The 69608-nt window shown below is 47.5% G+C and overlaps 1 protein-coding gene across 1 annotated transcript; it reads left to right on the plus strand.

Annotated features, from left to right (window-relative positions):
• Window positions 1-27024: 27024 nt before the first annotated feature.
• Window positions 27025-31278, plus strand: LOC308057972 (vigilin-like). Its single transcript, XM_080411977.1, has 4 exons — window positions 27025-27298; window positions 27634-27849; window positions 29501-29707; window positions 30185-31278. Exons 1-4 carry the CDS (start codon window positions 27089-27091, stop codon window positions 30587-30589), a joined length of 1038 nt encoding a protein of 345 aa, XP_080268103.1. The 5' UTR covers window positions 27025-27088; the 3' UTR covers window positions 30590-31278.
• Window positions 31279-69608: the final 38330 nt, after the last annotated feature.

Here is a 69608-nt window from a genome sequence, read left to right on the forward strand (position 1 = left end):
GGGTGTGATTAAGGCATCAGCCAGAGCTGTCTCCTGAGGCTGGGGTGAGATGTAAAGGGAAACAGAGTTCAGACACAGGAAGAACTAACACCCTTTAACTCTAGCGCAGAGCTGGCGTAGGCTGCTGAGGGCAGGGGTGGAACTGTTAGTGCTTTTAAGTACCTGTGAAACCTCTTGCAAAAACAGTTTGGGTCTGGAGCTGAGCCAGCTCTGGTGTGGGGAGATGGACCAGGTGGCTTTTGAAGGGTGCGTGTCCCCAGCCTTGGCCCTGTAACGCTGTGAGAAGGGGCAGGAAATACACCCGTACCCTACACTGCCCTGACACTGCCGCAATTGTCTAATTCCCTACGTCACCAGCTTGTGAAGTATTTCCCCAGCGACTGACCGTTGCTCACGTATGTGGTGAAGTCCTTTTGAAAACGTACCTGAGCATCCCCTGCCGAGCTTCAACGAGGTCGCCGCGTTGCTGGCATTGGAGTTAGTGCTGTGGCACAGCTGGGTTCTCAGTGCTTCCAATAGTCTGCGGTGGCGATTGAAGCAGGTTCCATTAGTGCTGTGATCCCTTGCACGAAGAGACTGTTCTGGTGTCTCAGAATCAAAGCATCAGATAATTGTGGTGCTGTCAGCTTGCTGCGAAAGTGGGTGAATCAGTGGACTTGTTTCTTCTTTGCAAGTTAACGACCCTGTGCAAGTCATGCTACTGGAATGAAAGGTCATGAAGGTAAAAGGTACTGTTGCGTTACTGAATGATACTGCTACAGTCCTAGAAAACAGCAGTTTTTCTTCTGCCGTGGGAATGGTGCTAAATGCATTGTGCTGAGATTGTTTCTTTCCCTGCAGGATTATTTCCATGAGCTCATCTGCATCACAGAAAGGGAGAAGTTTGTTGTGCCTATCCGAGCTATAGGTGCCCGAGCTATCCTGGACTTCCCCGACCAGGTGAACTTCTCAGCCTGTCCCGTCAAGTACAGCACCCAGAAAACGCTGCTGGTTCGCAACGTTGGTAACCGGGTGGCCCGCTACTGCATCAGCACGCAGAGGTAGGGAGCTCATCTCTTTTTGCGCAAAACACTGTGGTGTGATAATATAGTTGGGAAACAGCGACAAAAAGGATCCAGAGCATGTGAGCTGCCGTACTGCTGCCGTGGCTGGAGATGGGCAGGGCACGTGGGGTTTGCTGTTGATTATAGTGTTTGAAGCATGGCGCAACCTCTGCTAAAATTCTGCAAGCTGCAGAGTGGAGTTTTATAGTGCAACGGTGTCTTCCGTGCACAGTCGTGCAAGGCTGATTCTGTTAGACTGAAAGAGCAATTGTAAGAAGGCAGCTGGACTGCCCTTGGGCTGTGGAAGATCCTGCGGGGCAGACGACAGCTCTAGGAGCTCAGTTCCTGCAGACCAAGGGCAGTGTTAAGAAATGGGCAAGCTCTGAGCTGGTGGAAGAGACATTTAAGAATTTATCAGCAGCTTTATCAGCAGTTTGTCTAGAGTAGCGAGTGCAATCAGAGATGATAGATCAAAGCAATTGGTATTGAGACCCTGACAAAAACCCTGTGGGGTCCAGAACCTGGTTTTCCAGTAGGTTTGATCTGGTCCCTGGGATCCAATATTCTTCATTAGAATGAGCTCTTAAGCGGAGATGAGCTGGCAGTGGCTTCAAAGCTGCACTACAGCCCCAAAGAGGAATGCCTTACAGCGGGGGCACAGGCCAAAGATGCAGCAAATACCTGGTGTGTGGGTTGGGAGCCTCTTGTAGAGCTTTGTCTCTCTCAGATCTCCTGGAAAGTGCTCTAGCACTTTGCAGTAGCTACCGGCAAGCTCCTTGATCTTCAGTGCCTTCTGAAATGGGTATGTGGCCCTGTTGGCCAAATATACACGTTCCTTGGGAGGCCACAAGCACGTGGTATTTGGGCAGTCTCCTGGTCAGGTGCCTGACATGTGCGGCGTTGTGGACAGCCTGTACTGTTCCTGTTGGTCTCAGAAGACAGTCACTGGTTTTCCAGTTTGCTGAACTGGAGAGGGTAGTGCCTTTTTGACACTGCACCTGCAAGGAAACCAGTTCAGCTGGCTGGTAGTTAGCTCCGAGTTGCTTGGTCCCAGAGGTCTTGGTGCAGGAGCTGAGGTCCAGAATGCAGCAAAGACGTGCCGTCTGCCTTAGTGCACCTGAGTTGCTTCAGTTTCTTCCCCAGGAAAACAGGGGTCAAGAGAAGGCTCTTTGCTCTTTCTCCTGGGAAGCGTGAGGGTCCAAGAGGCTCCTACCAAAGCCTGGCAAGGCTGTTGAAACAGGCTTCCAGGATGCTATTCAAGCAGGCTGCTGCTTGTCACTGTGGAAATACGTAGGCAGGACCTTGTAAAACCCTGTACAGCTTCCCTCTGAGATTTCCAGATCTAGTCGTCACCACCAAAACAAGTACCCAGTCGTGTGTAGCATCTCTTGGCAACGTCCTTGCCAACTCTTCTATTGAGTGATCCAGCGTATGTTGAATCCTGCTTGATACGATTTTTATGCTGAACTTCAGCAATTGAATGTTTCAGTCCTGATTTGCAACAAAGGGATGGGAAGCGTTACGAAAGCTTTATTTCAAACTACACAAGAAAGTACGATTCTGAATAACTGGATTGCATGTGCGCAGAGATCAAAAGCTGGTAAGATTTCCCATGTCAGCCAAAGGCATCGGTCATCTCTTCCATTTCATTATGAACTTTTGAAAGCCAGTTTGAAATTTCAAACTGATGATCTTTGAATATAAGCAGCGTTTTACTTTTTTATTCTAATTAGGTCACCCCCACTTTCCTTCAGATTTCTTTTTAAATACTCTGAGGTTCCTGTCTTTTTGCTCGGGTTTTTTGTTTTTTTTTTTTTTGTTTGTTTGTTTGTTTTTTTTGGCTTTAAGTGTTCAGCAAAATGTCATAATGAATTCCTCATTGGGAACTTTCTTAAAGGTTGAGTTCCTCTAATGCCTGTCTGTCTACCATCTGCCTATATATATGCACAGGTGTATAGGAAATATTGGAAATTTGGGGAATATGTGAAATGGAATTGGGCTGATGGAGAAGATAAAATCATAGAATAACTTTGGAAGAGACCTCTGGAGATCATCTGAGCAAACACACTGCTCAAAGCAAGTGTCAAAGTTTGATCAGGTGTGCACACAACACGAAAAGTAAGACCAAGTGATACCAACCTTCGTCTTTCCTTCTCAAGGCTGTGCAAAGCCCTTTATCCCAGCATCTCCCTGTACGTCCTGTGCTGCAGCCCCTAAGCTCCCTTTCCGTAGAAAGGTTTTCGTGCCCACCAGCCTGTACTGCCAGGGATTCTTCCACCCCAAATACAGGTGTTTGCATTTCCCATCCCTCGGCTGCATGCAGTTCTGCTGTGTCCCCTGAATAGCAGCCCAGCAGTCCGGTATCTCGACTGTACTCCCCCAAGCTTGCCTGGAAGCAGATCTCAGTGCAGCACTGCCTTTTCCTGATGTTACATTGTGCTATGCTGTGCTACGGGGTTAGAGAGGATCTGTCTGAGAAGGTCCATTTAGGAATGTCCCATCAAGCTCTGGAAGCTCAGGAAATGATCCTACATGGCACAGTGCTAGGAGCCGCCTTGCATCCCTCCCTGCAGTGCCCATTATACTACATGGAGGCGTGGGATTGGAGAGTTACCATGGGATGTACAGGGATGTGACAACAGAGCCTATGTGCAGGGAAAGAGGGAAAGAGAGAGCTTGTCAGATGCTGGCTCTGTGCAGGATTTTTTCAGTATGGAGATGGAGTCTTGGATGCTTTGACCTAACAGACTGTGTTTACTGGAATGGTTACAGTGCTCGACTTTGGCTTTTATACCATTACCAAAAAATTCTGTATGCCAAGATTAAATGATCTTTGGGTTTTTTTCCTGCAATAGGTCTTAGTTGACAGATGAGGCAATTCAAACCAGTAATTTTACTGTCAGTCTTGGGGTTGGAGGCAGCTTTTAATGAAATCAATTCTCACAAACTCAGATGATTTATAATGCAAATTAAGGCACCAGTGGACTAAAGGGGTTGTGGTTGTAGAAGAGAAACATACCATGGGACGAAGTAAGTTGCAGCCTCCTTGCACACTGCACTGACTAAACGTATGGTTGCAGGAGAAAAGGCAGCGCGGTAGTCGGGAAATCCTGAGCCACAGAATTGTCAGCTTTGTTCACTTGTCAGTTGTGTTTCTGACTTGTCAGGAGTATTTTGCCTGTGGTATCCTCATGGGATTTAACTTTTGCCCAGCTTTGTCAAGATGAGGAGCTGATGCCTGGTGAAAGCAAGCAAGATGTAAACACCAAGATAGATCACAACGAAATTGCTTACTAACCTGGTGTTGTTCCCTTTCTGAAGGGCAATTACGGGCAAGATCTCAGCAGGTTGTGCTGGGAAGGTCTCCCTCAGATTGGTGCAGCTAGATGAGTTTATACAAGCTGGGGATTGCAAGGCACCGCTGGGAGATCTGGACCTGTGACAGTTTAGATGTTGTACAACAAAGCAAACATACAAATGGGCATAGTTAAAAAGGATGTCAGAAGAAGAGCTATTAATAAACCTCCAAACCTTATCTTTCCTGTCGTTTCAGGAGCAGTAGTGATTCACTAACAGGGTAGATCTAACAGGACAAGAATTATCCTAAAGAGCAGCTCACAATTAATGGCTAAAAGGCCAGAGTTTAGCCTGCCAGCTTCATCTCTTGGCAGTGGCTTTCATGTGGCTATTAGTGTGTCAGGGACGTTTCCTTAGCATCTCTTATCTGTAGGCTGCAGGGAACAGCTTAGTGATGTGGACTGAAGTTCAGAGTTCAGGTTAAGCATGGACATTGCATCCCTCTGGGTCTTTGAGAACCAGGTCTACGTGAGGGATAACAAGCTCCTGCTACAGCAGGAACCAAGTTGTCCTGTGGGTACAGCGTGGGGTGGGAGGCAGGAGGTGCAGCGTCTGACTTGCGCTCTGTTTCTCAGTCCTGAGAATGAGTCCTGACCTCGGTGGGATCCTCTTCTCTGGTAATTTGAAGATGTGAAGGTATCTACTTTCTCGGGCATCCCCTGAAGTCATCCTTGGGAGTGTCATTCCCATCCCAGCTATCTGAGGGCAGGGGTATGCAGACAAGGGGATGGAGTAGGAAGGGGATGGGATGGGAGGTAGTGCTGAAGTGTGGCCCTTAACCAGCAACTTTTCTGTTCCGGCAATGTTTCTGGTAAAAACAACAAAATAAAAGAGGTGGGGGGAATTTTTCTGTGCCTTTCCCCCAGCAGGCAGTGATGCCAGCCAAGCACCAGCAGAGCCCTGCCCAGTATAACCAGGTACAACCCCCAGTGCAGGTGCAGGGCCATGGAGAGCAGTCCGGTTCTGAGGCTGGTGGCACCTTGGCTTTCCTCCTCCCTCTCAAAAGTCTCAGGTCCAGCACATGAACATTGCAGGCCCAGTGCTTCCCCATTAGTCACTGGTGATGTTCTTGCTAGTTGTCATGGGAGCAGGTCAGGCCCCTAATTGCAGCAATATCTCCTTAATGAGCAGGAACTCCAGCAATTTCATCAGCTGTCACTGCTTACATGAACGAAGCTCAGCTTGCACATGGCTCCAGTTTTTCACATTATTTTTGTGGGCTGCATTCCCCAATCACTGGGAAACTCTGCAGAACATATTTTTAAGGTTAATTGACCACCAGCAAAGCGCTAAACCAAATAACTTTTGCTTTCTAAGTGAGGCTGTACAGGAGCCGCAAAGCCCAGCTGCTGTTGTGCAGGAGCATGTTGCATCTGACTTTTCCCTGAGCGTTAAAGGACTGAATTATGTGTCTGTCAGCCAAGAGCTGTTTACCTGGCCACAAATCATAATTGCTTGTGTTAAATCCAAAGTACACCAATACCTTTTCATCATTATTTCCAACGCATTGCACAGAATTCCTCCAGCGGGCCAAGCAAACAGTTACCAAGCCTGGATCACAACCCAGAGCCCCAGACTGCATTGCTTGTGAATACACCGAAAACCTCCTGTTAAACTTGCCTCGATATGCTCCTGCTAATGGTGCTTCATTTAGCTAGAGATTTAATTGTTCAGGCTGTAAATGGGTACTCCTTTTGTGTCTTGTTTTCTTGTTTCTGTATCACTCTAATGTGCCTTTGCACTCCTACAGATTTTTCTTGGCTTAGGGCAGCTTTCATTGAAACACTGATAAAATGTGCCCTTTCTTAGGCAAAACCAGGATGCTTTCAAGGTAAAAAAAAAAAAAAAAAAAAAAAAAAGAGTTGAATTCTGCAACTTAAACTCCAGTTATTCTCTGGTCTTCAAGAAGAAATTCTCTTCTCCCTGTCTGATTTCCAGGCTGCAATCTCACTGGGACAGGCATTGTCTTGACATTTGTATCTCTTGAGGTGTATAGGTGGCAGGAAAAGACGGATTCCTGAGGAACTCAGTGTCAAGTTGTGCATGCAAATAACTCTTGCCATCTCTGTGCCCTTCAAAAACCCTCCTCCGATCGTACCGCTAGCAGTCAGACTCTTGAGCCTTGCTGCAGAGAACTGGATGCAGGGTATGGGGGAGATGAGGTCATTTTATAGCTTAGGATCTTTATAGCTTAGGCTGGAGCTCTTCAGGAGTTGGGTCGGTGGCTCAGTTCCTGGCCCTGTATGTTCTCTTTTTCTGCTGCTGACTGTGGTTTCTTGGCCCCTTGCTAATACAGGTGAGCTGGAGTGAGCTAGACGGCAGAAGGAGCGTAGTCCCCAAATGTCCCACAGTAATCCTGATGTGCCTCTCTGTGTTGCAGCCCTTTCTCTGTTGATCGCTCTGCTGGGACTCTTGGGATTGGCGATGCCATGCAAGTAACAGTGGACTTCCACCCAGAGAAGACTGGTGATTATTCCAGACCCCTGACAGTACACTACGACACAGGTAAGGTCTGGGCACTGCATGGTGCCCAGTCTCTGCGTCCTTCAAAACAGAGACCTTTCAAAGCAGAAAAATGTGAAGTTTGCTTTGCAGACTACTTCTAAAACCTTGTATTTCAGAACCTCTGCATGTTTTGGTGCTTCAAGTGAGCAGGTAAGGGACAAAGGCTGAGTGTGCCCTTGTTCTGTGTGGCTGTGTGCCGGCCTCTCCCTGGGGGATGCTTGTGTTGGCTGGGTGCTCTCCACCCAGCCCCCCCATGACTGTCATCTACCATCATTCCCTGTTGTCCTGGTCACCTTAACTCCCTCTCCAGGTGTATCTCCCCTGTCCTGGCTTTGCCTCAAAGAAAAGTGACAAATAGTTGGTGTTTAGGGGGGCTTTTAAAGTGCATCCCCTCAAGCAGGAATGAGGTTTTTTGGAATCCGGTTTTGCTGGGAGTTGCTGAGTCGGAGGTGGGAGGAACCTTGATTCTCCGTTACGGTGTGCATATGCACGTGTGAAGCTTCATTCCTTGGCGGTGCTATGTTTGAAGCGCGACGTGGGAATGCGTGCCTCTGTCAGACTCGCTGCAATGCCACTGTCTCTTACACATCTGTCCCCTGCACTGCTTCTACGTTGTTTTGCCGCAGACCCTTGTTCTTTCTTTTTGCCCTCTACCCACCTGCATCCCACAGCTCACGACATCAGGACTAATGCAGCCAGGACTTGAGGGCTCTTGGGATATGGGAGGAAGAGCTCGCTGCCTCCTGAGATAGGTGTAAAATTTATATTAGGCTAGGAGAAGCCAAGATCAGGCCACAGAAACACCATCAGCTTTAAGCTTCACTCAAGAGTAAGTGGGGAATATCTTTAGGAAAAGGCGTCATGTTAAAATGCTTCTGTCGGCCTTGGCTCAGCAGGGGTACGTTGTGGTGCCGAACGAGACGCTTCCTCAGTTGCATGAAGGCACTTGGCATGTGTTTCCTCTCGCCTGAGAGGGAGGTTTGGTTTGTCCCTGTTCCTCAGCGTTGGTCCTTGGAAGTGTGGTGTCCTAACCGAGGTGATACTGTGTGCTGCTTTAGCCCGGCAAAGAGCATTTTAGTTGTCTTGGGTTTGTGGAAGTTACAAATGCTCCTGTATCTTCCAAACGCTTATGTAGCCTTATGACTTATTTCAGCTTTGTCTAATGTTTTCCAGTTATTGACATATTCACGGAGAATGGTTTATGCTCACTCAGAGGAGCTTATTGTTTTGGGTAACAGTTTCTAGGAAGAATAAATGAAATATCAGCTAGGGAAGCACAAAAAAGTGCCTTATTTGTATGCCTATACAGAATCTATAGGATGAAATTGAGAGGGATAGAATTTCTCTGGGGCAGATGAGCAGTGACAGTGGAGACTAGGGCCGTGGGGTTTATACTTTGTGACGGAACAGAGTGAGTAAATAATTAGGGCCAGGATCTTTGTGGCTTGCTTTGAAAAACCTGAGAGTCTTGTTCTTACTGAAACAGCTGGTTCCTCCGTAGTCAATCTTTGCAAAAGTGATTTGTGTGGGTAGGCCACGGAGATAAACTCTCTGCTGGCTCTGAGATGGGTGATTTCCCAGGAACATGTGCAGCTCCCTGGGAGAAGAACCCAGGATTTCATTCCTGCCTGCCAGTACAATGTGGCAGTTATTTTGAAATAAACTACGAATTGCGAAGGAGACCAAGGGGATAATGAAGGGATTATCTCTCTAGGTTTGAAGCACACAGGTAAGTGAAAGGCTGCTGAGATTAATTGCTAAAGTGAAGCAGAAACGTTTAATCAATCAGTCTTTCGAGGTGTGGTGCAGAGCTTATTGCAGGAGTAGTGCAGAGCACCAGACAGCGTTCCCTGACCTCGCACGGCGAGCCCTGGCTAATGTGTCCGGCACCACGGCAGGCTCCCTGTGACGCGCGTACAGAAAGCAGCCGGGTTGCTCTTTCGGAGCCACCAACAGAGTGTTTATTAAGAAACAGAAGTGCTAAGAGCAAAACAGCAGTTTAAGGTGTTGGGAGGCGTTTCCCTCGCTTGGCTGTGTATCGGTACTGACTTGCTCGCAGGCAGCAGTAGTTCTCAATGGATCACACCCTTCTTAGGGTGACTTACGCAGGATCAGGTGAACATTGCTTAAATTTCTGCTGAAGCTGGGTCAGATCTGTCCCTAGCATTGCTTAAGCAAGCATGGAGCTCTTCCATGTGAAGAAGTCACAATTTTTCCCTTAGCGTATGATTTGGTTGCTTTAAATTGTGTGTCCTTTGGGCTGCTTAGGAGCACAGGTACTGTCCCCTGGATAGACTGTGTGTGTGGTGGCGGTTCTGTTGCTACAAATTTATGGATGAGTGTGGAGAAAATGTTTGCTGCTACGAGCGTAATGATTTACAATGAAAACTTGTCCTTCAGTGCTTTACATGCCTAAACTCCTTCTTTTCACCTGTGTACATGTGTCTGGGTGTGAAAAATCCCAGCTCGTACTGAAATGAGGGTGACTTGGGATGTTCTGGGCTCCAGCATATCCCTGCCCAGCACCTTAACATCAGATTATGGTACTTGAAAGGGTTTCTGAAACCTGCGTGCGAAGCACTCGTACAGGTTTGGAAAAGGTTTCAATTCCACTGAAAGTCCTGTTGGTCACTTGGCCTTTCCCAGATGACGTTCAGCCCACCCTGTGTGGACCGTGTGGATGTGGGAAAATAAGTTTATGGAGGTAAGTCCTGGTCTCAACCAAGTCAGTATTCATAAAGTTTCGATATTCTTTCAGCTGTCAAGTCCTGCTCAAGTGAGATGATGCCCAAGCTGCTTGCCCTGAGTGCTGCTGATTGTACACCAAACCTAGTTTGCTGCAGTAACAACATTTATTGCAACCTGGCAGCGTAGCACCAGCTTGGTGTGGGAAGGTGAGCTTTGCTCAGGGACACGTGGCTGAGGAGATGCATGACGGGTTCCCAGAGGTGTGACAGAGGTGCAAAGCAAATCCACCAGTCCAGTGCCATCCAGAAACAATAACGTCTATGGCAGGTGCTCCATGCAGGTGCAGAAGGCTGCCAGAGACAGGAGAGATGCTTGGAGTTGTGAAAGGAGAATTGCTTCTCTACTCAGAGCTCCCTAAATGCTGACTCACATTAGACTCCTGTCTCCAAAGAGTACCTAGTATAGTATGATGGGTGGTCTTCAAGGTGTAGGACCAGATCCTGTGCCTGTATGTGGGTGCCTGCAGTGCCCACTGGTCCTTGTGGCAAGGTGCTACAACACGCTTCTAGCCCAGGGGATCTGTGGTGCGGCACTGAAATTCCTCTGTGCAGTTTTGCCCCATTGGTTGCTGCATCCCTTGGCATCTCTTTGTCAGCACAGAAAACTTCAGTAATTAGCAAAGCACCACTGAGCTTGTGCATGGCTGACAGACACTATGTATTGAGATGCCTTTATTGCTGTCAGTAATAAAAGTAATGATGCAGATGGCTCTCTTTCAGTAGCTCCGTGAGTCTAATGCAGAAGCAAAAGCCTGGGGGCAGGATCTTACCCTCTTTGAGGAGGGAGATCAGAACCCATACCCATAGGAGTATTTTAGAAGACAGCATACCCAAGAGGAGGCAGCCCTCAAGCAGGACTGTCTATTCCATTACTCTTCTGTCTCCCCTTGGTTCAGAGCCCCAAAAAGCAGTTTCCCCAGAAGAGAGGTAACGTGTGTGGCTCAGGAGTAGTTCTCGGTGGTTTTAGTCCTGCTGGAAGCCTCCAGCCTTGTGCTAAAAGCCTGCTGAGGAACCATCTAGGTGTTTGGCAGATGAATACCCTGTTTTCCCTCAACTTCCCACACAGCTTGCAGGAGGGCTGACAGCTGCTGAGCAGGAGCTGTGCTAAAGCAAATCTTGGCTTGTTTGCTGTGGATGGCAGACCCAGGCTCAGAGCATCCTTTGTGGTTCTGCACGCCCAGGGCACAGTTGGGGGAGTTCAGCCTCGGCTCCTTAATTACTTGCTTCAAGGGCAGGTAGAAGGTGCGAGCAGGGTCTGATTCTGGCTCCGTGGTTGTTAATCAGAGTGAGTTTTCCTGCGCTGGCTCAGTTCCTGTCCCCATAGGAAGTGGGTGAAGTCATGTCTCCCCTCCTGAGCCCTGGGCAGCAAAACTTGCTCTGTGCCAGATTCAGGTTATTCCTGTATGGCAGGAGAGAGCAGCTAAATAGGCTTCTTCAATGCAGCACGCTGGGAGCTGGAGATGATGTGGAGCAGAGCTTGCCTTGCCCTGGGTCAGGGAGGGCTCTGGCTGCCTTGTTCCCCTGCCCCTGAGCTTTGCTGCCTGGCCCTGACAGCAGGGGGTCCCCAGCATCGTTTCCTCCCCATTGCTGCTTGCTAGGCGTGGGGCAAATGCCATCAGCCTCGTAGAATCATAGAATGATTGAGGCTGGAAAAGACCTTGAAGATGACCAAGTCCAACGTAACCCGGATTGCCAAGCCCACCGCTAAACTGTGTCCCGAAGCACCACATCTGTGTGTTTGTCGAACACGTCAGGGGTGGTGATTCCAGCCTGCAGCGTGGAGAAGCAAGCCCTGCCGGAGCCGTCTCCTCCCTGGCAGGGTCCCGCCAGCCCCCCAGTCCCGAAGGCTGGCCAGCAGCTGCTGCTTAGGCTGCCCACACGCGGGGCGCTGCTGCAGGGGGGGTTGGTACTGAGCACTGGAGAGCTACTGGGATGTGTGGTTTGGGTTGGTCAGTAAGCGTGATGAGCTGGCCTCAGATCTTCCCCTTCCTCTAAGCCAGCACCAACACTTGCACGATAGACAAGATCTCCTTAGGGCAGAATGGCTGCAGAAGCGTGGCCATAGAATCCCTAAAGATCTGCACAATCCAGGCCTGGAATTAGAATTGTGCTGAAGTTGTTGTGCTGAAGTTAACAAGAAAGTGGCCTTGATCTATTCCTGAATCCTGAGACCAAGTAACTTTGTTGTACTAACAGGCCATGGCTGTAACAAGCGGCAGCTGTCAGGGAAGACAGGCGCAAGGCCAAGGGAGATAGGGAGCAGGATGGGAATAAAGGGAGTAGCAAACCGCAAGGCTAAAACATGGCTAACGCAAGTAGCTGCATGGATAGAATGCTTGTTCTAATCATGATAATTAGTGGTGTGAGAGCAGCGCGTGCTTAGGGGCTAATCACCAATTATATGTTTGCTTTGGGAACATGCTTGTGTATTGAGGCTGTATAAGAAGTATTAGAAGCCAATAAAGATGAGCAAGATGCATAACTCGTATTGAGTAATTTCTTGACTCCGGCAGACCCCTCTCCCAACAGTAGATCTGGAAGAACTGGCTGGGGATCACTGTATTTAGTGTGGCAGCAGTGCTCAGGGTGGCAGGGGATGTCAGAAGAGGATCTGGGTCTTCTGCCCTACACAGGACGGCCTGAGCCACTGCCCTGAGGTGCCTCAGCCCTTCTCGGTCCAACCACAGGCAGCTTCTCTGTGCTGCAGCAGCCTCTGGAGCTGTGAGTGATAACCGCCAGCTTGAGAAAACACCGAGGTTTCATCACAAATGGGGGGAAATGAGGCATGAGATCACAGGAAAAATCAAGGCATATGAAACACGATTAATTAGGGAGCTGATGTGGAGCTCTTCAGTCACCTGTGGCACGACAGAGAGTTTGATGTGGTGTGTTAGAGCCGTTTGGGTTTGGTGAAGATGACGGTAACTACAGAATCAGGTGTGCTCGGCTGGCAGGAGGGCAAGCACAGCCTGTGCATCTCGGCCACGGTGGGAAACTGCAGTAGGGGCTGCATCGCGTTGCAAATGGGCCGAGGGGAATTGTCAGGGGCGTTACCGACTGCTCAGCTCCTGCACAGATCAGCATGGGGTTCCCAGCCGGAAATGTCGATGTGTTGGGATGCTGAATCCCTTTCTTCAGCTGAAATTGATGCTGGACTTAGCTGAATCAGCTTACTTTGGTAAATGAGGCCACCTCTGCAAGGGCTTGGCGGTGTGTTAGTGGCCACTGTACACATGCAGGAAGCTCATTAAATCCCAGCCCTACGTGTTTATTGATGTTTGAGGCTGAACAAGTAACGGCAGCACGGATGTGCCATCACCTCTGGGCATCTCAGCTACTCACAAGAGTAAAACATTACCTCGCTGTGATATTAGTCTGTGGTTTTGTGCAGACTTTGGAGAAGACAACCATCTCTGCATGCCTCTCTTCTCTTTCCTTTAAGAACCCCCTTTCTACCAAAGGTCCTGTCATCTTGCCAGGCTGGCACTGCCATCAGTAGCTTCTGGGAACTTGTTTGAAAACAAAATGTAAATCCTATTGACTTAGCCTTTAGATCAAGCCTTTTCCTTTGTCTTTTTTCTCTGCAAACCCACTGATGGATGTGGATAGGCAGCAGGGTTTAGCTGAGGTTCAGCCCTTGCTGTGTTGTGTTTCACGTTCCTGAGATCACTCAGGTTGCTGAGCCCTCACGGTTTGTACCGACTCCAGCCGGAGTGGAGTAGGCTCAGGACTTGCCTGAGCAAACCCTCTGCCTCGCTGCATCTTGACCTGAGCTGTGCCTGTGTTGTGCAGGATACCAGGGTGGGAATGCCAAAACCATTTCTGGTTTTAACCTTGGTTTGGTGTGAGCGTTCACAGGGGCTCTGATGTCGCAGTGTGTTCGGTTGCTATCGAGCTATATTCACGGCAACAGCCCCATAGCTTCTGGTGGCCACCGCTGTGTGCCACTGCTGGTCAGGTCTGTAGCTCTTCATCGCCATGCAATTCTCTGATCCTTCAACACCAGGCAGGCTTGTAGTGGCTTCTTACCAGTGCTGAGAGGTGAGGAAACCTTCTGCTTCCCTAAGCAGCATCCTCTCTTGGCTCTAAAGCTTCACTGTAGTGCATGAACTGATGTTATTATTTCCGTTTGTGTTTAGTGCTAGCAGACGCAGACAAACTTGTTTTGTTTGGTGAGTTTTTAAAGATCTTGTTTCCTGTGTTATCCAAAGGTGTAAGCCAGGCTCTGACACTGTGGTTATTACAAGAGGCTGCTCTAGCTTTCCCTTGGACTGCCAGGCATTTAAGAACTTTGCAAAGGGATTTTCCTTTCTGCTTGTCTCGGGTTGTGAGTGCATGTTGTGCTTTTCTTCCTTCACTTGTGAGAATTCCCAGCAGGATTGGCTACTTTCTGTCGGACTTTTATGTTCTTGTATGTCTGCTTCAAAGCAAGTGCAGGGTGGCATATACTGTAGGCAAAAAGAGGTGTAAATAGGAGTTCGTGCAATTATATGTTGACTTTGCATCTTAATCACAGCAGCACTGCAATGGACTGAGGATTGGTAACTAATACTTTATACAAATAATTGGTTATATAGGCTTTTATAGTTCAAATCAATTAGAATGATGGGCGAGTATAATTGGTCTCCAAAGTGTTCCTTTATGTCAGATCAGCTAACAGTTAACAACAGTTTCCTGTCTTTGTTCCCCTTTTCCACAACTGCTTGTAACAATGATTTTTCTTTATATATACTGTTTTAGATAAGGTTGTTACATTTCTTGCAAACAGAGTATGGCCTTCGCCCCTCTCTAGGGACTTGTGTTTCAAAGCCGATGGTCTGTCGCTTTGAGGGTAGAAGAAGAGAAATTAGGTTTGTGCTTCATTTGCTTGATTTTTTTTTTTTTTTTCCCATGGCTTTATATCTCCAAAACTACGTAACACCCCTTCTGACAAAAATGCTGCTAAAGCAACCTGTGGAGTTGACTGCAGGAGCACGGCTGGGGGGTGGGTGCTAAGAGGGCTATTTGGAGGTTAAAAGTCCCCTTTTGGCTGTTTTGTTCATCCCCAGAAGCAGACTTCCAGGTGACGCCGCCTATCCCGTTCTTAGCCTGTGAAGGATTTCTGGAAGAATGTAGTTCTCATCTCTTTGCAGGGCATCCTGGACTGCAGCTTGTCTCTTCTATCATCAATGGAAATCACTAGTACGTTCTTAGGTGCCATGAACCCTGGATGCATTTCAGGGCAGAACTGACCATTCATTAGTCTCCTTTCCTCGTGGATCAATCAGCGTTTGCTGAGAAGCAGAGGAGTAGCTTGACGGGTGATTGATTTATGAAGTGGCGTATTAAACATGCCTTTGCCAGGCAATCAGAATGAAGATTCCTGCTCTGTTTTTCCCCGTGGGCCAAAAGCAATGTTTCAGTTGATCAGGGACCCCAGCGTACCATGGCTGTAGTACCAATAATGATTAAAAATAGCCCACGGCATCCTGGATATGCGGCAGCGCTGTCTTGCGTTATCCAACAGTTTCATTGTCCTTTCAATCCATTCTGCGAGTCTCCTTCGCGCTGGGCAGCACAAAGGCTCTGTGCTGGCTGCCAGATATTCCTGCGCTGGAGTATTTCATCCTGTAACAAAGCCAACAGCCCTTCCTAAGCACGGTGCGGAGGAGGTAATGGGTAATACTTTGGGTGATCCATTACAGGAGGATGCACAACAAGGAGCCTGGTGGAAAGCAAAGTGACTCCTAAGTGCAGGAAAGCTGTCTGAAGAGCCTGCGACCTGTCCCGTAGACGCTGTGGCTGGTCATTGCTCTCCATCTCCCTTTTCCTCCCCATCTGTTGTCTCACGGTGGCTTGCAATGCCCTGGGGTAGCAGATCCTTTCCTTGCAATGGGCTGCATGGGCTCAGAGGGGGCTTTGCTGGGGACTTTAGCTGTTGACAGCATCACCTGTGGCAGCAGTGATGATTAGGGTGCCCTGAGCTTTGTTGTAGCCTGGGCAATGGTCCTGCAGAAACCCCTGTGTTGGCAGCAGTTATTTAATGGTGAGGTTTATAAACAACCTGCTCCTAGGGCTGGAGGAACCAGCACGATGGTTTTAATGATGTCTGAAGGTAGCTCATGAACACTGCCTCAGAGGAACACTTAAAAATGACTGTCACTGCCCTGTGTTTTGCTCTAGTGCTGGAAATACAAACGTGGGGACTGACAGGTGGCCTTTGTCAGAGATCCAGCACACTTTGAAGGTGATGCCATTAGCTTCCTGACACCAAAACAGCTCAGAGCAGCGCTCCTGACTCTGATCGAGGTAGCTCTATGGGAGGTGCAGCAAAAAGCATATGGTGGGGAGGGCTGGATCCAGCTGCAGGGGACTCCTCTCGCTTTCCAGAGATTGCTAGCCTGGTGAAATGACTCCCGTCTCCGGTGGTGAAGTGGTACCAGTAGACCTTTGCATGCTGTTTGAAAAACCAGAATATGCTGGTGGTGGTGAGGCAGTTGGGTATCATGATAGTAGCAGGAGCAAAAGAGCTGCTCAGAGGGTCGATGTGGAGGTACAATGACACTCTTCTGAGTGAAGAGCTTGGCTTTCGTTGCTTGCTTGTATTTTCAGTGAAAAAGCAGCAGGACCTGCCTCTTTTAGAAGAGGTGAGAGCCAGGCATAGTTTTCTGACAAACTGGGCAAATTAACTTAAACTTGCTTTCCCTGTTACCCAAATATTCTGAACCTGATTGTCATGCACTCCTAAAAAGGTTTAAAATCCAAATTCAGCAAGGAGAGAGTTACAGGGATAGAAGAAGAATATTATGGTGAGGACGAAAGGCAGCAGAGTGCTGTTTTATTTCTCTTCAGCCGTATCCATCTGGCTACCAGATTCCTAATATTTAGAGCAGTAATCGATGGAGGAAGGTACTGGCTGTTGAATGCTAGGAACACATTCTTCATAAAACCTGAAATTTGTTTTGAAATCGTGTTCAAGGGTTTGCTTTGATCAAGGGAAAGATATTTTAGCTCTTCTGTAAATTCCCTCTCCTCCTGCACAACAGGCCCCACAGAGGATGGCCCAGTGCTGGATTTCTTACTTTCAGATAGTTAAAAGTTACCATGATGTGCTAAGATACCGGTGTCCATAGCCATGCAGATGGATGCTGGAATAAAACACGGTGGTGTTCCTGCTGTCTCAAAAAGCATCGTTCAGGAGTGCACAGCCGAAAGCATCTGCTCTACTGCTGTATAAGAAGCCTCTCTTTTAATTTCAAGTTCAGGTGTCGCTTTGTTCAGGTTGCAGAGTGAGCTGTGTCCTGCTCATGTAAGAATGTAAGAATGAGAGAACTGACAGCCTGTAATAAGATCGTGTTGTGTAAGTAACGATAGGGCAGGTACGTCTGGCTTCAGTAAACGTGCTTTCATGGCAGCAAAGCATCCCAAACCACAGACCCATGGACATTACCCCGTCAAGTGAAATACCTAGGGCTACATTGCTGTTACAGTACAGAGATTGTTTTGTTGTGGTTGTTTTTTTTTTTTCCTCCAGACTTATATATTAAACAACCAAGAGTCTTAAATAAATGTCACATCTAATTTGGCACCCAGGACATGAAGCCTGCAGCTGCCCTGGGCCAACCCTGACAGCTCTGCTCTGTGTCAGTTTATCTGCCTGGCAGAAAGACCTGCTGCTCCCTCCTGACTTGCTGGCATCTGCACGCTCTCATCTGTACCGGGAGGTTTGTGGGTTTACACAGTCAGCACGATGCCAGATCCTTCTCTCTGTGGTAGAAGGTGCTCCGGCAAAGCCCTCCAGCCTTTGGAAGCATCCTCGGTGCCTGCAGCCAGGAGTGTAAGTGCTCTCCAGGAGAGCAGCAGTAGGGGATGCTCAGCAAAGCGTGTAGAAGCAGGCAGTGCATGTGCTTTCTCCCTTGTGGGCCTTGGAGGTAGCATTTTTCTGTGCTGGAGGCTTTATTCACGTCTTTGTTTAATCACTTCTGATGGTTTTACCTTCCAAGCCTTTGTCCAGTTGCTTTGTGGATTTATAGCGGTGAGCGTCTGTAGGCAGCTATGGCAGCATGTTCCAAAGGAAGGAATATTCCTTGGAAAAGTACTAGTACTACTTTTCTCTAAATTTGACTAATACTATTTCAGGCCCTCAGGTTCCTGTTTTATGACAAATGGTGACAATTTTTTCCTCGTTCACTTTCTCCCAGGCCATTCATACTTTTACAAACCTACCTGTCTCCTATATCATTTCTAGGTTGAGGAATCCTGTTCAGTCTTTGTATAGAAGCTGCTCTGTACTTCGGAGAAGGGCAGAAAGAATGATTACATTTCAAAGGCTTCAGCTTGGTTTTTAAGATCAGAACTATACCCATTGTTTCAAGACCCACCTGTCCATGGGCCTAGACAGGGAGATCATGATAGTTTTCGTGGAGTTTATTTTGCAGTAGTTAGTTGTCTCGTAGAGCATTAGGTCATGTTTCCATGAACCGGAGTTGTGCATGCTCGAAGCACTGTGCATGTCTCCCAGTTCTTGGGTCCTGCTTCCTCTGCTTGCCAACGTATGCCGAGGATTCAGCGGAGGGGGAAGGCAAGGCTTATAAAGCACGCCTGCCTCTGTAACGCTTCTGAACCTCGGTTATTTTTGTACGCTGGGTTGTCTGTTATAGAAAGCAGGCTGTCCAGTCATGGGGACGTTGCTGTTTCTCTCGCAACACAACTCATCTCTGGCCACGAATCCCTCCCACTCCTCCTGGGCTCCCTTAAGAGCAGAGAAGTTGAGGTTATACAGGCACGAAGGCTGAACTCTCCATGTGTGGAGGTGAAGGAATGGCTGCAGAGATCTGTTTGAAGGGTGATTCATTCCCCAACCTCCCTCCAAGAGAGGGGGCTCTCTTTCTTCTGGCACGACTGTGATTCGCCGCATTGTGTCTGGCTTAGGGTTTAAGGAGTCCACCCAGAAGGCAGCCAGCTCTCCCCCGTGCTGTTGCGTGGCAGCCTTGGAAAGGCAGGTCCATCCCCTGGCTGCCTTGCTGTAACCCGTGCAGCGAGGAGAAGGCTCTGCCTTGGCAGGGGGATGCTCTCCAGGGCTGGCCGGGTCGCTGCCCTTCTCAGCTGGGGCTGGCTCTGAGGCTTTAAACACGCTCCACAGAAGTGCCATTTCGACGGAGAATGTCTCGTGTTTGGGGTTTGCTTCTCACCTGGGAGACCCTCACCTGCAACAGGCAGAGTAGGCTCGGTGCTCAAGTTTGAGCTTAGTTGACTCCCAGGAGTTGCTTGGTTGGGAAGAATGAAGGTTTGGAAGCTCTGGCAGTGAGGGCACTTTGGTGGGGGTCTCTTCTGGAGGGTGAAGGGCTGGCAGGTGCTCCAGCAAGACTCCAGGCGTTAATCGGCTGCTGTGCGCAGCCAGGGGCTCTCTCCTCTTCGGTCTGAGTTGGAAAGCAAAGGTGTGCTCGCTCGGGTTGTGGGACAGCTTGGGAACACTCGGTGTAGACTTGCACGCTCGGGCATAGGCACCGACAGGCTCCAGGCAGAAGAAATGGACTTGCAGGGCTGTGATGGACAGGTTGGTGTGGGCCGTGCCCCACCAGTCTGGTTCCGACCTATCTTCACATACCCACAGCAAGTGAGGGCACTGCTGCTCCAACACAGTGAAGTTCTCATCTGCGTCCCATCCTGCTGTGGACTGTCGCTTTGCCTGTTTCTCTTCACCTCCCTCTTCTGCCTACGTGCCCCAGGCATCTTGTCATATTAGCAACAAGGGATCAGGAGAGACACAACCCTGGTGGCGTGCTTGCAGGAGACTGGGCGAGCCGTGACCGAGGTGGGGTCTCCTCAGTCACCTGAACGACTCAGATGCAGAATTCCCTGTGGCCCGCGTGGGATCACAACCCAAAGGCCACCTGGGCACATCTGAAAAAGTCTCCCTGTAGATAGTGTCACCTTGGGGATAAATCTTTACAAGCCCACCCAGAAATAAGGTGCTTAAGGTGGTGTCCAGGACATCCTTATGCTGTACACGTGCAGCTATCAGGATGTGATAAATGTATTGATCTGTGGAACTGCTAATATAGCTAAAGGCTGTGACACTTCTGTTCCTTGTGGCTTCCTCTGTTCCTTGTACTCCCATCAGCAAGGGTGATGAGCAAAGTCTCCCTTTTGCTTTATTCCAGGTGAAGATATTCATGCAAGCCTTCATGGAGCAGCTGAAGATGTCAACATCAGGCTAGACAGGAACTCTGTGACAGCTGGGAAGACCTACATCACGCTGTCAAACCACAAATCCATCGTCATCCACAATCGGAGTAAAGTCATAGCCCACTCCAGTGGAAGGCTTTTGTTAGTCAAGAAGAGGAGGATCAGGAGAAGCTGAGGTTCGCTGGGAAGATTCCTTTCAGTAACACACACTGCCCAAGGGTAAAACTAATGTACAGCTTCAGAGGGATGTTGGTGCTTTTTTGAATGGCATAGGACAAGTAAACCATCCACGACATCAGGGTGTCCCCCCTGGGCTTCAGGGTAATGGAGCTCGGTGCTTCCCATTCTGGTTCCATCCATGTTCCAGCTGATGTTTTGGGGAGGAAAGGTTGCATTTCCTCGGAGAGCAAATTCCCACCTGTGGGAGCCCTAAATCAGTGAGGCCTGGTCCTTGGGCTCGCAGGGGGTCTGTGAGGCTGAAGAAAGTGTCGGCACTCCTTACCTGGGACGGCGTTGAGCAGTAGCACCTAACAGCTGCAGGCAGCGTACCTGCTGTGATATTCACTGCAGTTTCTTCCCCTCCAGCTCTTGTTGGACAGCAACCTCCTTCAGCCTGCTTTTGCAGTAGTGCGCAGGGCAGGGTGCTTTGCTGGCCCTGAACGTTGAGGCCATCCGGCTGTAGGATGCTGAATTGCCTCGCGCTGTCCCGGCTTCCAGCACAACGAGGTATCCCTCACGGTGCTGAGAGGTGGGGCCGGCTCTCCAAAGGGTGTCTCTGAAGCTTTGAAATTCCGTTTGGGGCAGCAAGGAAACGCTTCTGGCCCAGGGGGAGGCACTGGAAACGACACTTCAAAGCTGGGGTGATTTAGGGAGTCCTTGTGTGACTTTTCAGAGTTGAACGGCTGTAGGTGTATAGGAGTTAGTCTGAACCCAGAGCTGATCAGGAAACTGCCTTCAACTGGAGCGCTTTTTAAGGGCTTCTGAGCAAATAAAGTTCACTGTAATTAGGTCAGAAATGCCTTGAAGGCCAAACCTAGTTTCCCACTGTTCTCTGTTTTTAATTGCACAGTGCATGACTTCTCTGCAAGATCAGTGTGTTAATAGAAAAAGTCTGTAGTTACAGAAAAAGTTTGTAGTCCCTGCATGCACAGGCTATCTGCCCTGGCTGAAACCTGACAGGATAACAAACGGTGATTGCTTCAGGCAGCTTCCCTATGCAGATGTCCCCGGAACCCCTTTGGAAGAGTAACCCAGAGAGGGTGCTTCAGGGAAACCACAGGCACTTCCAAAGCGTGGAACTAATGAGCAGGACATGCACGGGAGAGTCTGTGTTTAGTAGCCACCTTATAGCTTGAAGTGAGCGATTCTTATTTGCTTTCCAAATCCATTTTCCTCCTGCCTAACCCAATTGGAAGAGTGAGTTCCACCGCATTTTTTTGTGATGTACTGAATGTATTCTTTTTTAAAAGCAGGTGCCACCTTCTTGGCTTTGCTTCACTCTTTGTGCTGTCCCCTTTTTCTATGTACAAGAAACCCCACTGAAGACAGAGCGTTGATGGTTCTATTCAGCTGCAGGGGAACTGCCATGGCGGCTGTAAGAGAGGGGCAGGGCCGGGCGCAGGCCGGGGGGTTTATCCGTTCTGAGCCCCTCGACCCCAGCTGCGCATATCTGACAGCCCTGCCTCGCTCACAGCCGCTGTCCCAGAGGGAACAAAGCCCAGGAGAGAAAGTTCTCTGTCGGCTCAGGGGAAGCACCATGCAGGGGTGCAGCACCCTCGTGTTGCAGCCAAAGTGATAAACGGGCCTTGCTTAGCGCAGCTCTCCGTGCAAAAACCTCCGTGGCTGCAAGGATCTCAAGCCTCGACTCTGAGCGCTCGATGGAGCTCCCTCCCAGCCAGCCGAGATTCCCGACCGTCCTGACGTGGCGCTTTCCCTCCCAGCAGCGCCCATGCCCATTGAGTGCCTTTCGCTTGTGGCCGGCTCTAATGCCGGCATCAACCCTGCACTCCAGTTTTTGGCCTCTCTGAGTGTTGCTCACTAGGATAGCCCCGAGAGTGACACCCCCCCACCCCCACCCCCCCACCCCCAACCCCCGTGCCGGCTGCCCCCATTGTGTCCATAGGGATAGCGGTTTGCCTGCGGGCATGGTGGGATGCTGTTTCTTCCAGGAACCACAGGGGTGGCAGGGTGAGCCCTGGGGGGGCTTGCGCCGCCCGGGCTCACAGCTGGGGAGGCGGATTCCCCGCTCGCAGGGGCTGGGGGCGAGGGGAAGTGTTTTAGGGACGGACCGTGGGGGCCGGAGGGAGGGGTTTGAGGGACGGACGCCGAGGAAGGCCTCATCCCTGCAGCAATGGCTCAGGCCCAGGGCAGGGCTCTTCTCTGGATGCCACGGGGTCGATTGCAAAGGACCAGGCTGCCCCATGCAGGGAGCAGGTGCGTGCCGGGGCTGCCAGGGGCCCTGCCTGCCTGTTCCCAGCCCAGCCCCAGCTGGGGCCAGCCCTGCGCTGCAGCCCTGGGGCCGAGGCGCAAGGAGCCGGGCATTGCTGAGGGTGCTGCACCCTGACGGGCCCCGCCGCCAGCTGCCGGCTGCCCTGGGCTGCCCCTCGCTCTCCCCAGCTCTGCCTGCTGCCAGCGCCGGGGGCACCGCCACGGGGCTTGCCCCCTGCCCACAGCTGCCCTGACCCACATCTGCAGCTGTACGTGGTGCCCACATCGCACAGCTGGGGCGGGGGTGGCAGGTCTCTCTGCTGGCAGCCTGGGGCTGGGGCCAAAGCCAAGCCCATCCCTCGCTTGTGATCTTTGTCCCCAGGGAGAGCCAGTGCAGACGTGTGCTGCGCTGGGGAGTGTCCCACGGGGAGGTGACGGCCGACTGCAGAGCAGCACTGAGACCCGCGCGACAGCAACGGCAGCTGGTGGCCACAGAGCAGCCCAGGGGAGCTGGTTCCCTCGACGGGCCCCAAAGCAGCCTTCCTCAGCCCCTGCTTTTGGTGACGTGTGGAGCAGCGCAGGGATGTCTCTCAGGCTTCCAGGCCTGAGGAGGCTTTCCTCCCCAGGGGCACTGTTAGAAATCCTGCTCCCAGGATTAAAGCACCCCTCCCCCCCATGGATCCGAGGCTGTGTATCCAGCCCCCTGGAGCTGGGTACAGGTGCCCTGAGCGGTCTCTCAGGGAGGATGGGGCCACCTGCCTGGTGGCTCTGACACAGAAATGATGAGCTGAAGCCCTGTGATGGTGGCTGGCCAGCTCAAAGCCTCCGAGTGCCTCAGCCTCTGTCCCCAGGAGCGTTTATCCCAGGCCCTGTTTCAGGGTGTGAAGATGGGTGCCGGTGATGTCCTGGTGCCTCCGTCTGGCTCCCACTTCAAGGTTGTGATGCCTGAGGTCAGGGACCACCTGAAGGCCTTGGCAGAGATCTCAAGGGACTTTGTGTTCCATCTAGTGTTGCCTTAGGGCTACAATGTGCTGTGGTTTGGGGGCAACAAGGTTATGGTATGCCACTGGTTAAGCGAGTAAAGTGTTAAAGCATGTTATTGTTATGGACAGAATGTGGGTTTGCTGACCTGGGTTCCTGGGGTAATGGTAGTGTGATCTTGTGTTCTGTGTGTGTGGTTTTTTTTTTGTGGAGAGTGCCTTTTTTCAGCTTTTTGGCCTTTGCAGGGTTTGCATGGGGCCATTGGTTTGTGTACAAAGTTTCTTCTGGTTGTTTTTCTGCTGTGCTGGTGGATGGTGGTGTTTTTTCTGTCTTGAAACCATCGTTACTGGTCTAATATATCTCCTGCAGGTCAGGCAGTGTCACTTCTGGTGTGGTCTGACTCATTTCTGGTGAATTGGTAGGTAGGTATGGAGGACTTGTGGTCCCTCCATGGAGGATGACTGCTAGAGGACTAAGAGGCAGATCTGTGGAGGGGTGAGAGGACTGCTGGCCCATAAGCAGTGACTGTCAGAGGACTAAGTGTACTTGAATTTACGTGGGCTTCCAAATTCATGGTTGTTTCTCCTGCCTTGCGGAAGAGCCATGGGAAGTCACCAGCCACACGGAAGGACAAGGGGTTTCCCAAGGCTACGTGGCTTTTTGGGGTTTGCTTTTGAGTAAGAAAGTCTTGTCTCTACATGAGCGCACCTGTGAACGGTCAATTTTGCTGACTTTAGAGAGCAGGGAGCTGCACTTTTGTGCTGTGCCTCACATGGCTGTAAGGACAGAGTGAGAACCAGCAAGAGGATTCCTTCCTGTCACCTTCTCCAGGGGAACAGTGCTGCACTTTCACAAGGTGAGCTCTGGTTCTGCATGAGTGCACAAGTTTTTGGTCAATTTTCTCACCACAGGAAGCAGGGAGCAGAACTTTTGCTCTGTGCCTCATCACATGGCTTCCAGGTCAGGGTGAGAAACAGCCAGAGAATTCCTCCCTGTCACCTTCTCCAGGGGAGCACTGCTGCACTTTGTCAAGGTGAGTTTCTTTGGGCTGTACATGATTGCCAATGAAAAGAGGTCAATTTTCTCACCACACAAAGCAGGGAGAAGAACTTTTGCTCAGTGCCTGACAGGGCTACCAGGGCAGGGTGAGAAGCAGCAAGAGAATTCCTTCCTGGAACCTTCTCCAGGGGAGCCATGCTGCCCTTTCCCAAAATGTATTTTTTGGGCTCTGCATGAGTGCAAAAGGTTTTGGTCAATTTTTCACCACAGAAAGCAGGGAGCAGAACTTTTATGATGTGCGTCATATGTCTGCCAGGGCAGGTTGAGAAGCAGCAAGAGGATTCCTTTCTGGCACCTTCTCCAGGGGAATTTTCCAGTTCCCGAGAGACTGCTGGTGCCGGCTGCAAGGGCGCTGCCAGACAAAGGGTGGTCCTGTGTGATGCTGGGGTTGGAATTGGTGATGTCTCCTTTCCTTAGTCTCGTTAAGGCTTTGCAGTGACAATTTGGTGCTTCGCTCCTATTGCTCTTTTATCATATCGCTCACAGTAACTGCCACTGGTTCCTTTTATCATATTGCATGCTATTTGCTTTTATTGCAATATAAGAAACTGCATTTGATATATTCCATTATTTGATATACTTGATAGATTTGATTATATTTGATGTGGAGTTCAGCTTTGCTGTGTATCCAGTCAGCCAGCAAAACGTAATTCGGCGTAGTCGGCAGCGTACAAAGTAAAACTCTCTGTATTTAGGAAAAAAAAAATGTTCCTCGACTTGCTATTGTCAGGTGGGAACCATTGCCTTATGGTGTTTGGGCCAGAGTGGTCTGGTGGTGCTGGGCAGTTGGGCCATGCCAGGGACAGAGGGGCGGGGGCAGGGGAGGGGGCGGGGGGAAGGGGTTTAGGGATGGACGGGTGGGAATTGATGAAGGATTTTAGGGATGGACCGGGGTGTGGGGGTGTTTGTGGGTATGGGGGGGTGGTGGGTGTGTGTGTGTGCCCCACCCCGCAGCTCCCCTCGACTGCTTCCTCCTCACCAGCACCTGCTCAGCACCCCAGAGGGGCTTCCCGGAGAGTTCCCGGAGAGCCGGGGAAGGGGCTGTCCTGCACCCCCTCCAGACGGGCGCCGCGCAGGCAGACCCCCGAGTCCCGCCGAGGGAGGGCAGCGCCGCTGGCCGCCCCCCTCCTGCCGCGTCTCCTCACCTGCGCCCCGCGCCTCGCGCAGCCAGCGACCCCGACCGCCGCTGCCACGCGCGCACAGCTGGCGGGAAGAGGCGGCCCCTCGGCCTCGTGCCCAGCACAGGCTTCGCTGCAGGCCTACGAGAGGTAAAGCCGGTCCCGGGGCACCATCCTTGTGAAGAAGAGAGAAGTGCGTGACCTGCCAACACAGGGGTGGCCCCGCCCCCATGCGCCCTTTGGTCGGTTGCTATGGGAACGAGTCGGGCTGTTCCCCTGGCAACCGGCTGACAAAGGGCACACAGGGGAGGGACCACCCGTATGTTGGGAGGTCACACACATCTCTCCTTGACCACGATGGCGGCAGGCCCCTCGGCCTCGTGCCCAGCACAGGCTTAGCTGCGGGCCTACTAGAGGTAAAGCCAGCTTGGGGTGTCCCCCTTTCCAGGAGGCTTCTTAGGTTGCACATCCTCTGCCTTCCTAACGAGGAGCTCTGGTTTTGATGCCCACTGTGCTATCAGGAAAAATCCCCCCTGAGTTTCTGTGTGGTTCAGCAAGAGAACAGGGCAGCAGACTGGCCCTGTAGGTGCTTCTCAAGAGGCCGGCTGGAAAAGTGCTCAGTAAACACGTCATTTGCCTTCCTGGAGTGACTTGTGTGCGTCTTGAGTGGTGCTGGTAACAGTGTTGCCTCCTCTGTCTCTTCCAGTGGCATACCCGGATTGTGTGTGTGCGTGGGAAGTCGACGATGAGCTCGGTGGCAGTTTTGAGCCAGGAGAGCTTTGCCAAACACCGCAGTGGCTTGACACAGCAGCAGGTGAAAGGTGAGAAGACACAGCTGAGTTCCTGTGATGTGCCTCTAAATAGAGACTGCGCAGGCAAGGTGCCTTGCTGTTAGCCAAGCTCGCTCCATGCCTCCGGCTCCCCCTAAGTGTCCAGGCACGGCGTTCGCCATTCCTAGGCTGGCGGCCTGCCAGACTCTGGCTTTCCACCAACAAGAGCACATCGGTGGTGCCGCACAGTGCAGGGCCAGGCGGAGGCAAGCCTCAGATCTTCACAGAGCTCTGGCTAGCAACGCTGTCAGCCGTGGGGCAGGGCATGTGCAAGCAGGGGTCATTGGGCTGCAAGAGAGCCTCGTGGGATCAGTGTGCTGGATTGTCACTTCCTCCTTTGCTCAGCCAGGTGCTGGGGAAAGTCGGTATAACCGTATTGGCTGACTCACTGATGGGTCTCGGCACCCATTCTCCAGCTGCGAGCTGGCCCGCTTGGCACAGCCCAGTGCCCGGCTGAGTCGAACATAAGCTACAGGCTTTCCCTGGACTCTGCCCCAACTAGAGTGCTTCTGCTTCTCTCTGCCTTCTTCCTGGGCATGTGTCTGTCCTGTCCCCTTCTGACCTACAGCCTTGCTGTGTCCCTTTGATTTCTTTCTCCTTGGCCTGTTGTCCCCTGATGAAGCTCCTCTCAACAAAGCTGGCGATAATGTGCTGTGTTTGCTGTCACCATTCACTTGCACGGTTGCTTCCTGCATCCATAGCAGCACCTACTGCAGTCTGTGCTGTGCTGAGCTCAGCTGAGCTCCAGACTCGGCTGCTCTCCACAAGCATAACTGTAGCAGGATGAATGGTAGTGCACAAGTCCTTTGTTGTCCCTCTTTGATGATGCCTCAATAGAGTTGCACTGCCTATGAATGGGGGCGTTTCTGTGGGGAGAGCATCTCATTGGCCTTGTTTGCTTCACCCCAGTAACAGCTTTAAACTCGGAAGAAGAGAAGGATCCTCCCACCTACGAGGAAGCCTTCCCTGCGCTCCCTGAGAAAGCACCATCCTTGGAAGCTGCCCGGGAACCTGCTGGGCCCTGGAGCAAAATCCGGCCAATAAAGGCTTCTGTCATCACTCAGGTTGGTGGGAGCGGGTGTCTTATCTCCCTCCTTTTCATCCCTCCAAAAAGTAGGTGAAGCGAAGCTTTCCCTGGAGTATGAAATCCCTAGTGTGTCAGAGTAACTGCCTCTTTGCTGTCCTTTGCCCTGGGGCACAAGGAAGACTGCGGCTGAATGCTAGGACGGCTCTGGAGGGGGAGGGATGTGTTGAAAACTGCCCAGACAAAGCTCTGCATCCCTGTTGCACAGTCAGCTGGAACAGGCCTGAAGGGAGGATTGCAGAGGGAGGCACTGACAATCAAAAGCACACTGACACCTTGCTGTGCCCTGCTTGTGTCTGTCCCGTGGCTGAGCAGGTGTTCCATGTGCCACTGGAGGAGAGGAAATACAAGGACATGGATCAGTTTGGAGAAAGCAAGCAGGCCAAGATCTGCCTTGACATCATGCAGAAGACGGGAGCTCACCTGGAGCTGTCTCTCGCAAAGGACCAGGGCCTTTCGATCGTGGTCTCTGGCAAGCCGGAAGCAGTCACGAAGGCTCGGAAGCAGATTGTCGCTCGACTGCAGACTCAGGTGACGGCATCTAACTGTTTCTGCCTTCATCTTTGCTCTTCCCCAAGACTTGCAAATGCTTTGAGACCCTTGGGCCCATGTGCTTGTAAGCCAAAGAGGTGTGTTGTTACATGACTAATTCAGCTTTGCCATACGTTTTCAAAGCACCCAATTGGCAATTTGGAATGGGAATGAGGCTTAAAATAGGGTTCCAAGGTAATTACAGGCCGTGGTGTTGCATGAAGCGTGGAGTCTGCGATCTCTGGAACATTTGAGTTGCAACCAGTGACTTTGTGCTGAGGTGCTGGTGCTGGAGGGGGTGCAGGAGCCTCACACACAAAGCTAGTAGTGTGTGAGAACAGGACTGTGCTTTTCCTGAAGCCCTTCAGAGAAGAACGTGGAAGGCTGGGAGAAAGAAAAGTAGAGAAAAGGAAGTCCTGCCAAAAGCCAAAAGCTTTGGGTCAGGGTTCTGCCTTGTGTAGCTCAAGGCACACTGGTAAGGAGCCACAACCCTGTTGTTTCGGTTGCTTCAGTCCTCTAGGTTTTGATCTCTTACCTTAAGGTTCTTGAGCTCATAGTCAAGGTGGTAGCTCTTGTTAGGATGTATCGCAGCCAGGTGTTGCAGTGTGTTTTAAAGTATAATGCCAAAGGTAGGTAATGCGATGTTAATACCATGTCTGCTTAGTGCTGTTCAGCCCCTGTGTCATACCCTGCCAGAGGAAAGAGAAAGGAACAAAACCCTACATCCACAATGTGCATCTGAAAAATCAGTTCAGGTCATGCCGCCACAGATCCGTGAGCCACTGTTCCCAAATATACCTCCTACTGCCCTGGCCCCAGGTCTGGAAGGTGTGTCTGTATTCCAGCTTCTCTTAGGCTTGGCTGGCTTCAGGACAGGAACACAGAGCTGAAAAGTCACATCGAGTGATCTTTTCTTCATCTTTTATTTTTCCATTATAGCTTGAATGTTCATTGTCTGATTGCTGTTAGTGGTTACCTAATCACAGGGACCAGGAGCACGATAGCAGTCATCAGCTACCAGACCTGTACAAACTCAGTGAGAAGGGAAGAAGTCAGGAAGCCCTTGTATAGACCAGCCCTTTAATGGTAGATTGAGAAGGACCCCTTTTGCATGTGGGGCCTTCTAGAAGCAGTCCCAGGAGCAGCACGTGCTACACTTGAAGACACCTTAGCACTTAAGTAGCGGTGAGCATCTGCTAGCTGCCTGCCTCCTGCAGTAGGTTTCTGGTGTTGAATTTCTCTTTCCTAGGAGTCATACTGTATGTCTTGTTCTCTGTAGCCTTGGCAGCAGGTGTCAGAGTTCCGATAAACTCCAGCTGTGCGCTGTCATCTCAGTTGTTGTCTGGTGTCTTACACTGGAGGAGAGGCACCTCCTCGTCTGTGTCGGAAGGCCTTTGCTAATTCAGGGTACCGCTCCTGTGCAAACAGAAGGGTTTTGAGGGAAAGGTGAGGTCTATACTCCTGGCACGGAGGCGCTGTAGATCAACTGGTACAGTGTCAGCCCTCAGACAGAGTGTGCTGGGAAGGCGTTGTGTTTGCTCTGAGGAGCAGTACCACGGAGCAGCGTCTACCTTGCTTTCCCTGGCTCTGTTCCTGTGGATCTGCCAGTGCAGGCAAGGCTTTTCACAGATGCTTGGTTCTTCTGCTGCAGGCTTCAGCAACAGTTGCCATCCCCAAGGAGCACCACCGTTTTGTCATTGGAAAGAAGGGTGAGAAGCTGCAGGACCTGAAGCTCAAAACTGCAACCAAAATGCAGGTCCCCCGCCCAGATGACCCCAGCAACCAGATCAAGATCAGCGGCACTAAAGAAGGGATTGAGAAGGCCCGGCACGAGATCCTGCTTATCTCCGCTGAGCAGGTACCTCAGTACTGTGATCTCTCTCATGGCATTGGCTGCTCAGCCATTTTGCTTCCCCGTGGTGTAGTCGGAGTTTGCAGCCACCGTGGCTACAGTCAGTGGCTAACGTTAGTCTGAACGGAGACGTATGCTGTGCCACTCGCTGGCTGTGTGAGCACCGCTGCCAGGTCCTGAAACTTCTTGTGCTGCGTTTTGTCCATCTCTGAAGCCAAAACAAGCATTTGAGAGTTGAAGCGACGCGTCTTAGGTGCCAGCTGAGATAAGGCAGGAGATCACAGGGGTGAATATCGTAAACAAGGAGCAGCAGCAGCAACCGTATTTGTAGATTGAAAGAGGTGGAGATCTACAAGCCCGCAAACTGAGAAGGTTGCTTGGGCCAGAGTGTCAGGCAGGACACCCCTGGGAACTTAGCTGTGCCTGGCAGAGACTGTAATATAGAGGGCAGTTCCCACCAAGGTCTGTTGTGGGCTCTTCCAGGATAAGCGTGCCGTGGAGCGGCTGGACGTGGAGAAAGTGTACCACCCTTTCATTGCTGGCCCTTACAACAAGCTGGTGAGGGAGCTCATGCAGGACACAGGGACGCGCATCAACATTCCTCCACCCAGTGTCAACAAGACCGAGATAGTCTTCACCGGAGAAAAGGAGCAGCTAGCCCGGGCTGTGGCTCGAGTTAAGAAGATCTATGAGGAGAAGGTACGGATGGTCCATAAAGCTTCCCACCTTCCCCTGGCACCTGCTCCTAGGCACTCTTCCCTTCTTGTTCTACTTTTGTGCATCCCTCTGTTGCATCTGGCTCAGCAGCCCTTGCAGTACATGACCCCGAATCCTACCGTTTCCTCACTCGGCAGAGTGGGAGCTGGGCTGATACTATCCGGGAGGTGACAGATTTCGCGCTTTTCTGTACCGTGGGAATTAGCAGGCCACCAAGAGCTCCCCTGGCTCTTGTTCACACCGGGGCTACTAAGGAAGGAAAGAAGTGTGAAGTCTACAGTGGTGGCCAGCTGACAGTATCAAAGTTGCTACCTAAGAAGAAGTTGCTGAAGAGCAAATGTCACTCCAGTTTATTTCCCACAGCCAACGCTGCTGTGAATATCCTTGTTGTGGGTTGCTGGGCTGTTTGTCCTCGTGGTTAGGTCTGTATTTGTACCGGTCTGGATTTCAACAATCGGCTTATAGCCTGCACAGTGTTGCATCACAGCACTGCCTGGGAGACGGCTGGGAGTTGAACCCTGTTGTCCAACGGGGGGACGGGGACGACGACAACGACAACGACATGCCTGTGTGTGTGTGTGGTCTCTTCCATGCCGTGTCCCAGGGAGCTTGACACAGCATGCTAGTTTTGTACTTCCCCTGTGAATTTTTGAGCACAAGGCTTTCTGTAGGCAGGGGCCCAAGGGGTGCTAGGGTACTGCCGAGCCACTGTGCTCAGCTTGGCTTTGCTCTTTGCTGGGTGCAGAGTCTGACTGCATCTTGTGCCTCTTCCTGTCGCTCTTGTCCTTCCCCGCCCCCTTGTGATTGACGCCTCAGTGTCTCTGCCCCTACAGAAAAAGAAGACTACTACTATTGCAGTGGAGGTGAAAAAGTCTCAGCACAAGTATGTCATCGGCCCCAAGGGGAATTCCCTGCAGGAGATCTTGGAGAAGACTGGAGTCTCTGTCGAGATCCCACCCATTGACAGTAGCTCGGAGACGCTGATACTGCGAGGCGAGCCTGAAAAACTGGGGCAAGCATTGACTGAAGTCTTTGCAAAGGTACTGACAAGATGGGCTAGGCCTCCTTTGAAGGTCCCATGAAGATACATTTGTGAGCACTGACGGGTGTAGCGGGGGTGCTCTCTCTTGGGCCATTAGAGGTGCAGCTTAGAAGTCAATACCAGAGGTGCAGCATGGGAATTGGAACTGAATTGTTGTGAAGGCCTCTTCCAGTTTGTCCATCAAACACCTTCTCTGTTTTTCTGTCTCTCAGGCCAACAGTTTTACCGTCTCCTCGGTCTCTGCCCCCTCTTGGCTTCATCGTTTCATTATTGGAAAGAAAGGACAGAACCTGGCCAAAATAACTCAGCAGATGCCAAAGGTATGGATGAGCTGGTTAGCTTAGCACCCCCGGCGTAGAAAAAGGTTTAGTCCAGATCACTCGTCACGGGAGAGAGAGGTGTATTCTAGCGTGGGTAAACCCAGGGGGAAATGACACAGATCTTTGCTGTTCAAGGGAACCCTCTCTTTTACTGCTGCAAACACTGCTCATCCTATGTTATTGTCATGGGTTGAGCCCTTCCAAGGAAGCTTTATGTGGTGCTGTTTTGAGAACTGATGTAGCAGGATACCTGGAAATGCTGAGTGCAGCAAGGCTTCTCCCTGGTGAGTTAGACGGTATCTAGATAAAGGCTAGATGAGTAAACTTCTCCAAAGCCCTTGCAGAAACCGGGACAGCACCAGAGCCTTGGGCTCTAGGCACTGCCATATGGCTGACATCGTTAAGTTACTGACTTGGGAAATTGTGGGGATTTTGTTTGGGCTTTTTGGGAAGAGGCGCATCTCTTAGTGGCAGGGATCGATGGTGTAGGCCTGACCAAGAGCATTGGCCTGGCTTGGATCTTGGCAAATTCTTAAGAGATTCATTGTCTTTCACCTCAAGGTTCGCATCAAATTCACTGGAGGAGAGGATAACATCACTTTGGAAGGGCCTACAGAAGATGTGCATGTGGCTCAGGAACAGATTGAAGCCATGGTCAAGGAACTGATGAGCTGGAGTTACTAGTTCCAGTAAGAAACTGGGGGAAGAAGGGGCAACAGAGCAGAGGGGCCCCTGCTTAGGGCCCTGCTTAGGGCCAGAAAAAATTAGAACTTGTTTTTTGGCAATTGTTCATTGAAACACGTACTTTGTGTGCTAACGCAAACTGTCAGCATTCCTAGAGTTGTATGTAACATGCTGCCTGTGTGGCTGAGGGCTGCCCGGCAAGTGTGATGTGTGTGAGAGACACAGTTCAACTGTGAAGTGAGTGGGGGGTCCCGATCTGCGTTTCCGTGTTCCCCGCGAGGGGGCTGGCCAGAGACGGGTGAAGCGATTGAAAGGTCGACGTATGAAGTGGTGGAATGCACTATTAGATATTAGAACGGGGAACTGTGGACCAAACACTAGAACGAATATCATTTGGGAAAAGCACGAACGCGGGGCCCCAGGTCAGTAAAGGGGAGTCAGAGGCCTTGGGAATACAGCCTATTAAACCCTGTTCCACAGGCAGTAACGTAACATTTGAGAACCGAACGGCAAGTCAGGAAGATCCTTTCTTGCTGTGGCAGGCTGCTTGTGTAAGGCTTTTATTGTCTGCTCAGGATGCTGGAGTAAATGAAGAGAACCAGTCCTTTGGGCGGGAGTGCTGAGGCAAGGCACTTCGTAAAGCGTTCTCCAAAGCAAGGGCAACCAAGTCACGCCTCGTCCTGGCTTTGTGGCTTTAGCAGTGCTTCCTGGCTCTTATTGTTGCAGGTGCTGTTTTCCTGCCTGAAGCCCTGGGGCTCCTGGGTAGCCGCCACCCCCCCAGCCCGCAGCTGCTGTCCTCAATAAAATGATCTTTCCTCTCTTCTGACTACGTCTGCCATGTGATAATTGGGGACTGGGCAGATATTGTTTGGTGGTGCGTCCTGGGGGAGGACTTTGGGATCATCCCTTGGCCCAGACTCCTTGCCAGTGGGCATCACGGCTGAGCTTTATGACTCACAGCACAGTCACACAGGGAGGTGGGGGCCGGATGGCACCTCTGGAGGTGTCACTGTCCCCTCAGCTCCTGCTCGGATTCTGGCTAAGACACAGCCTGTGCTCAGGCTCGATGGATGCTCCACTGGGGAGCAGCGCCATTAGCTCAGAGCCGGGACAACACGCAGGCAGACACGGTGCCGCCGCCGACCATCACCTGCAGCTCGCTGTCCCCTGCGGCCGTCATCCCTGCACACTGACTGATGGGCAGTTTCTCCAGATGCCCACGCTCAGGGCAACGGTATAAAGCAAACTGCCACGCTGGCCACTACAAATACGTCGGCTCGCCCAAAAAGCTTCTCCAGCAGCTCCAACAGCAGCCGGACTGCTGAGGCTTTTGTGCGTCCCAGTGTGATACGGGAGACGCCCGCACCCTGATGGAGGACGAAGGATGAGCACTCTCACCATCAACCAGCTAACTGTTGCTCATAGGCTGCTGTGGTTCAAGCGGGGCCGCCAGCTGTGCAACACACAGCTGCTTGCTCCCTCCCTCCCTCCCCAGGGGGATGGCAGGGAGAACTGGGAGGCTCAAAGGGAGAAAACTCGTAGGCTGAGGCCAAGGCTTTGATGTGTGCAGGGGAATGTGCTGGTGCAGTTTGTGATTGAAAACTGCGGGGACATCTTTGGGGAGGAGGTGGCCGGCCCCTCCCCTCCATCAGCCGAGGAGGTGCCAGCACCTGTGGACAGGTGCACAGGTATGAGGAGGGGCTGAGGGTTTTCAAAATCTGGGGCTTCTGGTCCAATTCCTTATTGTGCTGCTGGTGGATTTTGGTTTAGGTGTTGTCCACTTCCACGAGGTCACTTTGCTGCACGTGCTTTTGTGTTCCATGGGTGCGTTTGGAAGATCAAAGGAGCCGTGCAGGTGAAGCAAACGCAGAGCCCCAGGCAAAAGACTTCTTGCAAACAGCACCCTCTCTGTTCATCCTCTACAAAGAAGCAGGGGCAGGTATGGTGGTGAAATCAGAAATAGTAGAGGGATGTCAGGCCAAGAAACACTGACACGTTTCTCATGTATGACAGTAGTTTCTGATAGGTCCAAGCAGCTGCTGTGCCTCCTCCTGTCATTAGATCTCTTGTCTGTTTGACTTTTCCCACCCTCTAATGATAGAGAAGAAAAACCAGAAAGGTTGTTTCTCAGATGCATTGGGAATGTGCTTAATCAATCTAAATACCTACAAGAAGTCAAATACAAAATCGCAGATTTAAAAATAAAAGGCTCACGCCCCAGAATGGGATAATGCTGCCCAAGGGATAACGGCAGAACCGTGTCCCAGGAAGGCAGAAGAAAGCCCAGCAGAACGAAGCTGGCAAGGGTCTGTCCTACCCTCCAAGGCCCCTCCAGTTTGTGGTGCCCCAGCCCGCAAGAAGGGGCAGCCCATCATCCCAATTCATCAGAGCTCCTGAAGCCTATCTTGCGACCGTGCAAAATATGGATAATGCAAAGCAACCAAAGGGATCTTATTTGAGGAGCTAAGGTAGCAATTTGGAAAACGGTAGCTTACTACTCCAGGTGTCTTGCCACCTTTCAACTTCAACCTTTCCGGTTCAGGCACTTGTACCTTTGCCTCCAACCACCCCCGAGAGCACAGCAGACTCCTCGGTAGACCTGGAACAGCTGATGAGCCTTTCAGAGGAAAGAAGGTAAAATGAGCTCCCTTTGTTTAAAATGAGAACTGATTCCAGTTGATCGTGGTTTTACCTCTCTAATAACACTGTGGAATATCAAGGTTTGCAGGGTCTTTCGTTTCAGGAAAATGAAAAGCAAAGAAACAGAAAGGGAAAACAGGTCTCTGGAGAAGAGGCTGAAAGCACACCAGAAGAGAAAAGGAGAGAAGAAAAGCTTTTCGAGATCAACCGCTGAAAAAATTCAGGAAGGTCAAGAAGCCCAGGTGTATCCAGACACTGCTGTCCATCTCTCAAAACTCTGAACACTGCACTAAGTGCATGAACTATTTTTAGCGTGCACAAAGATGGCCCCGGATAGGAAGCAGACACCTGCCTTTTGGAAAAAAATGCGTGTCAGCAGGAAACTGCTGTTCCCAATGTTGCAGGTTTGGTTTTGCACTTACTGAAGTACTGTTTGCTCAAGGGTAAGCAGACACCTCGCCACAAGAGCCTCGATCCTTAGCTATTTACCTAGCTACTGAGATAAAGAGGCAAAGTAAGTCCCGCTGTTCTGTCCATGTTAGCAATCCTCACGCTGCCCTGTATCATCTGGATCCCAAATATGCAGCAACGTTGTTCCAGGTCACTACATACGCTTTAGATGCTGGCCCTTTTTCAAAAGGCCGCGGTTCACCTGAGGTAATTTGGGGGCGGGTAGTGGTGTTTGTGGTGGTGGTGTGTGTATTGGGATGGACACTTTTTAGTTTCTTACTTCTTCTTCCCTTACCAGTAAACAGAGGTCTATTTCTCAAGATCTTGAGAAATGTCCTGAAAAAAAGTTTTCATGACTTTTTTGTATATAGATGAATACTCTTTTAATGTACACTATTTCACTGTTGCTAGAAGTACTATATTCCACTTCACATGGCTTGCTTCAGTGACAGCCTTGTAACGTAAATTCATATCGTGTACCCCCTGTTTCTTGGGGTCCACAAGTTGCGATGCCTGCAGTTTGTAGTCCCTGCATGCACAGGCTATCTGCCCTGGCTGAAACCTGACAGGATAACAAACGGTGATTGCTTCAGGCAGCTTCCCTATGCAGATGTCCCCGGAACCCCTTTGGAAGAGTAACCCAGAGAGGGTGCTTCAGGGAAACCACAGGCACTTCCAAAGCGTGGAACTAATGAGCAGGACATGCACGGGAGAGTCTGTGTTTAGTAGCCACCTTATAGCTTGAAGTGAGCGATTCTTATTTGCTTTCCAAATCCATTTTCCTCCTGCCTAACCCAATTGGAAGAGTGAGTTCCACCGCATTTTTTTGTGATGTACTGAATGTATTCTTTTTTAAAAGCAGGTGCCACCTTCTTGGCTTTGCTTCACGCTTTGTGCTGTCCCCTTTTTCTATGTACAAGAAACCCCACTGAAGACAGAGCGTTGATGGTTCTATTCAGCTGCAGGGGAACTGCCATGGCGGCTGTAAGAGAGGGGCAGGGCCGGGCGCAGGCCGGGGGGTTTATCCGTTCTGAGCCCCTCGACCCCAGCTGCGCATATCTGACAGCCCTGCCTCGCTCACAGCCGCTGTCCCAGAGGGAACAAAGCCCAGGAGAGAAAGTTCTCTGTCGGCTCAGGGGAAGCACCATGCAGGGGTGCAGCACCCTCGTGTTGCAGCCAAAGTGATAAACGGGCCTTGCTTAGCGCAGCTCTCCGTGCAAAAACCTCCGTGGCTGCAAGGATCTCAAGCCTCGACTCTGAGCGCTCGATGGAGCTCCCTCCCAGCCAGCCGAGATTCCCGACCGTCCTGACGTGGCGCTTTCCCTCCCAGCAGCGCCCATGCCCATTGAGTGCCTTTCGCTTGCGGCCGGCTCTAATGCCAGCATCAACCCTGCACTCCAGTTTTTGGCCTCTCTGAGTGTTGCTCACTAGGATAGCCCCGAGAGTGACACCCCCCCACCCCCAACCCCCATGCCGGCTGCCCCCATTGTGTCCATAGGGATAGCGGTTTGCCTGCGGGCATGGTGGGATGGTGTTTCTTCCAGGAACCACAGGGGTGGCAGGGTGAGCCCTGGGGGGGCTTGCGCCGCCCGGGCTCACAGCTGGGGAGGCGGATTCCCCGCTCGCAGGGGCTGGGGGCGAGGGGAAGTGTTTTAGGGACGGACCGTGGGGGCCGGAGGGAGGGGTTTGAGGGACGGACGCCGAGGAAGGCCTCATCCCTGCAGCGATGGCTCAGGCCCAGGGCAGGGCTCTTCTCTGGATGCCACGGGGTCGGTTGCAGAGGAGCAGGCTGCCCCATGCAGGGAGCAGATGCGTGCCGGGGCTGCCAGGGGCCCTGCCTGCCTGTTCCCAGCCCAGCCCCAGCTGGGGCCAGCCCTGCGCTGCAGCCCTGGGGCCGAGGCGCACGGAGCCGGGCATTGCTGAGGGTGCTGCACCCTGACAGGCCCCTCCGCCAGCTGCCGGCTGCCCTGGGCTGCCCCTCGCTCTCCCCAGCTCTGCCTGCTGCCAGCGCCGGGGGCACCGCCACGGGGCTTGCCCTCTGCCCACAGCTGCCCTGACCCACATCTGCAGCTGTACGTGGTGCCCACATCGCACAGCTGGGGCGGGGGTGGCAGGTCTCTCTGCTGGCAGCCTGGGGCTGGGGCCAAAGCCAAGCCCATCCCTCGCTTGTGATCTTTGTCCCCAGGGAGAGCCAGTGCAGACGTGTGCTGCGCTGGGGAGTGTCCCACGGGGAGGTGACGGCCGACTGCAGAGCAGCACTGAGACCCGCGCAACAGCAACGGCAGCCGGTGGCTGCAGAGCAGCCCAGGGGAGCTGGTTCCCTCGACGGGCCCCAAAGCAGCCTTCCTCAGCCCCTGCTTTTGGTGACATGTGGAGCAGCGCAGGGATGTCTCTCAGGCTTCCAGGCCTGAGGAGGCTTTCCTCCCCAGGGGCACTGTTAGAAATCCTGCTCCCAGGATTAAAGCACCCCTCCCCCCCATGGATCCGAGGCTGTGTATCCAGCCCCCTGGAGCTGGGTACAGGTGCCCTGAGCGGTCTCTCAGGGAGGATGGGGCCACCTGCCTGGTGGCTCTGACACAGAAATGATGAGCTGAAGCCCTGTGATGGTGGCTGGCCAGCTCAAAGCCTCCGAGTGCCTCAGCCTCTGTCCCCAGGAGCGTTTATCCCAGGCCCTGTTTCAGGGTGTGAAGATGGGTGCCGGTGATGTCCTGGTGCCTCCGTCTGGCTCCCACTTCAAGGTTGTGATGCCTGAGGTCAGGGACCACCTGAAAACCCTGGCGGAGATCTTCAGGGACTTTGCGTTCCATTTTGTGTTGCCTTAGGGCTACAATGTGCTGTGGTTTGGGGGCAACAAGGTTATGGTATGCCAGAGGTCAGGCGAGTTAGTGTCAAAGTGTGTTACTGTTATGGACAGAACCTGAGTTTGTTGGCCCTGTGTTCCTGGGGTTATGGCATTTTTATCATGTGTTCTGTGTGGTTGTTTTTTTTTGTGGAGAGTGCCTTTTTTCAGCTATTTTGCCTTTGTGGGGTTTGCATGGGGCCTTTGGTTTGTGTACAATGTTTCTTCTGGTTGTTTTTCTGCTGTACTGTTGGATGGTGGTCTTTTTTCTATCTTGAAACCATCGTTACAGGCCTAATATATCTCCTGCAGGTCAGGCAGTGTCACTTCTGGTGTGGTCTGACTCATTTCTGGTGAATTGGTAGGTAGGTATGGAGGACTTGTGGTCCCTCCATGGAGGATGACTGCTAGAGGACTAACAGGCAGATCTGTGGAGGGGTGAGAGGACTGCTGGCCCATAAGCAGTGACTGTCAGAGGACTAAGTGTACTTGAATTTACGTGGGCTTCCAAATTCATGGTTGTTTCTCCTGCCTTGTGGAAGAGCCATGGGAAGTCACCAGCCACACGGAAGGATAAAGGGTTTCCCACGGCTACGTGGCTTTTTGGGGTTTGCTTTTGAATAAGAAAGTCCTGTCTCTACATGAGTAGAACTATAAACGGTCAATTTTGCCAACTTTAGAAAGCAGGGAGCAGCACTTTTGTGCTGTGCCTCACATGGCGGCCAGGGCACGGTGAGAAACAGCAAGAGAGTTTCTTCCTGGAACCTTCTCCAGGGGAGCAGTGCTGCACTTGTCAAGGTGAGGGTTTTTTTGGCTCTATGCGATTGCAAATGTGAGGGGTTAATTTTCAGAACACAGCTATTAGGGAGCAGAACATTTGTGCTGTGCCTCACATGGCTGCAAGGACAGAGTGAGAAACAGCAAGAGAATTCCTGCCTGGCACCTTCTGCCGGGGAATAGTGCTGCACTTTCACAAAGTGAGCTCTGGTTCAGCATGAGTGCACAAGGTTTTGGTCAATTTTCTCACCACAGGAAGCAGGAAGCAGCACTTTTGTGCTGTGCCTCACATGGGTGCCAGGGCAGGGTGAGAAGCAGCAAGAGAATTCGTTTCTGGAACCTTCTCCAGGGGAGCACTGCTGCACTTTCACAAAGTGAGCTCTGGTTCTGCATGAGTGCAAAATGTTTGGGTCAAATTTCTCACCATAGGAAGCACGGAGCAGCACTTTAGTGCTGTGCCTCACATGGCTGCCAGGGCAGGGTGAGAACAGCAAGAGAATTCCTTCCTGGAACCTTCTTTATGGGAGGAGTGCTGTACTTTCCCAAAGTGACTTTTTTGGGCTCTTAACGACTGCAACGCTGAAGGATTAATTTTGCTCACCACGGAAAGCAGGGAGCAGAACATTTGTGCTGTGCCTCACATGGCTGCCAGGGCAGGGTGAGAAGCAGCCAGAGAATTCGTTCCTGGAACCTTCTCCAGGGGAGCACTGCTGCACTTGGCCAAGGTGAGTTTTTTGGGCTGTGCATTATTGCCAAGGAAAAGAGGTCAGTTTTCTGACCACAGAAAGCAGGGAGCAGAACTTTTCTGCTGTGCCTGACACGGCTGCCAGGGCAGGGTGAGAAGCAGCAAGAGAATTCCTTCCTCGAACCCTCTCCAGGGGAGCAGCCCTGCACTTTCCCAAGCCATGTTTTTTGGTTCTGTATGGGTGTAAATGTGCTGTGTCAATTTCCTCACCAGAGAAAGCAGGGAGCAGAACTCTTGTGCTGTGCCTCACATGGCTACCATGCACGGTGGGAAGCAGCGAGAGAATTCCTTCCTGGTACCTTCTCCAGGGGAATTTCCCAGTTCCCGAGAGACTCCTGGCACTGGCTGCAAGGGGGCTCCCAGCCGAAGGGTGGGCCTGGGTGTTGTTGGGGTGGGAATTGGTGATGTCTCCTTTCCTTAGTCACGTTAACACTTTGGGATAACAAATGGATGCTTCGCTCCTATTGCTCTTTTATCATATCGCTCACAGTAACTGCTACTGGTTCCTTTTATCATATTGCATGCTATTTGCTTTTATTGCAATATAAGAAACTGCATTTGATATATTCCATTATTTGATATACTTGATAGATTTGATTATATTTGATGTGGAGTTCAGCTTTGCTGTGTATCCAGTCAGCCAGCAAAACATAATTCGGCGTAGTCGGCAGCGTACGAAGTAAAACTCTCTCTGTTTAGGAAAAAAAAAAATGTTCCTCGACTTGCTATTGTCAGGTGGGAACCATTGCCTTATGGTGTTTGGGCCAGAGTGGTCTGGTGGTGCTGGGCAGTTGGGCCATGCCAGGGACAGAGGGACGGGGGCAGGGGAGGGGGCGGGGGGAAGGGGTTTAGGGAGGGACAGGTGGGAATTGATGAAGGTGTTTAGGGATGGAGCGGGGTGTGTGGGGGTGGGGGGTGGGGCAAGGATGTGTGTTTGTGGGAGTGGGTGTATGGGGGGTGGGGGAGGTTTGAGGAGGCGGGTGTGTGTGTATTGGTAAACCTGGGTATGGGGGTGGGGGGGGGTGGGGGTGGGGGAGGGTGGAGGGTGTGTGTGTTATTTAGAGAACAGAGTGGGGAGCCTGGGGGAAGGGTTTTAGGGACGGACGGGAGGTTTGATGAAGGCCTTTAGGGAAGGACCGGGGATCTGGGGGAAGGATTTTAGGGATGGACCGAGGGTGGGGGAGGGCTGCACCAGGGTCTGGGGGAACAGGTTTTAGGGCCAGGGCGGGGAGGTGGAGGTGGGGGATGATTTCAGGAACAGCCAGGGTGGAGGAGGGTGTCAAGGGAAGTCTTTCAGGGTTGTTTGGGGGGAAGGATTTTAGGGACGGATGTGGTGTCTGGCGGGACGTTTGATGCCACTGTATAGATTCCACTGTATATACATTTATGTCCAGGGATTCTGCTAAGGGGAAGCTGCTGGCTCGGCAAAGGGACAAGATGTCTGAGCTCCCCAGTTGCCACGCTCTGATTTGGTGTGTAGCTCTACGTTAAACACACCTGCGCACAAAGGTTAGGCCAAGCTGACTCTCTAAAGCTGTTAGAAGTGACGAATTAAGGGACCTCTCATCCAGGGAGTCAGCCTTGGGAAGGATGGGGAACAAAGAATGCATGGGGGAAAGATCTGCGTTCTCTTCGGTGATGCAGAAAGAGCCTCTGGGTGAGGACGTTGTGGTCGCAGGAGGAGACAAGCCGATAGAGTGCTGCGATCCGCAGAATGTTGGTTGGAATTCGGACAAAGGTAATTGTTGTGGGGGGAGATCGTGACCTCTGACTCAGATAGCCCCCCGAGAGAGGGCAAGGCCCCGCCTGGGGAGCACGGGGAGCTAGTAAAAAACCTCAGCAGTGCTGTCTGAGGGTGTGTGCTCGTTTGCATTAAAGCAAGCAACTTGTAACCCATCCCGTGCCTGACTGAAAATGCATGTGTAATGCGCTATGAGTGTGCAAGTGCTCTGCTGTCCATAGTGCGTACCCTCGAGGAACTGGGTGAGCACGCTCAGAGGAAACATTCCCCCGTGCTCCCAGCACTGCCATAAAGAATGCCGGCCTTCTGAAACTTGCAAGCAAGTCTTAGAGGGTTTTTCTCCCTGACCGACTTTATGGTATCATTCCCACCATACTGGAGAGAGCAAATCTTTTTCTCTTTGGTGGTGAAAGCAGCTTGGGGAGCGTCACTGAAGTGCAGCACTATTTTAACCTCAGGTCTAAAGTGCCACCGGTCCTACCGTGGAATACATCCTTCCTCAGGCTTTCAGCAAACGGAAAGGATGCATCAAACCCACCCCACAAACATGTCCTGCACTTTTTTTATCTTTCCTGGAACGTGGGGACATGACCCTGCTGGGCCATCAGTGCCACCTGCCTGGGAGCCAAGATGGTGCCTTTACATCCCAGGCTAAGGACTTACCTTCTTTTTTTTCCTTTTCAGCGACTTTAGAGCCATCCTTAGGGAGGCTGGTTAAGCTGGTTTACTGCACAGCTGGTCGCCAGTGGAGGGAAACGGTAAGCTCCGCTGTTGCCTTTGGTGTTTACTTGTTACCTTGTCGCTCGTTTGAGTGATCTTACCATGCCCCGGCAAGCAGAAGCTATCACGCCACTTTAGGCCTTGGTCTAATAGTCATGCAAAGCAATATTGAAAGTCATTCTGAGATCTGGAACAGGCCCCAATGTGCATTTTATAAAAGTGCATCTTGGCTGCTCTTTATCTTTGTATGGGTTTTTTTCCCGTTTCTCCAGACTGTTGAAGCTCTGAAAGGTGCCAATGAGCTGCTCTCCCTCAGTTTGCTCCTTTGCCTTTGGGGAGTGCGTTTCATGTTTTCTTCATGGCTCTGCAGAGAAAATCCATGAATACACCACCTTGTTTTTTTCACCTAAGCTAATTTCAGAAACTGCCTCCTTTAACTTAGACATGAAACTCTTCTTAACCTCTTTGTGCCCTTGTAGAAAAGCAGGGTGGGGTGGGGGGTGGGGGATGGGGGTGTCTTCAGGAAGTGCCCGCAAAAGAGCCTTTAGGAGACCCTGTCCCTTGACTCACATGTGGGGTAGTGAAGAGTCTGAGAAAGTCACGGGTGTTTTGGTGTTCACCAAAGCAGGTTTTCGTTTTGTTTTGTTTTTTTTTTTTTTCTTATTTTCTTTTTAAACTAATGTAGCTTATGTCACCAGGTAGTGACAGCCCGGGGGTGACAGGAGGGGACAGCAGGCAATGGCAGCCTGGAGGGTGACAGGAGGGGACAGTAGGTGGGGACGGGCCTGGGGGGTACAGGAGAGGACAGCTGTTGGGGACAGCCTGGGGGGTGACAGGAGGGGAGAGCAGGTGTTGAAAGCCTGGCGGTGACAGGACCTCAGGCGCCAGATCATGGGCCACGAGAGGCTGAAGGCGACTCACTGCGACCTGCAGGTCACCAGCGCCCAGACCATGGAAGGTGCGTGGGGGCAGCGGGCGCGGGATGCGGGGACCGGCCGGCTGGCGGTGGCGCAGGTGGCCAGTGAGGCGGTTGGGCCGCGGCCGGCAGCGGTGACTTGTGCTGGGGCCTCAGAGCTGCTCTTCCGTGGTTGTGCGCTGGCAGCTGGTGTCAGGGCTGTGTGCGCAGCCAGGCACAGCAGCGTACGGGGTCGATGTGCGACACCGCGCGTGGAAGAGGTTTGGTTTCTGGGACCCTTCTAGGTAAAAAGATAAGGAAATGTGGGACAATGCCTTGTAATCACAAACCTGCCAGATTTCTTTGAAAGCCGGCAGAGAAGGCTGAACGTGATAGAGAAGGAGTGGATGGCTAATTTGAAGGGGAAAAAAGTGGGTTTGGTGACTGAAATTTGTCTTCAGCTACTTTTACTCCACCGCATTGGAAAAGTGGTGCTTGGCTGTTGCAGAAACTGCTCAGTAGCAACGTTTGGGATCAAGAGTGTATCTGTGAGTGAGAATCTATGCAGACCCTGGAAAGCCATCTTGTAGATGAGTGTCCTGTCTAAAGTATACTTGGCATTTCTTGCCAATACAGCTTCTTTGCTACACCAAAGACGTTTTCATTCAGATGTTATTGAGCATCATTTCTTTGTTTCTTTCAAACGGTGCATTTTTGTCCTGGTACTGCGTGTTAAACGGTGTCAGGGGAATACTGAAGTTTTATGGCAGATCACTTATGGTGAATGTACCTAAAAATGTTCTTCGAGAAGCCCTAAGTTCTTTTGAATCTCAGAAATGGTGCTTGATTCTCAGAGACGGTAATGGTTTCGTATTACTTAGCGTGCTGTTTCAGTTTGGTAATCTACCATCTGGCAAAGCTTGCATGTGATTAAAGACTTTGGGATATGACAGAAATAAAAAGACTTGGAAACCATTTCCATTCCTTAAACATTCAAATTTTATCGAGTGTTTTGTTTTCTTTTTTTTCTTTTTTTCCTCTGGTTCTGTGACATTCTCTCAACAGTCTTTTCTTTACAATGTGTACTCATAGGTGTTTTCCCTCTTCCTGTTTGTTGTATTAAAACTGAAACAGAATGACATGCCTGCTGTGGTAACTGTAACTTTGGCCCTAGCCTTTCCAGTGGTTGGACCTAAACACGCTGTTTACCTACAGATAGGTAAAGTATGTTCAGGAGAGTATCTGTGAGGAGACTTAACAGCACGGTGTTAGGGGTCTTGGGGGTGTTACGGGGTCGCGTGTCATACGGCGGTAGAGACAGACATGCAGGTAGAGGCAGATGTACAGGTTGTGACACAGATACTTACTGGAACTTCTGTAAGGGTGTCTTCCCTGTGAAAATGCAAAAATCCCCCAGTGGTTGTCAGAGCAAAGCTAAGGAATACATTTCAGTGTCATACACGTGTATGCCAGATTTTGGGGTTTTATACATAACCGTGAATTTCCGTTTTTATTGAACAGCATCTACGTGCCTAAAGTCACCTTCAGAAGACGAAGGAAAGAACTCGGCCAGGATGCTCTGCCTAAAGGGGGTTCTTGGAGATCTTCCCTGTGGAGATATGGTCATGGGTTTTATAACTTGGTGCAGGAGTCCTGACTAAATGGTGACGTGATCTTGGAAAGACCCTTCAGTGAACCTTGAGTGAAGATGGCCAACTTGTTCAGATTTTTCCGGGCCACGTGATCACGGAAATCTCGTAATAGAAGCAATGCTAATAGAAGCTAAAAGTAAACAGGATTTTAAACATCACTGGGGAAAAAAAAAAAAAAAAAAAGAGATGGTGGACTCTCTTTGAAGATGGTGGGAAGGCAAAATGGATAGTTGGGTTGTGTTTGAAAAGGTGGGAGGCGGGGTGGGGATGTCCTCTGCCGTGCTCGCTATTATAGAGACATGTTCTAGGGTTTTGTAAGCTAACAGGAGCAAAAGCAATGAAAGTTAGATCAGGAAAGAACCTCATGCTTTAGCAGACACTGCTTTAGTGAATTTAGAGACCTTTTTGCTGTTGGCATTGAAATGATTCCAAAAAAATGGGAAAGATTTTGCTGCTTGTGTTTGACTATCAGACCTGAAGATTTCTGGAAAGGTACCGTGAGATGATGAAAGCATGACGCTGTGTGTAAAATGTTGCTTTTCTATCTGTAAAGGGATTCCCTGAAGTGCTACGTCACTACATGTTAATATCACTCTTACAAACTGACTGCTGCTTTCTCTGTATTGATGTTGTTTCCAGAATACACAGATGACAATGCCCTGATTCCGGGGAACTCATCGGTAACTGTTAGGGGAGTCCCTGTTAGAGGAGTTAAAGCTACCGGCAAAACAGACCTTGGGTAAGTAGCCATAACGCGTTGTGTTCTTTGGGAGGGGTTTCAGTGTGTTCACCTTCTTTGTGGCTGTTGGTTTACGGAGGCATTCAGGGTGTATCTTTCTTGTTAAAGCTGCTGTTAACTTTTGTTGTGGCAGGGCAGATTTGAATGTATCTGTCCCAAAGCAGACTTAGATTTTTCAGCCCGCTGGGACGTGGCATTCAAGCTCCAACAGTGGTAACTGTCCAGATGTTTGAACTGGGTTTGTTCTTGGGCTTGGTTTTTCTGAGAGTCAAGTTCTCCATCCTGTTTCCTCTATGCAGAGAGATCCCTTATTGTATGCTTTTGCTTGTATTGCTTTTAGAGTAAACGGAGAGACACATTGCAGTGTGAACTGGTGATTTGTTCCCATCTGCCAGCAGTCCGAGTCTCCGTGTTTGCCTGCTTCCTTTGTTTGGGGGAGGGGGGCAGGGTATTCTTACACCCCAAAGGGGTGTGTGTGTGTGGGCTGCATACTGTCTCCAGAGGAAAGACTGAGAGTGGCCAGCTGGCAAACCGTGCAAACAAGAAGTTTCATTCTTAAGTGCTTCCTATTAGATTCCTAAAGACAATGTCTATGTCGGGCAAGAGAAAAAGAACAACGTCCTAAAGCGTATTGCCTTTTGTGCCAGGACGGTGAAGGAACAGTTGATCTTTTCCAAACCTGAAGCTCAGAAAGCAGTTGAGCACATTCCCAAATGTTGGTAGTTACCTTTCTAAGTTTGATTTCACCCTAAGCTGCTCTCTGTGCTCCAGGTATTACTGCTGCATTCCTCAGATTTATGGAGGACAGAGAATCTGATTGCAATTGCAGATACTCAAATGTAAGCCTGACTACAGCATTATCGCTGTCATCGATGTATTCGTACAGTCCAGTTCTGTATCAGCTGCATCAGCATGGTTTGAATGGTCATGTTTTCCAGCCTTCTTCAAGACAAACCTCTCCTCCACCATTAGTAGATATTATTGACCTGTGGTTTTGCCATGTCTTTCTAATGTTAGTTCTCAATAAATAAAGTGTACTGGCGAGTTTCAGCGTGTCTCTAAGACTTATCTCTGAGACTTAACCTTGAGACATAACCATAAGTCTTAACCTAAAGACCTAACCTTAAGATCTAACCCTAAGATTCAACCCTAAGACCTAAAGGGTAGAAGCTCCTGGTCTGGCTTCGGTCAATCTGGGATCATCACTGGGAACCATGGAACTTGGCCAGCCCAAGGTCTGTGAGGTAGCAGGTTAAATGAGGCAGAGGAGAAGCCCACAACTCTGCTGAGCTGGGTTCTTGGCACCAAGGTACCTCTGTGACATTTTCACTGTTCTGCAGTGTAAAGACGGCCTGTGATTTTCAAAAACTGGAGATCAGTCTTTAAAATGCAATTCCTTGGACAATAATAATGTTGTGTCAAGTAAATACATACACCCCTCACCAATGGAGTTTTGGTTTTTTTCTTTGTACCTTTGCTGCTTCTGCAGAAGCCAGTAGTGCAGAGGGCTGAGGGTACAGCTACACAGAGTGGCTTCTGTTTTGTGAGCTCTAACTAAACGTGCAATGGACAGCCATTAAGATTGGGAAAGCTCACAAAAAGCTTAAAAACAGATAAACCACAACATTTCTTTCTTTTTTATAGAACTCCTTAGATTACTCCTTTTTTTATAAAAATGAGAAATCAGGGGTTATTCATGCTTTCTATGCTATCTAAAGGCTTTAATCAGCAGTGCCTCCCCTGTCCGTTCAGAGGAGGTCATGTCCATCTTTTTTCAGATTTTCTGTAGCTGGAAGAAGTGTTTTTGCCAGCCACCACAGACAAGTTTTCCTAAAAGGCATAATCTGTCCATTTAAGTGTTCCTTCAGCCTGATAATGATTTAAAAACTGTGCCTGCTGGTCTGAACCTGGATTTCATGTTCTAGTTCCCTCCTAACAAAATAAATAGAATGTTCTTTGCTGTAGATGCCCCATTGCAACAGGGTCTCCAGGAAGGGATTCTGCATCCAGCCCATCATAAACAATCATGCAGAATTCAAGAGAATATTTTAAGACCAACACACTCTGCACTGATTAACGTCTTCACCACTGTCATCTACAGTGGTGAAGATGACAATGAGGAGTACAATGAAGAGGAAGAGAACTGTAAACAGTTTTTTTCTTTTTTTTTTTGCAAGGAAGAAGAATGAGGGGCTTTTCAACTCTTGCAATGCACTGCGCGAATGATTTCTTAGAAAGAGCATTACACTTCTAGGAAAGACTTGTCAACAAGTTTTTGAAATAGTTTCCTAATCTTCAAAATATTGGAGCTGGTAGTCACCAGCTGTGGCTGACGCACCATTTTCTGACTCCTGTGAAATGCCTAACTGTCTATTTCCATAGTGGTATCATTCCCATACCTCCTTTTCCTTAAATAGAGTTTAAGATGGGGTCCACAAATCAGATGATGCGGTCCACAATTCAGATGGCCATCAAAGAGTCTTCAAAATTTCTCAAAATTCAGGTACTTCTTTTCTGGGAAACATACTCTTTGCTACTTTAACAGAACGTGTATGTGTATGTATGTGTAGGTATTTACAAAGAGGCATTTTGTAAAACATTAGTTAAAACGTTGACTATCTCTCACTTAGAGATGAGAGATTCCGAGGGAAGGAATGGATTGCACATTCCCAGCGAGTGAAAGCGAGAGAACACCCTGCTCCCACGCGTTCCCTCCCTCGATGCCTGTGCTAGTTCTCAGGCGGCCCCAAGCTGCTTTTCACATCCCCCCTGCCCTTCAAGCTGGCTGGCAGGGCTGCCTGCTAGCGCTCCCTCACCGCCTTTCAGGCTGAGCACGCCTGTCAACAAGACAAACAGGAGGGCTCTGCTAACCTTAGTATCCTCAGCAGAGACAGGGAAGGAGCACTCGCGTCACCAGCTCTGCTGGCAGGCATCACAGGGCAGCAGGTCTGGGCAGAGGTTTTGTGTCGAGCCCTCCCTGGGGACACGTTGATCCCAAAGGTTTCCTTTTGGGTGTCAAAGGGCGATTGTTTTGAAAAGGAGTGCTGAGGATGGTTTTGGAATCATTGAAGATCAACAAAGAGTAGCTTCTGAGTACGTGTTGGACCTGCAGTTCCACTGCACTTGGCAATAGCCGCTGTTAAGGAGTCCTTTTCCTGGCCAGAAGCAGAGCTTGTGGGCAGACAAAAACCAACAGAAAATCCAGTACCAACAGAAAATTCTTAAATCCTTTGCTAAGGGATTATCAAAAGCTGATTTCCTTTTAGTGCTTCTGGGTCTGAAGCTGAATTTCAGCAAGCAAAAGCATCTGCAACAACTCTTAAGCTGTGTGTCCTTTTAATGCTGCAAAACATAAATAATGCTACTTGCATGCATCTCAGTTAAATGTACCGTGGCTAGCTTCTTCAACCAGTCTGGAGCTTAAAGTTCAGCTTCAAAATGCTGGCTGGTGGGCTTTTTTCTAAACATAGCTTCAGTCCACTTGGAAGAAAATTGGATTGGTTAAACAAGTCTTTATGTAAGGTACAAAGAGAGCCTATTTGTAGCCTAACGTGAGTGTCAAATAACCATTACCTGTTAAACAGACTGACAACCTGGCTGAAGACAATGCTACCAAAGAGGATAAGGTACAGGCTATGATGATACAGTCTTGCTGTGAATACAACCCAGTCAAGTGAGTGTCAGGTATGTTCTTTGAAGGTTATGGGAACATTGTAGAGATGTTTGTTTTAAGAAGAAAGATACATGCATACGTTTTCCTTTTTTTTTTCTTTTTCAAAAAACTTCTAGTTACATGAAAGACCCCTGGGATCCACCTCCACCAGAGTACATTTGCTTTCGTTGTGGAAAACCTGGCCACGATAGAAAGAACTGCCCAACAAAATGGGTAGGGTTGTGGGGCGCTTCTGGTGTTACTGAACTTTTTAGGGTTTTTACCTTGGCATTTATGTGACAAAGACATGAACGCTCCTAGTAAGAATTGTTTCTCTTGGGGTGAAATACAGAGGTTACATGGCAATGTTGCAAAGCCCTTCCATATTCAAGGGAAGCCTGGAATTCTGAATGTGAAATTTTCTTTTCTCTAGGTCACAGTCATTAAAGATGTCCATAGATCTTTCTCAGTGAACTTTCACACCTATTTTTGTCTGTTTCAGTAGGACTGGAAATTTTTCTGCTTCTAACTCTGTTCAATGACCATTCAAAGTTTTTAGTATTTCCTATAAAAACAAGATGTTTCTGTTGACCCCCTCTATTGAATATCTGTGAGTTTTAACTACCAGAAGCCTCTGGCTGAGTATTCATGCCGTTTAACATCAGCCACTGAATGTATATGCAAGAGGTATGAATTCAGCTTTCATAGATGGATTATTAAAGAATTTCCACAAGCCGAATGGGTTTCTCTAGGTTTGCTTTTAATCACAATACAGAGTTGGGCATCACCTCAGTGAGTGGCAACTTGAAATTTTTCATTTTGCATCTTATATAGATTTCTTAAAGCAATTACATAATCCCTGAAGTCCAGTCCACTTAAAGTTTCATCATCTTTTCGATTGTTCTGTTCTTCTTGGTCAGCCGGAAAGTACTTTGAATTCTCATCCATCAACTGATCCTCGTCATTCAATCCAGTTGTTGATGGTGTAGGTCATGCTGTTCTCTTCTTGACTCAAAATCATAAAAGTCATTTATATCTAATCATAATCATCTGACAGGCTTATTTGATTATTACTTACTGTTTAACATACCCATTTATTTTTATCTACTGATTAACTCAGTTGAAGGCTAAATCAATCACGGAAAGAATTGTACAACGGACGTGGTTATATTGTTATTGCTGCACCTGTGTTTTCACTGCTGCTAACAACTAATCTTGCTAGTTTAACCTAGACAATACTGCTATTAATCTACGATTAACCTTGAACATAGACGGTGAATATAAGTTTCCCCAGGGACTTGTGGATATTTCTCGAGCTAGCTCGACAGCATCAGTGAGCAAAAACTGACCTTGGGAGAGAGACACAGTTATGCTTGTTGGAAGGAAGTCATGGGAGCAAGAAGAGAAACTTTAAGATACGGAGTTGTCTGCAGAGCTCATGGCCTTGTAGGTAAAGGCAGTTGCGAAGTTGCTGTGTCTGCAACAGAAAAAAGAGCTACAGTGGAAAATTACTGAGCACAATCACAGGCTGATACGTCAGCCTGCTGTAAAGGTAAAAAGGCTTGCTTGATTTTAGTAAAGTGTCTTTGATTGTCTTCGAGTCTTCAATCTGCTCTCAGAGTCCGTGTATCAATAAGCCACAGGGACTGATTCAGAGCCCTGAATGAAGCTCTCACTCTGCAAAGCGTTTTGGAGGGGCAACGGGTTTGTGTCTCTGCTCCAAACAGATGGTGAGCAAAGGGCTGTTTCACCCTGAAGGGTCCTGAAGTTAAGCCAAAGAATGTTGACTGAGTCCAAAACACTGCTCAAAGCTCTGGTACGTCCTGGCTATATTCACTGAGGAAAGTAGATATTTCAGTCGAGCAGCCCTTATGCTAGGTAAAAGGGGAGGATTAAAGGCTTTCAGTGCTTAAAATAATCACTGCAATGTCATATTAAGTGTGGGTCTTAAGATGAGAGATGTCTGCATTTCCATTCTTAACAGGACAAAAATGTTGAGTCTCTTCCCTGGATTAAAAGAAGCACAGGAATTCCAACAAGTTTCATGATGGAGGTGGAAGATCCCAACACAAAGGGTGCCATGCTGACAAAGGCTAGGAAAAATGCAATACCAACTATTAATGTGTAAGTGTGGAATTCATTGGCCTGACCAAAAAGTGAATGAGATAAACCATGTAAAAATGTCTGAGTGGCAACGTAGCCAAGGTGGCCAGCCTCTGCCATTACGAGGGAGGAAACATTATCATCGTATCTTAACATTAAGACCTGCAATACTTTACAATATTAAAATAGGGTGGTCTTAATGTTCATGCCCCTGGAAGCTGGCTGACCTTGGGATATGCTAAGAACCTGTATTTCTGCAAGGCATTTCAGTAGCGTTTACAGTTGGCCTCATTCTCTTTGAAAACTCGTTTTGCTTCTGGTTTACGTTTCAAAGGCTTCTTGCAAAATTTAATAAATAGCCCTTGGACTGAGATTTCCTCCCCCTCTAACTTTTAGTGAAGTTTTCCTGTAGCTGTAAACTAAGAAATTCCTACTGTGTGCTCTCAAGAGTGGCTGTTGGAAAATGCACTCAGTAGCACTTCCCTTTTTCTATCGTGGATCTCCTCTTGTAGAAGCTGTAACACAGACTTCTTTAATTTACAAAATGAAATTGCTTGGGGACGAACTTTACCCTGATCCAGCAATTTACATTTACCCTCTGGCAAAGGAGCGGGTGGATTCCTTTCCCCTGCTCTCTAGCTGCAGAGCAATCATTTTTCCAGTCTGAGCTCATTTTGTAGTTGATCCAATGGATGGGAGAGCTCTGCAGAAGGAAAACTGTTCCTCCCTCCTTCTTTTGATATTGTGACTCTAGGAAAGTCATTTAACCTAAATGCCTACATTGTAGAAGGCCAATGTGGCGTGAGAAGGCTTCCATCTATCACCTTAGTTTGATAAAATCCAAAGCTTGTAACAGTTTTCCTTTACCCATCTTTCAATTTTGTCTTTTTCCTCCCCCCCCCCCCCCCCCCCCCCCCCCTCCAGTGAAGCTTATACTAGAGGGAAGAAGGAAAGCCTCCCTTTTTACCAGAGGAGCCTTCCTCCTCCTCCTCAGACGATCCCATTCCAGAGGAGTTGTTTATGTCCCATTTGTAAAGATGCGATGACGGATGCAGCAGTTATTCCCTGCTGTTTCTGTAATGGTATGCAGCCCGTGGCTCAGCACCTCCACGTCACCTACAAAAAGGCAACACCCTGACACCAGGAGGGCCAGTTTTCCCTGCGGAGGGCGAGGAGCCGGGCATCGTGCACCGAGAGCAGGGGCAGCTCCGGAGCACAGCACGGCAGAGCCAGGAACTGGCAGCCTGTGCTCGCCCCCAGGGCCGTGGAGCTGCCTGTCCTGTTGAGAATGTTGCGCAGAGGTTTCTGTAATTGTATATTTACAGAAAAAAAAAAAACCCAACCCAAAAAAAAGGAAATAAAAAGCTTTTCTTTTTCTGGCTGTGTCCTTGGGTGTGATTGCAGAGTGGTCTGTGCATCCCTCTGCTCTGGCAGGGGTTAGAGAGGGGCGGTTTGGTGCCTGTTCATTAGTAGGCATTGGGTTGCAATCCAAGCTCCTGGACCCTTCTCCGCCACCTGAATAACGCTGCAAGAAGCAGCAGGGCCAGGAATGGATTTGCGTGGCAGGGACATACCCTGAAAACTGCAGCTCCTGCCTAATGAAACTCGGCTCAAATGTTTGGAGGGAGCACCTACAGCTTGCTCTGGGACCGGGAGACCTGTCACAGGACCCAGTTCTGATGGTGCCGTCCAGCTGACTTGAGAGGACTTGGGGCCGTCCTGAAAGTCAGGACCAGACCTTGCCTAGCTTCAGTGCAGAGCAACACGAGAGTTTGGGTGAGAACTGCGAGCCAACAGACAGAAGAGAAACTGCCAACAGTGGGATTGATCTCGGCAGCTCTTTTTTTTCTAGCATGGGAGTGATGATGCAGCCTCTGACCTTTGTGAAATGTGTCCTGGAGTCCCTCACCAGTGAGGGAGGCGGAGGTCTAGCACTGCCTTTGGCCCACGGCAGAGGTAGGAGAGAGTTCTGGACATGTCTCTCCACCAATTGTCTCCAAAGGCTTTCTATGGTGGGTGTGTGGCTCTAGGGAAGGCCTGGGCCGTGATATTTCTTTTTCACAAACTTTCTGATGCCAACCATCTGGACAACGCATCTCTCCGGTGAGAAGGGGCTGAGAGAGATGGGACTCTTCAGCCTGCAGAAGAGAAGGCCCAGGGCACCTTCTCCATATAGGTCACTATCTGAAGGCAGGGTGCAAAGAAGATGGAGCCTGGCTCTTTCCAGTGGTGCCCAGCATCCATGCGGCTCAGGGTGGCCCTCCTTCAACAGGGGCTGGCACCAGGTGGCCCCCAGAGGGCTCTGCCAGCCCCAACCGCTCCAACAGCATGTGATGCTGGCACAACTACCAGCAGCAGCAGGGACCGCCTGAAAGGGGCCTGAGCAGACACGGAGGTGTGAAGCAACGCTGCCAGAGGGGCTTTGCATCACAGGGTCTGTCTCTGAGGCTGGGCGAGCGCCTGGGTGCGCCTGTAGGTGCACCCCTGAGACCACTGCGATGTCACCAGAGGGTCACAGTCACCCCTTGACTTCACTTGGGCTGCACAGCAACACTGCCAGCATCAGGTACTGCCAGCGTCAGAGTGTCCTGTGGGCAGCACCCAAACCATCGAGTCCTGTCACAGCACACCGGACGTTGAGAGCTGCCAGCAGCTGAGGAGCCAGAGAGTCCTGCCCGTGGAACCCGAGCCTTCACGTCCCACCAGCAGCACCCGAGCCTTCGAGTCCTGCTGGCGGCACCCATCCAGCCCTGCCAGTGGCAGGTGAGATAGCAAGTGCCGCCAGCAGCTGACAGGGCACCAACTTCCAGCACCAGTGATGGAGGCATCCAGGTATGAGCCAGCAGCACTGGGAGCCGCCGGGATCTCCCGGAGGGAGGACACCTGCCCCATCTGCTTGGGTCCCCTTGAGGGCCCCGCTGCTGTGGATCCGTGCTGGCATGCATTCTGCCACGCTTGCATCCAGCACTGGGCTGCCACCACCGTCGCTGCCACCTGCCCCATCTGCCGGGGGCGCATCGTGGCCATCCGCCGCCTGCAGGGACAGGTGGACCACAATGGGGCAGCCCGCCATCATCACGGCCGGCTCCATCCTCAAGTAGAGCTGTGGCGGTGGCAGGGGCGGTGGCAGCGGCGGCAGCAGCGGGGCCCCGGAGGTCCCAGGCGCCGGAGGCTCTCTGACGACCGTGGGGAGCGCAGGCTCCCCGTGCCCCGCCAGCGCATCCGCAGCATGTCCAGCCCGCAGGACAGAGACCGCAGCCCCCTCCGCCGCTTGCTGGACATCAGCAAAGATCTGCAATGGCTGCGCAGGTTGTTGGAGGATGAGCCGGGCTCAGGGGACCATGTGCGCCGCCTCCCCTTGCCCCGCTACCGAGTGAGGTGGCCGGGCCCTCCAGGCCCCCCCCAAAATAGAAACACTGGGGATGCTGAGAGGGGCCACACTGGGTTTCTTCTGTGTCTGGTTGCTCTTCGCTGCACAAGTCGGGGAGTGAGAGGGGTATGGCCCTGGGAACTGGGGAAGAGGCTGGCATATGGCTCAAGAACTGGTAGAGAGCGAGGAATGTGTGTGTCGGAACTGGGGGAGAGGGGCCACTACTGGCTTCTTCTCTGCTGCTTTGCTCATTGCTGCGGGGATGGGATGCATCCCCAGAAGGGGAAGGGGGAGTGCCCTGGGACTCTTGCCAGCAGATCCCCAAAGGGGCCAGTGCCTGCTGTCCTGAAGGCCAGGGCGAGGCAAGCAGCTGAGATGGGGGTTTCAGGGAGACCCTCCTCTCCTCTCCTGCCCCCACACCCCTGTGCTGCTGAGGGCTGGGGGAGGCTCTCCGGGCTGGGGGAGATTTAACCCTAAGTCTTAACCTTGAGACGTAACCCTAAGTCTTAACCAAATAACCTAATCCTAAGACTCAACCCTAAGACTCAACCTTAAGACTCAGCCTTAAGACCTAACCCTAGGACTTAACCTTAAGAGTTAACCCTAAGGCTGAGCCTAGAGACTTAACTCTAAGACTCATCCTTAAGACTTAACCCTAAGACTCAACCTTAAGAATTAACGTGAAGACTTAACCCTAAGACTTAACCTTAAGACTTATCCCTGAGACTTAACCATAAGTCTTAACCTAAAGACCTAACCCTAAGACTTAACCTTAAGAATTAAGCTTAAGACTTAACCCTAAGACTCAACCTTAAGAATTAACCTGAAGACTTAACCCTAAGACTTAACCTTAAGACTTATCCCTGAGACTTAACCATAAGTCTTAACCTAAAGATCTAACCCTAAGACTCGACCTTAAGAATTAACCTTAAGACTGAACCCTAAGACTTAACCTTAAGACTTAAGACCAGCAGGCCAGGGATGGTTTGCATGGTTTCCATATGTTATTCTCAGGACTCTGTCTTTGCTGCTCGAAAGCCTCAAGTGCCCTCTTTAGCTCACCGGTGCAACAGCCATGGCAATTTCAAAAGACCCGCAGTGAGACACCCTGGCTAATGGCGCAACCAACTGGAAATCCTTCAGCTGCTTCTGCGGTAGGCAAAGGGAAATTAACTGAGTCATCCATGCAAAGCCCTTTCTTTTTGTTGAGTTGGCTATGAAATGTAGCATTTTCACCACTGCTGGAACACTTTCAACAAGTCACAGTAGGATTTTGGACTATAGATATATTGTGCTTCCCCAAAGGTACCTGGACAGTGGGCAAGTGGGACGTACAGGTGCAAGCCAAGGGATGGGCAGAGGGGAACGGGAGAGGAGGAGGGACAGCTGGAGAAGCACAATAGCAGAGCGCTGCTCCAAAAATGATCAGCAGAGGAAGAATAATGGTTGCTGTTATTATTTAACATCTTTACATTCCAACAGCTGAGGTCCACAGCATCCATAAAGTGTCACAAGAAGCTTCCTCCTAGTAATACTTTTCTCCAAAAGGAAATTGACTTCATCTGGAGCAAAATGCACAAACCAAACCACGGCGCTGTCCACAAACAGCCAAGAAGAGTGACTGCACCTCAGCACTTCAAAGAGAGGGGAAAAAAGGCTGTAAGAATTATAACAAAAAGAATAAACACATCTTGTCCTAGTGAGCAAGAGAACAAGCTCCTCAGATACACTAACAAATCAATGTATGTGCACAAAGCAAGATGTGTCTGAAATGAGGAGAGATTCCACTGCAGTTTGGAAACTGAGATGGTTTCTTACACACACACACACACACGACTTCCACACACAGTCTTGGTCAGGATACTATAAACAGGGGTTTACTTTCTCACGAAAAATACCACTGGACTCTTCATTGATGAAGAGGAAGATGACAGGTCTGTTATCTCTGCCGGAAGATAGCACTTCCTACAGCCTACAGTTTCTCCTGGCACTAGGACGTGACATCGGGTTCAGCAAGAGAAAGTGCCAAATCTTGAATCATTAGACCTGCTCAAAAGAGAAATAACAAAAGCTTTAAAATCAGGCCAGTACTAAATCCTCCTTCCTATGCAGAACTGGGGTGTGCACTTCCAGCCCCCACACAGAAACAGAGGGGTTTCTTAAAAAGCCACTGTCTGTCTAAACCTGCACACAGCATTGATGTGTATCTATCTCACATTCACACATTCACTTCTCTCCCACTGAGATCATTTATTATCACGGGAGCACTTTCCCATAAGCATGTGGACACGTGACCAGAACTGCACTTGGCATGCTGATGCATTAAAACAATTGGGGATTTTTTTTTCCACTTTCACTGTAAGAGCCATCTTGCGATACCAAAACTTGTGCTACAGACCTCCCCCTGCAGCAAGGGGAATATGAAAAGAAGGGCCGAGCCCCATGTGCCCATCTAATACCCCTGCAGCTTCTCCCAAAGGAGCTGCCTTGCCATTGTTTCAGGCCACACCTGGTTTCTTCTGTGCCTGGTTGCTCATCGCTGCACAAGTCAGGGAGATGGTTAAGTCTTGGAGATAAGTTTCACGGTTAAGTCTTAAGGTTAAATCTTAATCTTAAGTCTCAGCATTAAGTCTTGGGGTTAAGTCTCAAAGGTTAAGTCTTAAATTTAATTCCCAATGTTAAGTCTTAGGGTTTAGTCTAAAGGTTAAGTCTTAAGTTTAAATCTCAGGGGTAAGCCTCAAGATTATGTCGCAGGGTTAAGTCTTAAGTTGACTTCTTATGGATTGAGTCTTACGGTTAAGTCTTAAGCTTAAGTATTAAATTTAAGTCTTAAGGTTCAATCTTAAGGTTAAGTTCTAGCGTTATATCTTAAGGTTAACTCTTATGGTTCAGTCTTTACGTTAAGTCTTAAGGTTGAGCCTTATGGTTAAGTCTTAGGGCTAAGTCTTAAGTTTGAATCTTAGGGTTAAGTCTTATGGTTAAGTATTAAGATTAATTCTGAAGGTTAAATCTTAGGATTAAGTCTTGGGGTTCAGTCTTAGGGTTAATCTTAAGGTTAAATATTAAGGTAAAATCTTGGGGTTAAGTTTTATGGTTAAGTCATAGGGTTACATCTTAAGGTTAAATCTCAAGGATAAGTCTCAGGGATATGTCTTAGGCTCAAGTCATAGCATTAAGTCTGTAAAGGTTAAGTCTTAGGTTTAAGTCTCAGTGTGAAGTCTTTAATATAAGTCTTAGGGTTAAATCTTAGGCTGAGGTATTAAGGTTAAATCTTAGGTTTAAGTATCAGGGTAAATTCTCAGCGTTAAGTCTTAGGTTTAGTTCTCAAGGTTAAGTCTTAAATTTAAGTATTATGTTTAAGTTGTAAGGTTAAATCTTAGAGGTTAAATCTTAAGGTTAAGACTTAGGGTTAAGTCTTAGAGTTAAGTCGCAGTCTTACGTTTTAAGGTTAAGACTTAAGGTTAAGTCCGAATGTTACATCTTCAAGTTAAGTCTTAGGGTTAAATCTCAGTGTTAAGTCTCAAGGTTAGGTCTCAGGGTATAAGTCGTAAGGCTGTGTCTTAATGTTCAGTCTTATTGTTAAGTCTTAAAAGTTATATTTTAGGGTTCAGTCTTAGGGTTAAATTTTAAGGTTAAGTCTTAGGGTTAAGTCTTAAGGTGAAGTCTTATGGATTGAGTCTTAGGGTTAAGTCTAAAGTTTAATTCATAACTTGAAATCTTAGACTTAAGTCTTGGGGCTAAGTCTTAGGGTTAAGTCTTAAATCTTAGGTTTAAGTCTCAGTGTTGAGTCTTAGGGATAAGTCTTTGAATTACGTCTTCAAGTTTGGTCTTAAGGTTTAACCTTAAGGTTAAGTCATAGGGTTAAGCCTTAGGGTTAAGTTTTGAGTGTAAATCTTAAGGTTACGTTTGAAGGATAAGTCTTAAGGTTAAGTCTTAATGGTACATCTTCAAGTTAAGTCTTAGCATTAAGACTTAGGGTTAAATCCCAGGTTAAATTTCAAGGTAAAGTCTCAAGGTTAAGTCTCAGGGTTACGTGGTAAGGTTGTGTCTTAGGATTCAGTCTTAGGGTTAAGTTTTGAAGTTAAACTTTAGGTTAAGTCTTAGGGTTAAGTCTCAGGATTATGTCTTAGGGTTAAGTCTTAATGTGAAGTCTTACATTTAAGTCTTAAGCTTAAGTCTTAGGGTTAAGCCTTAAGGTTAAGTGTCAGGGTTAATTCCTAAAGGTTAAGTCTTAAGTTTACATCTCATAGATTGAGTCTTAGGGTTAAGTCTTCATTTTAAGTCTTAGGGTTAAGTCTTAGAGTACAACCTTGAGGATAAGTCTTATGGTTAAGTCTCAGGGTTAAGTCTTAATGTTAAGTCTTAAGGTTGAGCCTTAAGGTTAAGTCTTAGGGTTAAGCCTTAGAGTTATGTCTTGGGGATAAGTCTTAGGGCTAAGTCTCAGGATTAGGTATCAAGGTTAAAGCTCAAGGATAAGTCTCAGGGCTACATTTTAGGGTTAAGTCTTAAGGTTAAATCTTAGGTTTAAGTCTCAGTTTTAAGTTTTAGGGATAAGTCTTATGGATAAGTTTCACGGTTAAGTCTCAGGGTTGAGTCTTAAGGTTAAAACTTAACCTTAAGTCTTAGGGTTAAGTCTTATAGTTAAATCTTAATGTTAAATCATAGTTTTAAGTCTTAGGGTTAAGTCTAAAGTTTAAATCACAAGTTGAAGTCTTAGGGTTAACTCTTTAGAGTTAAGTCTTGGGGTTAAGTCTTCGGGTTAAGTCTTACAATTTAAGTCCTAAGGTTAACTCTTAGGGTTAAATCTGTAAGGTCAACACTTAAGGTTAACTCTTAGGGTTAAGTTTAGGGTTAAGTCTTAAGGTTACGTCTTAAAGTTAAATATTAAGGTTAAGTCTTGGGGTTATTTCTTAAGGTTAAGTCTGAGGGTTATATCTGAGCGTTAATTATTAAGTGTAAGTCTAAGAGTTAATTCTCAGGGTTAAGTCTTAAAGTTACTTCTTAAGGTTGAGTCTTAGGGTTAAGTTTTAAGGTTAAGTCCGAATGTTACATCTTAAAGTTAAGTCTTAGGGTTAAATCTCAGTGTTAAGTCTCAAGGTTAGGTCTCAGGGTATAAGTCGTAAGGCTGTGTCTTAATGTTCAGTCTTATTGTTAAGTCTTAAAAGTTATATTTTAGGGTTCAGTCTTAGGGTTAAATTTTAAGGTTAAGTCTTAGGGTTAAGTCTTAAGGTGAAGTCTTATGGATTGAGTCTTAGGGTTAAGTCTAAAGTTTAATTCATAACTTGAAATCTTAGACTTAAGTCTTGGGGCTAAGTCTTAGGGTTAAGTCTTAAATCTTAGGTTTAAGTCTCAGTGTTGAGTCTTAGGGATAAGTCTTTGAATTACGTCTTCAAGTTCGGTCTTAAGGTTTAACCTTAAGGTTAAGTCATAGGGTTAAGCCTTAGGGTTAAGTTTTGAGTGTAAATCTTAAGGTTACGTTTTAAGGATAAGTCTTAAGGTTAAGTCTTAATGGTACATCTTCAAGTTAAGTCTTAGCATTAAGACTTCGGGTTAAATCCCAGGTTAAATTTCAAGGTAAAGTCTCAAGGTTAAGTCTCAGGGTTACGTGGTAAGGTTGTGTCTTAGGATTCAGTCTTAGGGTTAAGTTTTGAAGTTAAACTTTAGGTTAAGTCTTAGGGTTAAGTCTCAGGTTTAAGTCTCAGGATTATGTCTCAGGGTTAAGTATTAATGTTAAGTCTTAAGGTTGAGCCTTAAGCTTAAGTCTTAGGGTTAAGCCTTAAGGTTAAGTGTCAGGGTTAATTCCTAAAGGTTAAGTCTTAAGTATACATCTCATAGATTGAGTCTTAGGGTTAAGTCTTCATTTTAAGTCTTAGGGTTAAGTCTTAGAGTACAACCTTGAGGATAAGTCTTATGGTTAAGTCTCAGGGTTAAGTCTTAAGGTTGAGCCTTAAGGTTAAGTCTTAGGGTTAAGCCTTAGAGTTATGTCTTGGGGATAAGTCTTAGGGCTAAGTCTCAGGATTAGGTATCAAGGTTAAAGCTCAAGGATAAGTCTCAGGGCTACATTTTAGGGTTAAGTCTTAAGGTTAAATCTTAGGTTTAAGTCTCAGTTTTAAGTTTTAGGGATAAGTCTTATGGATAAGTTTCACGGTTAAGTCTCAGGGTTGAGTCTTAAGGTTAAAACTTAACCTTAAGTCTTAGGGTTAAGTCTTATGGTTAAATCTTAATGTTAAATCATAGTTTTAAGTCTTAGGGTTAAGTCTAAAGTTTAAATCACAAGTTGAAGTCTTAGGGTTAACTCTTTAGAGTTAAGTCTTGGGGTTAAGTCTTCGGGTTAAGTCTTACAATTGAAGTCCTAAGGTTAACTCTTAGGGTTAAATCTGTAAGGTCAACACTTAAGGTTAACTCTTAGGGTTAAGTTTAGGGTTAAGTCTTAAGGTTACGTCTTAAAGTTAAATATTAAGGTTAAGTCTTGGGGTTATTTCTTAAGGTTAAGTCTGAGGGTTATATCTGAGCGTTAATTATTAAGTGTAAGTCTAAGAGTTAATTCTCAGGGTTAAGTCTTAAAGTTACTTCTTAAGGTTGAGTCTTAGGGTTAAGTTTTAAGGTTAAGTCCGAATGTTACATCTTAAAGTTAAGCCTTAGGGTTAAATCTCAGTGTTAAGTGTCAAGGTTAGGTCTCAGGGTATAAGTCGTAAGGCTGTGTCTTAATGTTCAGTCTTATTGTTAAGTCTTAAAAGTTATATTTTAGGGTTCAGTCTTAGGGTTAAATTTTAAGGTTAATTCTTAGGGTTAAGTCCTAAGGTGAAGTCTTATGGATTGAGTCTTAGGGTTAAGTCTAAAGTTTAATTCATAACTTGAAATCTTAGACTTAAGTCTTGGGGCTAAGTCTTAGGGTTAAGTCTTAAATCTTAGGTTTAAGTCTCAGTGTTGAGTCTTAGGGATAAGTCTTTGAATTACGTCTTCAAGTTTTGTCTTAAGGTTTAACCTTAAGGTTAAGTCATAGGGTTAAGCCTTAGGGTTAAGTTTTGAGTGTAAATCTTAAGGTTACGTTTTAAGGATAAGTCTTAAGGTTAAGTCTTAATGGTACATCTTCAAGTTAAGTCTTAGCATTAAGACTTCGGGTTAAATCCCAGGTTAAATTTCAAGGTAAAGTCTCAAGGTTAAGTCTCAGGGTTACGTGGTAAGGTTGTGTCTTAGGATTCAGTCTTAGGGTTAAGTTTTGAAGTTAAACTTTAGGTTAAGTCTTAGGGTTAAGTCTCAGGATTATGTCTTAGGGTGAAGTCTTAATGTGAAGTCTTACATTTAAGTCTTAAGCTTAAGTCTTAGGGTTAAGCCTTAAGGTTAAGTGTCAGGGTTAATTCCTAAAGGTTAAGTCTTAAGTTTACATCTCATAGATTGAGTCTTAGGGTTAAGTCTTCATTTTAAGTCTTAGGGTTAAGTCTTAGAGTACAACCTTGAGGATAAGTCTTATGGTTAAGTCTCAGGGTTAAGTCTTAAGGTTGAGCCTTAAGGTTAAGTCTTAGGGTTAAGCCTTAGAGTTATGTCTTGGGGATAAGTCTTAGGGCTAAGTCTCAGGATTAGGTATCAAGGTTAAAGCTCAAGGATAAGTCTCAGGGCTACATTTTAGGGTTAAGTCTTAAGGTTAAATCTTAGGTTTAAGTCTCAGTTTTAAGTTTTAGGGATAAGTCTTATGGATAAGTTTCACGGTTAAGTCTCAGGGTTGAGTCTTAAGGTTAAAACTTAACCTTAAGTCTTAGGGTTAAGTCTTATAGTTAAATCTTAATGTTAAATCATAGTTTTAAGTCTTAGGGTTAAGTCTAAAGTTTAAATCACAAGTTGAAGTCTTAGGGTTAACTCTTTAGAGTTAAGTCTTGGGGTTAAGTCTTCGGGTTAAGTCTTACAATTTAAGTCCTAAGGTTAACTCTTAGGGTTAAATCTGTAAGGTCAACACTTAAGGTTAACTCTTAGGGTTAAGTTTAGGGTTAAGTCTTAAGGTTACGTCTTAAAGTTAAATATTAAGGTTAAGTCTTGGGGTTATTTCTTAAGGTTAAGTCTGAGGGTTATATCTGAGCGTTAATTATTAAGTGTAAGTCTAAGAGTTAATTCTCAGGGTTAAGTCTTAAAGTTACTTCTTAAGGTTGAGTCTTAGGGTTAAGTTTTAAGGTTAAGTCCGAATGTTACATCTTAAAGTTAAGTCTTAGGGTTAAATCTCAGTGTTAAGTCTCAAGGTTAGGTCTCAGGGTATAAGTCGTAAGGCTGTGTCTTAATGTTCAGTCTTATTGTTAAGTCTTAAAAGTTATATTTTAGGGTTCAGTCTTAGGGTTAAATTTTAAGGTTAAGTCTTAGGGTTAAGTCTTAAGGTGAAGTCTTATGGATTGAGTCTTAGGGTTAAGTCTAAAGTTTAATTCATAACTTGAAATCTTAGACTTAAGTCTTGGGGCTAAGTCTTAGGGTTAAGTCTTAAATCTTAGGTTTAAGTCTCAGTGTTGAGTCTTAGGGATAAGTCTTTGAATTACGTCTTCAAGTTCGGTCTTAAGGTTTAACCTTAAGGTTAAGTCATAGGGTTAAGCCTTAGGGTTAAGTTTTGAGTGTAAATCTTAAGGTTACGTTTTAAGGATAAGTCTTAAGGTTAAGTCTTAATGGTACATCTTCAAGTTAAGTCTTAGCATTAAGACTTCGGGTTAAATCCCAGGTTAAATTTCAAGGTAAAGTCTCAAGGTTAAGTCTCAGGGTTACGTGGTAAGGTTGTGTCTTAGGATTCAGTCTTAGGGTTAAGTTTTGAAGTTAAACTTTAGGTTAAGTCTTAGGGTTAAGTCTCAGGTTTAAGTCTCAGGATTATGTCTCAGGGTTAAGTATTAATGTTAAGTCTTAAGGTTGAGCCTTAAGCTTAAGTCTTAGGGTTAAGCCTTAAGGTTAAGTGTCAGGGTTAATTCCTAAAGGTTAAGTCTTAAGTATACATCTCATAGATTGAGTCTTAGGGTTAAGTCTTCATTTTAAGTCTTAGGGTTAAGTCTTAGAGTACAACCTTGAGGATAAGTCTTATGGTTAAGTCTCAGGGTTAAGTCTTAAGGTTGAGCCTTAAGGTTAAGTCTTAGGGTTAAGCCTTAGAGTTATGTCTTGGGGATAAGTCTTAGGGCTAAGTCTCAGGATTAGGTATCAAGGTTAAAGCTCAAGGATAAGTCTCAGGGCTACATTTTAGGGTTAAGTCTTAAGGTTAAATCTTAGGTTTAAGTCTCAGTTTTAAGTTTTAGGGATAAGTCTTATGGATAAGTTTCACGGTTAAGTCTCAGGGTTGAGTCTTAAGGTTAAAACTTAACCTTAAGTCTTAGGGTTAAGTCTTATGGTTAAATCTTAATGTTAAATCATAGTTTTAAGTCTTAGGGTTAAGTCTAAAGTTTAAATCACAAGTTGAAGTCTTAGGGTTAACTCTTTAGAGTTAAGTCTTGGGGTTAAGTCTTCGGGTTAAGTCTTACAATTGAAGTCCTAAGGTTAACTCTTAGGGTTAAATCTGTAAGGTCAACACTTAAGGTTAACTCTTAGGGTTAAGTTTAGGGTTAAGTCTTAAGGTTACGTCTTAAAGTTAAATATTAAGGTTAAGTCTTGGGGTTATTTCTTAAGGTTAAGTCTGAGGGTTATATCTGAGCGTTAATTATTAAGTGTAAGTCTAAGAGTTAATTCTCAGGGTTAAGTCTTAAAGTTACTTCTTAAGGTTGAGTCTTAGGGTTAAGTTTTAAGGTTAAGTCCAAATGTTACATCTTAAAGTTAAGCCTTAGGGTTAAATCTCAGTGTTAAGTGTCAAGGTTAGGTCTCAGGGTATAAGTCGTAAGGCTGTGTCTTAATGTTCAGTCTTATTGTTAAGTCTTAAAAGTTATATTTTAGGGTTCAGTCTTAGGGTTAAATTTTAAGGTTAAGTCTTAGGGTTAAGTCTTAAGGTGAAGTCTTATGGATTGAGTCTTAGGGTTAAATCTAAAGTTTAATTCATAACTTGAAATCTTAGACTTAAGTCTTGGGGCTAAGTCTTAGGGTTAAGTCTTAAATCTTAGGTTTAAGTCTCAGTGTTGAGTCTTAGGGATAAGTCTTTGAATTACGTCTTCAAGTTTTGTCTTAAGGTTTAACCTTAAGGTTAAGACATAGGGTTAAGCCTTAGGGTTAAGTTTTGAGTGTAAATCTTACGGTTACGTTTGAAGGTTAAGTCTTAAGGTTAAGTCTTAATGGTACATCTTCAAGTTAAGTCTTAGCATTAAGACTTCGGGTTAAATCCCAGGTTAAATTTCAAGGTAAAGTCTCAAGGTTAAGTCTCAGGGTTACGTGGTAAGGTTGTGTCTTAGGATTCAGTCTTAGGGTTAAGTTTTGAAGTTAAACTTTAGGTTAAGTCTTAGGGTTAAGTCTCAGGTTTAAGTCTCAGGATTATGTCTTAGGGTGAAGTCTTAATGTGAAGTCTTACATTTAAGTCTTAAGCTTAAGTCTTAGGGTTAAGCCTTAAGGTTAAGTGTCAGGGTTAATTCCTAAAGGTTAAGTCTTAAGTATACATCTCATAGATTGAGTCTTAGGGTTAAGTCTTCATTTTAAGTCTTAGGGTTAAGTCTTAGAGTACAATCTTGAGGATAAGTCTTATGGTTAAGTCTCAGGGTTACGTCTTAATGTTAAGTCTTAAGGTTGAGCCTTAAGGTTAAGTCTTAGGGTTAAGCCTTAGAGTTATGTCTTGGGGATAAGTCTTAGGGCTAAGTCTCAGGATTAGGTATCAAGGTTAAAGCTCAAGGATAAGTCTCAGGGCTACATTTTAGGGTTAAGTCTTAAGGTTAAATCTTAGGTTTAAGTCTCAGTTTTAAGTTTTAGGGATAAGTCTTATGGATAAGTTTCACGGTTGAGACTCAGGGTTGAGTCTTAAGGTTAAAACTTAACCTTAAGTCTTAGGGTTAAGTCTTATGGTTAAATCTTAATGTTAAATCATAGTTTTAAGTCTTAGGGTTAAGTCTAAAGTTTAAATCACAAGTTGAAGTCTTAGGGTTAACTCTTTAGAGTTAAGTCTTGGGGTTAAGTCTTCGGGTTAAGTCTTACAATTGAAGTCCTAAGGTTAACTCTTAGGGTTAAATCTGTAAGGTCAACACTTAAGGTTAACTCTTAGGGTTAAGTTTAGGGTTAAGTCTTAAGGTTACGTCTTAAAGTTAAATATTAAGGTTAAGTCTTGGGGTTATTTCTTAAGGTTAAGTCTGAGGGTTATATCTGAGCGTTAATTATTAAGTGTAAGTCTTAGAGTTAATTCTCAGGGTTAAGTCTTAAAGTTACTTCTTAAGGTTGAGTCTTAGGGTTAAGTTTTAAGGTTAAGTCCGAATGTTACATCTTAAAGTTAAGCCTTAGGGTTAAATCTCAGTGTTAAGTGTCAAGGTTAGGTCTCAGGGTATAAGTCGTAAGGCTGTGTCTTAATGTTCAGTCTTATTGTTAAGTCTTAAAAGTTATATTTTAGGGTTCAGTCTTAGGGTTAAATTTTAAGGTTAAGTCTTAGGGTTAAGTCCTAAGGTGAAGTCTTATGGACTGAGTCTTAGGGTTAAGTCTAAAGTTTAATTCATAACTTGAAATCTTAGACTTAAGTCTTGGGGCTAAGTCTTAGGGTTAAGTCTTAAATCTTAGGTTTAAGTCTCAGTGTTGAGTCTTAGGGATAAGTCTTTGAATTACGTCTTCAAGTTCGGTCTTAAGGTTTAACCTTAAGGTTAAGTCATAGAGTTAAGCCTTAGGGTTAAGTTTTGAGTGTAAATCTTAAGGTTACGTTTTAAGGATAAGTCTTAAGGTTAAGTCTTAATGGTACATCTTCAAGTTAAGTCTTAGCATTAAGACTTCGGGTTAAATCCCAGGTTAAATTTCAAGGTAAAGTCTCAAGGTTAAGTCTCAGGGTTACGTGGTAAGGTTGTGTCTTAGGATTCAGTCTTAGGGTTAAGTTTTGAAGTTAAACTTTAGGTTAAGTCTTAGGGTTAAGTCTCAGGATTATGTCTCAGGGTTAAGTCTTAATGTTAAGTCTTAAGGTTGAGCCTTAAGGTTAAGTCTTAGGGTTAAGCCTTAAGGTTAAGTGTCAGGGTTAATTCCTAAAGGTTAAGTCTTAAGTATACATCTCATAGATTGAGTCTTAGGGTTAAGTCTTCATTTTAAGTCTTAGGGTTAAGTCTTAGAGTACAATCTTGAGGATAAGTCTTATGGTTAAGTCTCAGGGTTACGTCTTAATGTTAAGTCTTAAGGTTGAGCCTTAAGGTTAAGTCTTAGGGTTAAGCCTTAGAGTTATGTCTTGGGGATAAGTCTTAGGGCTAAGTCTCAGGATTAGGTATCAAGGTTAAAGCTCAAGGATAAGTCTCAGGGCTACATTTTAGGGTTAAGTCTTAAGGTTAAATCTTAGGTTTAAGTCTCAGTTTTAAGTTTTAGGGATAAGTCTTATGGATAAGTTTCACGGTTAAGTCTCAGGGTTGAGTCTTAAGGTTAAAACTTAACCTTAAGTCTTAGGGTTAAGTCTTATGGTTAAATCTTAATGTTAAATCATAGTTTTAAGTCTTAGGGTTAAGTCTAAAGTTTAAATCACAAGTTGAAGTCTTAGGGTTAACTCTTTAGAGTTAAGTCTTGGGGTTAAGTCTTCGGGTTAAGTCTTACAATTTAAGTCCTAAGGTTAACTCTTAGGGTTAAATCTGTAAGGTCAACACTTAAGGTTAACTCTTAGGGTTAAGTTTAGGGTTAAGTCTTAAGGTTACGTCTTAAAGTTAAATATTAAGGTTAAGTCTTGGGGTTATTTCTTAAGGTTAAGTCTGAGGGTTATATCTGAGCGTTAATTATTAAGTGTAAGTCTAAGAGTTAATTCTCAGGGTTAAGTCTTAAAGTTACTTCTTAAGGTTGAGTCTTAGGGTTAAGTTTTAAGGTTAAGTCCGAATGTTACATCTTAAAGTTAAGTCTTAGGGTTAAATCTCAGTGTTAAGTCTCAAGGTTAGGTCTCAGGGTATAAGTCGTAAGGCTGTGTCTTAATGTTCAGTCTTATTGTTAAGTCTTAAAAGTTATATTTTAGGGTTCAGTCTTAGGGTTAAATTTTAAGGTTAAGTCTTAGGGTTAAGTCTTAAGGTGAAGTCTTATGGATTGAGTCTTAGGGTTAAGTCTAAAGTTTAATTCATAACTTGAAATCTTAGACTTAAGTCTTGGGGCTAAGTCTTAGGGTTAAGTCTTAAATCTTAGGTTTAAGTCTCAGTGTTGAGTCTTAGGGATAAGTCTTTGAATTACGTCTTCAAGTTCGGTCTTAAGGTTTAACCTTAAGGTTAAGTCATAGGGTTAAGCCTTAGGGTTAAGTTTTGAGTGTAAATCTTAAGGTTACGTTTGAAGGATAAGTCTTAAGGTTAAGTCTTAATGGTACATCTTCAAGTTAAGTCTTAGCATTAAGACTTCGGGTTAAATCCCAGGTTAAATTTCAAGGTAAAGTCTCAAGGTTAAGTCTCAGGGTTACGTGGTAAGGTTGTGTCTTAGGATTCAGTCTTAGGGTTAAGTTTTGAAGTTAAACTTTAGGTTAAGTCTTAGGGTTAAGTCTCAGGTTTAAGTCTCAGGATTATGTCTTAGGGTGAAGTCTTAATGTGAAGTCTTACATTTAAGTCTTAAGCTTAAGTCTTAGGGTTAAGCCTTAAGGTTAAGTGTCAGGGTTAATTCCTAAAGGTTAAGTCTTAAGTATACATCTCATAGATTGAGTCTTAGGGTTAAGTCTTCATTTTAAGTCTTAGGGTTAAGTCTTAGAGTACAACCTTGAGGATAAGTCTTATGGTTAAGTCTCAGGGTTAAGTCTTAAGGTTGAGCCTTAAGGTTAAGTCTTAGGGTTAAGCCTTAGAGTTATGTCTTGGGGATAAGTCTTAGGGCTAAGTCTCAGGATTAGGTATCAAGGTTAAAGCTCAAGGATAAGTCTCAGGGCTACGTTTTCGGGTTAAGTCTTAAGGTTAAATCTTAGGTGTAAGTCTCAGTTTTAAGTTTTAGGGATAAGTCTTATGGATAAGTTTCACGGTTAAGTCTCAGGGTTGAGTCTTAAGGTTAAAACTTAACCTTAAGTCTTAGGGTTAAGTCTTATGGTTATATCTTAATGTTAAATCGTAATTGTAAGTCTTAGGGTTAAGTCTAAAGTTTAAATCACAAGTTGAAGTCTTGGGGTTAACTCTTTAGAGTTAAGTCTTGGGGTTAAGTCTTACAATTGAAGTCCTAAGGTTAACTCTTAGGGTTAAATCTGTAAGGTCAACACTTAAGGTTAACTCTTAGGGTTAAGTTTAGGGTTAAGTCTTAAGGTTACGTCTTAAAGTTAAATATTAAGGTTAAGTCTTGGGGTTATTTCTTAAGGTTAAGTCTGAGGGTTATATCTGAGCGTTAATTATTAAGTGTAAGTCTTAGAGTTAATTCTCAGGGTTAAGTCTTAAAGTTACTTCTTAAGGTTGAGTCTTAGGGTTAAGTTTTAAGGTTAAGTCCGAATGTTACATCTTAAAGTTAAGCCTTAGGGTTAAATCTCAGTGTTAAGTGTCAAGGTTAGGTCTCAGGGTATAAGTCGTAAGGCTGTGTCTTAATGTTCAGTCTTATTGTTAAGTCTTAAAAGTTATATTTTAGGGTTCAGTCTTAGGGTTAAATTTTAAGGTTAAGTCTTAGGGTTAAGTCCTAAGGTGAAGTCTTATGGACTGAGTCTTAGGGTTAAGTCTAAAGTTTAATTCATAACTTGAAATCTTAGACTTAAGTCTTGGGGCTAAGTCTTAGGGTTAAGTCTTAAATCTTAGGTTTAAGTCTCAGTGTTGAGTCTTAGGGATAAGTCTTTGAATTACGTCTTCAAGTTCGGTCT

The sequence above is a fragment of the Falco punctatus genome (genome assembly GCF_963210335.1).
Source record: "Falco punctatus genome assembly, contig: scaffold_57, whole genome shotgun sequence".
NCBI classification, from domain to species: domain Eukaryota; kingdom Metazoa; phylum Chordata; class Aves; order Falconiformes; family Falconidae; genus Falco; species Falco punctatus.

What these genes read in the sequence shown, in the direction of transcription:
- LOC308057972 (XM_080411977.1), top strand. Translation starts at nt 27,089, where the DNA reads ATGGGGGCGTTTCTGTGGGGAGAGCATCTCATTGGCCTTGTTTGCTTC. An exon ending in TCGCTCGACTGCAGACTCAG is followed by an intron (nt 27,850 to 29,500) that starts GTGACGGCATCT and finishes CTTCTGCTGCAG; the next exon opens with GCTTCAGCAACAGTTGCCAT. An exon ending in TGCTTATCTCCGCTGAGCAG is followed by an intron (nt 29,708 to 30,184) that starts GTACCTCAGTAC and finishes GGGCTCTTCCAG; the next exon opens with GATAAGCGTGCCGTGGAGCG.